The following is a 72,089-nucleotide window of genomic DNA, read 5'->3' as shown; positions in this document are numbered from 1 at the left end:
TCTTTATTTTTTCTAGGGCTTTCAGGTGAGCCTTTAAGTTGTTTGTATGGGATGTTTCAGATTTCTTCTTGAAGGCACTTAGTGCTATGAACTTTCCTCATAGCACTGCTTTCATTGTGTCCCATAAGTCTGAGTACGTTGTGCCTTCATTTTCCTTGAAATCTAGGATGTCTTTAATTTCTTTCGTTACTTCTTGCCTGACCCAGCTGTCTTTGAGTAGAGAGTTGTTCAGTTTCCATGTGTGTGGGGGCTTTTTGCTATTTCTGTTGTTGTTGAGGTCCAGCTTTAGTCCACGGTGGTCTGATATGATACAAGGGATTATTTTAATCTTCTCATATGTGTTGAGGTTTGCTTTGTGGCCAACTATATGATCTATTTTGGAGAATGTTCAATGAGGTGCTTACTAGAAGGTAAATTCTTTTGTGTTTGGGTGAAAGTTTCTGTAGATATCTGTTAGGTCCATTTGATTCATAACATCTGTTAGTGCCATTGTTTCTTTTTTGAATTTCTGTTTGGTTGACCTGTCCTTTCTTGAGAATGCAGTGTTGCAGTCTCCCACTATTATTGTGTGGGGGTAGATGTGTGGTTTAAAAATTATTATTATTATTTTTACAAATGTAGATGCCCTTATATTTGGAGCATAGATATTGAGAAGTGTGATGCCGTCTTGGTAGAATTTTCCTTTGATGTGTATGAAGTGACCTGCCCCATCTCTTTCAACTAATTCCAGTTAGTATATCTAATATCTAATAAAATATTATCTATTTTATTAGATATTAGAATGGTTATTCCTGGTTGCTTCTTGGTCTACTTGCTTGGAAAACCGTCTTCCAGACCTTTACTCTCAGGTAGTATCTCTTTTTGTGACTTAGGCATGTTTCTCCTATGCAATTGGGTCTTGTTTGCACATCCATTCTGTTGGTCTGTGTCTTTTTCATTGGAGAGTTTGGTCCATTGATATTGAGAGGGATTAATGACTAGTGGCTATAGATCCTTTTATTTTGATATTGGTTGTGGTAGTGTGTTTGTGTACTTTTAATTTTGCTATAGTAAGTTTCTTTATTTCCTGTATTTTCTGGGATGTACTTTGCTGTCTTGGGTTGTATTTTTCCTTCCAGTATGTTCTGTAAGGCTGGACTTGTGGGTAGGTATTTTTAAATTTGTTTTTGTAGTCGAATGTCTTGTTTTCTCCACCTATGATCATTGAAGGAGTCTGGTAATTGGAATTCTGCTTCCTGGCCTTGGCAGATGTGGGTCTTATCCATAATTCCATCTCTCAGAGACTGTCCTTGGCAGTCTCTGTAGGCAGGGTGCTCTGAGCCTGAGAAATAGATAGCAAGCTCCCTGCAACCTTGGGAACCAGATAGCAGACTTTGTGTGACCTTGAGTGAATTCCTGCATGCCTTGCCAGGTGGCACAGATGTGTTACTACTGTGAAAAAAAAATTGGCTTGTACCCTTTGCTTTATAAGTGTTGTTTGCATGTTCAGTAAACTGAGACTTGATCAGGAATCTGTCTTTTCTCCATTCTTCGCTTCTCTGTCCCCCAATTTCCACTCCCTCTTTCAGGTGGACTCTGTTTGACTAGCCCGAGGGATGGGTCAAATCATTGAGAGTTTTGCTGGGTAGTCTGTGCTGACATCTGTGTTCTCTTTGGCTCTGAATGGTATTCGTCCAGGCTCTTCTGGCTTTCATAGTCTCTGTTGAGAAGTCAGGGATGATTACTTGTCCTTTTTCCCTTGAAGTTTTTAGTATTTTGTTGTTGTTGTTCTGTATATTTACTGTTTTGATTATTATGTGTCAGGAGGATTTTCTTTTCTGATCTAATCTATTAAGTGTTTTGTAAGCCTCTTGTATGTTTATGAACATCTCTCTCTCTCTTTAAGTTGGGAAATTTTTCTTCAATGATTTTCTTGAAAATATTTTCTTGGCCTTGGAGATGAGAATCTTCTTTTACCCCTATTGCTATTATTCTTAGGGTTTTGTCTTTTCGTGCTGTCTTGGATTTCTTAGATTGTTTGTGTCAGGAATTTTTTAGATTAAAATTTTCTTTGATGGAAACATTGATATCTTCCGTTGTATCTTCTATGCCTGTGATTCTTTCTTCCATCTCTTGTAGTCTGTTGGTTTTCCTTACCTCTGTAGTTCCTAACTTCTCCTTCTCCATGATTTCCTCTGTTTTTGTTTTCTTTAATTTTTCCATTTATATCTTCAGTTCTTGAATCGTTTGGTTGCTTTCTTTCACCTGTCTGATTGTATTTTCCTGCTTTTACTTCACCTGTTTGTTTGAACTTTCTTTTATTTCTTTTAATTCTTTCGGTGATTTAATTACTTCCTCTGTAAAGGCCACAAACAGTTTCACTGCATCTTCCTGTATTTCTTTACAGATGGCCAAAATCTGTTTGACTTTATCTTCATCTATTTTTAACACATTTTATTTGTTTCCTCCATTATCATTTTCATAAGCATAGATGTAAGGTCATTTTCTTGAATTTCACTTATTTTGGGGTATCCAGGGCTACTTGGTTCTTGATAACTGGGTTCTGGAGATGCCATACTGCTTTGGCTTTTGTTTATTTTGCTTTTATGCTATCTGGCTGTCTCAGGTGTTGATTGTTAGTTTATGGTGCCTGCTGGATTCCTGTGATGGGGGAATCCTCTTGTCTGGACGATGGTTTTTCCTGAAGGAGGCTTCTTCAACTTTTTGGGTATGGTCATCAAATAGCTGGTGCTTCTAAGGTAACTTCCACAGCTCACCTTAGGTGTATGGTCCTGTGGTGTAACTGGGATTGTTGGTAGTACAGAGGCTCTCCTCTCACCAGCAGAAGTCCTGGAGACAGCTGTCCTGCTCCTGGGTTTCTTGCTCTGAATTTAGTGAGCTGCTACTGCTGCTCATACTCTGGTTTGCTGGGCACAGCCCTCTTTAATAACCAGGGAAACCCAAGGTTTTGTCAGTTTAGCTAGGGAGACAGGTTGCACTTGAAGCAGCATCTGGGGGTGATCCCATGAGTCCCAGGTGTCTGTAAGTCTGAGGTTAGAGCTCTGTGCCCTAGTACTCAAGGTGTAATCAGTGGCAGGTAAGTGCAGCACACAGGTGTGTGGCTGTAGGCTAGAGCCTGGAGAACCTATGGGAACTCAGAAACTTTTCCAGGGTTTGGTTAGGTGCCCTGAAGTTGAACCTGATGTTACCTTCACCTTGACAGTGGGCTTTCCTCCTGACATGGAAACCTAATCCCTGGTGTTTGGGGCCCACAGTTTCACCTAGGATAGTGAGTCATCCCTTCAGGTGTGTGTCTCTGGGCTGGCCATTGAGTGCAGCCTAGGACATGATACTCTTTCGGGGCTTAGCTGGGTTGCCTGAAATTGGACTCAAGTGCTTCCCACATTGTGTGGTTTCCTCTTAGCTAGGAATCACAGTCGTTGTTGTTTTAGGGTCCAGAGTTGAGTCTGTTGATTGCTGTTCAGCCGCTCCTGTCTTGCTCATCAGACAGAGTTTGCTTTAGGTGCTACCATCTTGGATCCATTCTAAATGTATTGTTATGAAATAAAACATAAAATAAGAAACATTTGGAGGAAAGTAAGGGAATAGTGGAAAGCGAAAAGTGGTCAAGCAAGGATAATGGCTGCATATTCACCAACTGTATTATATACATATGTGACAATGTACACTGTAGATTTAGATTCAAACTAAATCTGAGCACTGAGAGACAAAGAGCCATTTCTCAAGCTCTTTATTTGTAATTTTATTTTAAATATATATATTTGTAATAGGTGTGCATTCTTGAGTGTGTTTATTTATATGCACGAATTTGCAGTTACTTGTAGAAACCAAAGGTCATTGGATCTCTTGGATCTGTAGTGAATGACAGACATTTATGTCTTACATAACATGGGTACTGGGATCTGAATTCTGGTCTTCGTCATAGAACAGCAAACGCTGTTGACCACTAAACCATCTTTTCAGCCCCATATTCCAATTGTAAGAGTACAAAATAGATGGATTTTCCCCTCTAAATTTATACTGCCAAACCTATCATTGAATAGACACTGTGAGTAGTATATTGTTTATACGTTGTCCTGATGCCTATCTTCTTTGGTGGTAGCTTCTCATGGATGCAACATGTTCTACTTATTTATTGAGAAAGTGTATGTTCCAAAAGCTTTTCTATGCTCTGGTAATACAGTATTAAAAATGTTATTAAAATAACCAATGCAACTTGTACTAGACAGGTCTTAATAGAGAATTTTCTATTTCACTGACCATTTTGGAGAACCAGATTTTGATTCTGTTGCTTCTCCCTTTCTGTCAAAGCCTTTTAACATCTTATATGAATATATTTTTGTACATTATGGATTTATTTTTTCCCTTTTCCAGTTCTTTAAGTTGTCTTCTTTGTACTTTTACAGCATCTTACTAATGCCAACTTCATTCTTCAAGTCCTAAATGTGATGAAATGACTTTAAGTCTATGAGTTTTTATGTGTTGATTTAGACTTAACTTCATTCTCAGTATAAAATGCATTTACCTTAATTGTTGCTGAGATTAAAAAAAAAATCTCATTTCCAAATACTTTCTTTTTTAAATCAGAATTATCTAGAAGTCATTTTCTGTCATTTTCTAAATATATAGAGGTTAGTTGTGCTACTTTTTTGATATATAACTTTATAGAGTCATGAACAAATGTAGGTCACATGTCTTATTTCCAGAAATACATTTTGACCTACATAGGGTCAATATTGTTATATGGATGTGTATTCTAACCATGGGCACAGATATAAGCGGTTCAGATTCAACTTGTTAACTCTGTTTTCATATCCTGATTTGTGGTTTGTTTGTGTCATGTAATTTCTCTATTTCAGTATGGTCTGTCCTAAAATCTAGGGTATAATTTTGGATTTGTTTTCTTTTGCATGCAATTATTTGTGCTTCCTCTGCTATATGTCAACACTAACCTACTATAGCATCCCTCTTTTACCTTCCTATGTTTTTCCTCACATAACTTTTTAATTTTCTAAAGTGTAAATTTTAACATATTGCTGTGCATGCATATTAATGTGCATGCAATAATAGCACATTATTTTTTGTCTTGAGTAAATTTATATTTATTATTTTCGGTCTTTAGTATATCCATGTCTCTGACTCGATATGACTATTCCTATTTTTACCAGTTCCTCTTGATAAAATCTATGCCAGATTCATTCTTCCCTCACATTAATGGTCTTTGTTGTCATGCAGTTCTTACACAGAGAAAAGTCCTTCTCTTCCCTGTTGTGATCTAATTTCCAACTGTTCATTAAGGACATTTCCCCCTGCAAGCTTCTTTATTTAGCCTCACTTGTACTTACTACTCCCTTGTAACTTCCAGACAAGCAAGGATAAAAGGGTAATTTACTATCTTTATTGTCATTTCTGTAGACTAGAATTTTTTTCTGGTCTACAGAAAATGTTTGTTAAGTAGATCAGAATTTTTGAGATAGAAGATATGTTTTACTAATTGCAGATGTAGCAGCACGTAGCAGGAATGGCATCAACTGAAGCTGCTTTACAGTCTTATAGTCATTGTGATCTAAGTGGAGAAATTGACGTTGATCTCTGAAATGAAATCCATCACTGAACACTCAATGCTTCTGAAGACATTTAAGTTTTTAGACATGCCATGAAATGGCAGCTAAGCTATGAGTATGAAAATCAAGTTGCTGTTATTTTTAGTGATTAGTCACTTTTCTTAGCATTGTACTATTGATTCTAGAACAATAATCCAAAAATATTGCTATTCTTACCCTACTGAAGACATACCAAGGGAATCCCAGATATTAAGCTAGCTATTGATGGGTTTATAGACTCTAGAAATTGCAATTCCTATTTAAAATTTCTGCTTATTTTTGACTTGAGTTCAACCCAAGAACAAAATGCTATGAAAGGGCTATATTTTTATATATTTTTCTCTTTTTAATTTTTAGTTTTTTTATATTTATTACAGTTTATTTACTTTGCATCTCAGCTGTATCCCGCTTCCCCATTCCCTCCCAATCCCATCCTCCCTACCTTTTCTCCTCCTTGCCCCTCTCTAAGTCCACTGATAGGGGAGGTCCTCCTCCCCTTCCATCTGGCCTAATTTATCATGTCTCATCAGGACTGGCTGCAATGTTTTCTTCTGTGCCCTAGCAAGGCTGCTCCTCCCTCAGGGTGTGTGTGTGTGTGTGTGTGTGTGTGTGTGTGTGTGTGTCAAAGACCCAGCCACTGAGTATCAAATAAATTCCCATTGAATTTTTTAAAGATTATTTGCTAACTTTGCTTCTTGACATTTTATTACATACTTTAGTATACAGGATGTTTCCTTAGAAACTGATTGCCAGTCAAAATCTTAGAAAAATATACTATTTCTGTTTTAGTCAAGTTAAATTTTACTTAATTACTGGTGTGTGTGTGTGTGTGTGTGTATGTGTGTGTGTAGCATGGGATACATGTGACAAAGCATGCATGTGGAGCTTACAGGATGACTTTCAGGTTTCATTCTCTTTTTCTTCCTTTACATAGCATGCAGGGATCAAACTCAGACTGGCAGGCTTTTTTGGTTATCTACCTTGTAATCATGCATGTCCATAACTCAACAGGCAGAATATCTGACCATAGTTCCATAGCAGACTTTGAAAGACCTTTGCAACTGAGCTCTGATTACTGAGGGGTAGATTAGATTCATTCTGCTTTTTCACAGATGGAGAAATATGTGATGCCCCTTGCATCTTCTGGCGATTCTGTAGACTTGAGGTAACGAGCAGCTCTGACTCAGGGTAAGTGCTTTTGAGCTGCAGTCTAGGGACAGTGCTGTGTGTCCAGGGAACTGCCTGAAGAAGCTTACCATGGCTTCAGATTCACAGCTTTTCTGCCTTCAGTTTTGTAATGGACCACCATGCTCAAATTTACTTTCGCTTCTGTTTAACATCTTACCAGAAGTCCTTAGCCATGTAGCTAGACAAGAAAAAAAAAAATAATCATCCAATTAGAAAAGAAGTTTGTTCACAGATGTCATAGCTATTTCTGGGGAAAAAATCAATGGATTTTTCAAAAGAAAAATATGATGAGAATAAATTAATACATTTAGAAAATTTGCAGGCTATGCTGCAAACTTGTGTCAAAGCTAAGTATTTGGTAGCATTTTTAATAATTTTTTAGTTGTTTCTGTATCTCACTTTGTAAAATAAAAAATATTTCAAAATGGGCCAAGGCTCTATTTAAGATTTAAAACTATAAAACCTCCAAAAGACAATGCCAAAGAGGGAAATTGTGAGACTTTGGACGAAAATAAAGTATTTTAGGTACAGATCCAGCAGCATAATCTATAAAGAAATAAACTGACATTTAGTCTTTGTAAAAAAAAAATCATCCCTCCAATACTTCTAAGAAAATGAAACACAGGCTAAAACTTAGGAAAATATTTTTAGAAACCATATATCTTATAGAAGATCTGAATTCAGAATATGTGATACTAAATAAAACTCAGTAAGGAAGAAAAAATCAACTTAAAAATTCAAAAGGATGTAAAAAGAAATGTTGTATGTTCATTAATGTGTATCCAAATATCTTGTGTATAGAATTCATTGATTCATTGCAGATGACCTTACAATGGGAAATTAAGTGCATAGGTATAAAATGTAATTACCTGAATTCTCTTCTTTCGTGGCATGGGAAGGCAACATCATCAGGAGCCAGTGATCAAAGGGCAGTCAACCGAGTTGATGACAGAGGCAGCCCTTCACCCCTCACTTGGAGATCCACATGGAGACTGAGCTGCCAATTAGCCATACCTGAGCAGGGGGTCTAGGTCCTCTCCATGCATGGTCTTCAGTTGGTGCATCAATTTTGAAAAACCTCATGGGCTCAGATCCTTTAGCTTTGTTGGTCTCCTTGTGGGGCTCCTGCCCCAACCATGTACCTCTATCCCCACCCCTCTCTTCGTCCATAAGACTCTCTCCTTTCTGCCCAAAGTTTGGCTGTGAGTCTCAGCATCTGCTTCCATCTCCTGTTGAGTGTCTCCTTTTAGAAAACCCTTTAGAGTAAGCTCTTATCTTGTTTCCTCTCTTCCACCACTTCTGGTGTCTATCCTATTTGCCTTTCTGAATGAGATTTAAGCATCCTGTCTAGGATTCTCCTTAGTGTTTGAGTCTTTAGGTTTGTAGATGGCTATCCTGTGTTATACTTCTAATATCCACTTATAAGTGAATGTATACCATGTGTGTCTTTCTGTTTCTGGGTTACTCACTAAGGGTGATCATTTTTAGTTCCATCCATTTGCCTGCAAATTTCATGATTTCCTTGTTTTTAATAGCTGAGTAGTATTCCATTGTGTAGATGTACCACAGTTTCTGTATCCATTCCTTTATTGAGGGATATCTAGGTTGTTTCCAGATTCTGGCTATTACAAATAAAGATGCTATGAACATAGTTGAGCAAATTGAATGGTGGAGCATCTTTTGGGTATATACTCAGGATAGTGCTATTCCCAATTTTCTGGGAAAGCACCAAACTGATTTCCAAAGGGAAGAGACTTAACAAGCTATGGGCAGATAGCAATGGTGGAGAACTCCTCCTTTCAGTGGACTAGGGGAAAAGTATAGGGAGGAAGAAGGAGAAGTATAGGGAGAGGAGGGCTATGGGTAGTTAAGGGAGGGGAATTCAATTGAGATATATAATGAATAAATTGTAAAAAAAACATAAAAAAGAAAAAAATGTAATTAAAAATTTAGAAAAATCAAGCGCTTCATCCACTTTGGAATATTTGCCATCATATGGCTCTGGGCCTGGGTTTATAGTAATGTTTCTGCTTCTCATTGTATAAACTTAAAAATCCTAAAAAATATACCAAATTAGTTTGTACAAGCAAAATTAATATTTGTTTTATTAAAAATAAGATACCTTGAACTCATTGGCACAGCAGACAACTTCCTGAACAGAACACCAACAGCATAGGCTCTGAGATAAACAATCAATAAATGAAATTAAAAATCTGTAAAGCAAAGGACACTGTCATCAGAACAAAATGGCAGCCTACAGACTGGGAAAGGACCTTCACCAACGCTTTATCTGACAGTGGGATAATATCCATACTACGTAAAGAACTCAAGAAGTTAAACAGGAAAAAATTAAATAATCCAATTAAAAATTGGGGTACTAAACAGAGAATTCTCAATAAAGGAGTATCTAATGGCAGGGAAACTTATAGAAATGATCAACATCCTTAATCATCAGGAAAATGCAAATCAAAACAACCTTGAGATTTCACCTTATACTCATCAGAATGGCTAAGATCAAAAACTCAAATGACAATACATACTGGTGAGGATATGGAGAAAGAGGAACCCTCCTCCACTTCTGGTGGGAATGTAACCTTATACAACCACATTGGAAATCAGTCTGGTGTCTTCTCAAGCAAGTAGGAATAGCTCTTCCTCAAGATCCATATATACCACTCCTAGGTATATATATCCAAAAGATGCTCAAGTACATAACAAGGACATTTGCTCAACCATGTTTGTAGCAGCTTTATTCATAATAGCCAGAATCTGGAAACAACGCAAATGTCCCTCAACTGAGGAATGGATACAGAAATTGTGGTACATTTACACAATGGAGTAATATGAAGCAATTAAAAACAAGGAAATCATGAAATTTGCAGGTAAATGGTGGGAACTAGAAAAGATCATCTTGAGAGAGATAACCCAGAAGCAGAAAGACACAGAGGGTTTATACTCACTTATAAGTGGATACTAGACCTGTAAATAAGATAAACATACTAAAATCTGTACACCTAAAGAAGCTAATCAAGGAGAATCCTGGGTAACATGATCAGTCCTCATACAGAAAGGACTGAAAGAGGAAGAGAGAGAAAACAAGGAACAGGACAGGAGCCTGAAACAGAGGGCCTCTGAAAGACTCTACCCAGCAAGGTATCAAGAGAGGTGCTGAGATTCATAGTCAAACTTTGGGTAGCGTGCAGGGAATCTTAAGAAATAAGGGGGATATAGAAAGAACTGGAAGGAATAGGAGCTCCACAATGAGAGCAACATAACCAAGAATTCTGGACTCACAAATCTTTTCTGAGACTGATACTCCACCCAAGAACCATGCATGGAGATAACCTAGAGCCCCTGAAGAGATGTAGCCTATGTCAACTCAGTTTCCAAGTGAATTCCCTAATAATGGGAACAGGGTCTGTCTCTGACATAAACTCAGTGGCTGGATTTTTGATCACTTCCCACTGAGGGGGGAACAGCCTTACCCAGACACAAAAGAAGATAATGCAGCCAGTCCTGAGGAGATCTGATAGAGTAGGGTCAGATGGAAAGGGAGGAGGACCTCCCCTATCAGTGGACATAGGGAGGAGCATGGGAAGAAATGAGGAAGGGAGGGTGGGATTTGGAAGTGATGAAGAATGGGACTATAGCTGGGGTACAAATTGAATGAACTGAAATCAAGAAAAATAAATAAATTAATTAAAAAATGATATTATGTCCTCAAATAATGTGCAGAGTTTGCCAATAACTTGAAGGGTAGACAGTATCTGTCACTAGGTGTGCAACTTAAATATGCAATGAGATGGCACATTACATCTGTTAGCATAGTTAAAATTTAAAATTCTGTTCATAATGAGTTTTCCAGAGTATATGAAGAATTTCCATACACTAGTAGCTGGAATGTTATAATTTGCCAGTTAAAAAAAAACAGTTTGGCAGGTTTTGGAAGCAAAATATGTCTACCTTGTAATTCAATTACTCCACTCCAAACTATTTAACCAAAGGAAACAAATACCTATTTCCTTGCAATATAGTTGATATGAATATTCAAAGATATTTCATTCAAAATTTCCAGAAATTGTCAATTATCAATATTTACATTAAAATTATAGTCTGTAGTACATTAATATAATAAAATACACATGGTAGCAATTAAAATAAATGATGTATGGATCGTTATAGGAGATAAACTTCAAGGTAAATATGCTGAAAGAAAAAAGCCAGACACAAATAAGGCTGTACTGTTCTACTTCATTTACAGAAAACTCATACAGCTGTAAACAATTTGAAAAATAGAAAAAAATTGCCATTGAAGAGCAGAAGTGATTTAAGAGTGGGAGAAAGGAGCACAAAAAGTAAATGAGAGAATTTTTTTTAATTATGTTGATGTGTATATAGGCACTTTTAATATGTAAACATACAAATATATAATTTCATTGTCTACAGTTTGAACTATGTCACATATACCTCAGCAAAACCACTAAAATTCAAATAAGGGAGCTGAGGATGTGGTTCAGTGCCACAGTGCTTGCCTAAATTAAAGGAGGCCTTGAGCTGTCTCTTCAGAATTGCAAAACAAGCACCAGGGAGCATCCAAGGGAGAATGCTTGAATCTCACTCAGAAGGGGAAATGAAAAAGACATCTAAAGTAAATGGAGGTAGGGAACCGGGTGGGAGACAGATAGAGAAGGGAAGGAGTTGTAAATCAGTGGGGAGAAGAGATGGCTGGGAGAGAGAACTGAAATCTGTGGGGGGGGACCATCTTTGGGACAGGGAAGGCTTCTGCGAGTCTATGGGGGTGACCATAGCTGAGACTCCTACCAGCAGTGGATATGGGCCTGAAGATGCCACTTCCTGTAGCTAGGTGGAACTTCCAGTTCAGGGAGGATACTAAACCACCCACAAAACATTTGATCCAAAACTTTTCCTGCCTACAAGTAGTATAGGGATAAAGATGAAGCAGAAATTGAAGCAGACCAACTTTCTCCTATAGAAGAAAGCCAACCCCTGGCATTACCATTGATTCTCTGCTATGCATGCATAGATTAACTCTCTTCTGAAAAGCTTCTCCAGCAGCTGATGGAAACAGATGCAAAGACCAACAGACAAACTATAGGTGGAGCTCAGGGAGTCTTCTGGAAGAGTCAGGGGAAAGTTGGGAGTGGAGGGATCAAGGATTCAACAAAAAGACTACAAAGTAAACTAACCTGGGCCCATAGGGGGCTCACAGAGATTGAAGCACCATTTAAAGAGCATGCATGGGTTGGACTAAGGCCCTCTACACATATGTGGCAGATGTCCAGCTTGTTCCTCATGTGGATCCTCTAATAATTAGATTAGGGACTGTCTCTGACTCTGTTGACTGCTTTTTGATCCCTTACACATGGGTGGGCTGTCTTGTATGGCCTCACTGAAAGAGGATGTTTAGTCTTGCTGCATCTTGATGTACCAGAGTGGGTTGGTACCTAAGGGGAAAACTTTGGAACACACACACATACACACACACACACACACACAGAGAGAGAGAGAGAGAGAGAGAGAGACAGAGAGACAGAGAGAGACAGAGAGAGACAGAGAGAGACAGAGAGAGAGAGACAGAGAGACAGAGATACAGAGATAGGAAAATTGATTCTCTTTTCTCCTTATACTCCACTCCCACTCTCAGTGTGTCTGTTTTTCTCTCTCTCCACAAAGGTGAAATATATAAAGTAAATTAGAAAACATAAAGAATATCAATATATAGACTAAAGTATACCTTAGTATAAAATCCATTGCAGAACTGTATCTTCAAATAAATTAATACTAGATTATTGCTCATGAGAGTTTATCAGAACTAATAGAGTAAACATACAAATGTTTGTACATACTGCTTTAATTCAGGTAAATTATATGCAAAAAATATAATTTGAAAGGATTCATTTAGATAATATTAAGATTTTGCCCAAAATAATAAAAGAATCAACTTCTGAAAAAAACAAAGATAATGACCATTACAAAAATTGAACTATGAGTGAAAGGCATTGAAAATGTATTTATAAAATCTTAACATTTCTACAAATTTAAGGAAGTAGTTGGGCTTTTAGACATGAGTCAGTTAGAATGTCAAACAGACATGATCACCAACAAAATTTCTATACCATAATAGTTGAGACAAACATGTTTCAAAACTAAAGAATATCAAAGGCTGTAAGAGAAAAGCATCAAATCATACTTGAAAACAAAGCAATCATAATAATATCAGAGCCAACAAAAACTCTAAATCTGGGAAGGCATTGGATTACTTTTTTCATACTCTGACCTTCACATGCATGCATTGTCTCATGTACCTTATGTCACACACACACACATACACACACACACACACACACACACACATGCACACACACACACACACACACACGCACACACACACAATTTAATTTAAAAATCAGAAGAATTCAAATATTTAACTTGATTTTGTCAAAGTCTTAGAAAAATAAAAACAAAGCAAACAGAAAACCAGGGAAGCATGATGAAACAGATCAGAACAAAAACTGATGAATTGGAAATAAAAGCAATAATAAAAAAAAAACAATGAATTAAAAAGGTGATTCTTGGAAAAAATGAATAGTATTCAAAAGATATTCAGTCAACTAACTAAAAGATAGAAGGTCCGATTTTTTTTAATTTTATTTTTTTTTATCAGTTACATTTTATTAACTCTGTATCCCAGCCGTGTCCCACTCCCTCATTCCCTCCCAGTCCCTACCTCCCTCTCTCATATCCACCCTGCCCTTTTCCAAGTCCACTGATGGGGGGGACCTCCTCCCCATTCATCTGATCCTGTTTTATCAGGTATCTTCAGGACTGGCTGCAAAGCCTTCCTCTGTGGCCTAACAAAACTGCTTCTCCCTTCGGGGGTGGGGAGGCCAAAGAGCTACTCATTGAGTTCCTGTTAGAAATAGTCCTTGTTCCCCTCACTTTGGGAAAACAATTGGTTACTGAGCTAACACAGGCTACATCTGAGTGGAGGTTCTAGGATATATCCATACATGGTCCTTGGTTGAATGTCAGTCTCAGAAAAGACCCTGTGCCCAGATATATTTGGTCCTTGTGGAGCTCCTATCCTTTCCCCATCAGACAAACTCCCCTTCTTTCTTATGATTCCCTGTACTCTGCCAAAGGTTTGGTCATGAGTCTTTGTTTTGAAAACACTGCTAGTTAGAGTCTTTCAGATGTGCTCAGTAGACTCCTGCCATACGTTCAATGCACATCCCATCTGTCTTTCTTTTTTTTTTTCATTTATAATAATAATCCATAGATTTATTGAGTAAAATGCTGTACAGGGTATGTTGCTAAAGAAAAAATAATAAAAAAATTAAATAAAGAGTTTACAAAGAAATTTCTCAAAGAAACAGAAGTTGGAGAGTAAAAACATTGGAAAAATTAAATTACTGTAGGCAAGGAAAATCTATTTACAACATTCACAGAATACACTGAAATTATCCTTATGATCAATGACAAATTACCATACATCTAAACAAAAAATCCATATCTCATTGCAATTAAAATTTCTGATCTATAAAGTACTACTTAATATTAATTCTTTAATTCTACTAATTTTTAAGTTTAGCATATCAATCTAATTAATTAAAAATACCAATTTTAATTAAACAATGTGCAAATAGAAATGCTCTTACTTTCTAGCTTTCTTTCCATACCACATCCCTTGAAGAAGAGTTTATATTAAGTAAAATTAATGAAGCCTTGCCTCTTTGTAGTCACTCTCTTTTCTTCACCTGTGTTTGAAATTTCCAGTTTTCCATATCTCATGTGGTAATGTAATTGAATTTTTTTTTTCAATGCAGTTTATTCAGGAACCTTGAACAATCCTCGGAACCTGGGGAAAGCCAGCCCACAGCTTAAATAGCCTCTGGGTAGCCAACCCAGGCATGCCACGTGGGCAATGCAGATAGGTCCACATACATGGAAGCAAGCCAGATCATCAGCCTTAGCCAAATGTGGAATTGTTCGTGACAGAGAGCACTCACCATCAGGAAGGTGGAAGGCGGAAACCAGCTCCATCTTTAAGGCATAGCATTCTGCAGCTCTCTACAGTTCCCCCTTTTTGTTTTAGGCGCACTAGGCAAGAAACGAGGATTGGTCATCTTACCCCATGTCCGCTCTCTTGATTATCTTTTTTAGGTGTATAGATTTCATTAGGTTTATCATATCTTATAGGTCTATATAAGTGAGTATATACTGTGTTTGTCTTTCTCCTTCTGGGATATTTCACTCAGAATGATCTTTTCTAGATCCCACCATTTGCCTGCAAATTTCATGGTTTCCTCCTTTTTGATTGCTGAGTAGTATTCCATTGTGTAAAAATACCACAATTTCTGTACTCATTCCTTCATTGATGGACATCTGGGTTGTTTCCAGGTTCTAGCTATTACAAATAAAGCTGCTATAAACATGGTTGAGCAAGTATCTCTTTTGCGTACTTGAGCAAACTTTGGGTATATACCTAGCAGTGGTATAGCTGGGTCTTGAGGAAGCACTATTCCTAATTGTCTTAGAAAGCGCCAGATAGATTTTCAGAGTGGTTGTACCAGTTTACATTCCCACCAGCAGTGGAGGAGGGTTCCCCTTTCTCCACAACCTCTCCAGCATGTGTTGTCACTTGAGTTTTTCATCTTGGCCATTCTGATGGGCGTAAGGTGATATCTCAGGGTTGTTTTGATTTGCATTTCCCTGATGGCTAATGAGGTTGAGCATTTCTTTAAGTGTTTCTCTGCCATTCCATATTCCTCTGTTGAGAATTCTCTGTTAATGTTGGCATGAAAAGTATGGGTTTATTATAAGATAGCAATGGAATTTGGAGAAATATTATGTTATATTTTGAAGAGTTATACTCCTTGAGCTGGAAAATCTAAAATGAAGATCAAGTTTTATATGCATATATATGTATAATATTTACACATACACATATAATATAGCAAAATTAAAACAAGAGAATATGAAGAAGAGAATCAAATATATGACAAGCAGTGAGGCTGAAGTGATAATTAAGACTTCCAACCAAAATAACCCAGGCAAAGATGGATTCACTACTTAATTTTACCACACATTTAAAGAAGAAATGGAAATGTTCTTGAACAATCCATAAAATATAAATGGAAATAATGGTACTCAATATGTACTATAGAACCAGTATCACCCTGCTACCAAAACCAAATAATGACACAATAAAGAAGAAAATAATTATAAGTCAGTTTCCTGCGTGAGCAAGAATAAATATGTTTAAAATCAAACTAAACTCAAGCAGACATTTAAATGATGATATATTCCTATATATAAGAGTATTTAAAGACTCTAGCATGACATTTATGGAACTGATGATCATGTTGAACAAATAGCAGTATCAAAATAAGCATACAAAAATCTGTATGTGTCTTACATACTGATATGAACACATTCAAAAATAAATCAGGAAAACAATATTTGAGGTGATTTATGCAGGGGTAAGGCAGGGAAACAAATTGCAAAAAGGTGAAAATGAAGACTCATTTCAGATTGATCAGGACTTCCAAAGAGTCCAGTATCAGTCAGTATATTCCAAACAAATTTAAACACAGTATAATTTTAAAAAAAGTTTCCCTGGTGTAATAGAGTCTGCAGTGCACAGGGAAGCACAGTGACATAGAAAATCAACTCAGAGCACATGTCATTTCTTTCAAGAGGATGGGTTCCTCTTGAAAAATTGATTACTCGCCACTTCTGGTTCTGGTTGAAGGAGCTTGATATGGCCTGTTCCAAAAAATAATGTATATTTCCAGGCAATTAATCACTTTCAATTCCCTGCTTTCTGGAGGAAAGAACAGGATTTAACAAAATCCTGTTTTTGTTTTTGTTTTTTTTTTTCTTGTTGTTGTTTTTATTGTTTTGTTTTACTTTTTATTTTATTTTTCATCTAGAATGCAGTTTCCACTCCTCTCCTCCAGGTCTCTTTTGTCCCCTTTTTTTCTTCCCCTATTCCTACTCCATCTACTCCTCTGTTTCTGGAAGAACAGGTTTTTGTTTTTGTTTTTTAAATATCTTTCAGAAAATCCTGAATACTTAACATTCTTGGTTTCTCTGGAGATCTGTAGACCCAAAGACCTTGTGCTGTTCTCCCAACAAATATCATATACAGTCACTTAAAAACATTTAGGGAGCTAGAGAGATGGCTCAGTAGTTAAGAACACTGGCTGATCTTCTAAAGGATCAGAGTTTGGTTCCCAGCACCCATGTGATGGCTCTCAACCATCTGTAACTCCAGTTCCACTGGATCTAATATCTACTTCTAGGCTTGAACATGGTACAAAAAAAAAAAAAAAAAAAAAAAAAACACACTAATACACATAAAATAAATAAACCTTAAAAAAATACCTGCGAAAAACCCAAACAAATAATGTAAAGGACCTCTACTACAACAATGTCAAAATTCTGAAAAAAAAAAAAAAATTGAAGAGGCTAGAAAAAAAAAAAGAAAAATATATACTTGCATGCTTCCGATCAACAGAAACAACAGAAATAGCACCATGGAAATAGATATATCACCAGAAGCAATCTACATAATCCATGCAATAATACTATTAAAAATTTAAATGGTGCCTAATATCTTCTTTTTCGTCTACTCCTATTATTCTTAGATTTTGTCTTTTCATGGTGTCCTTGATTTCTTGGATGATTTGTGTTTGGAACTTTTCTGATTTTATTTTTCTTTGAGAGACGAGTCAATTTCTGCAAGTGTATCTTCGACACCTGAGATTCTCTCTTTCATCTCTTGTATTATGTTGGTGATGCTGACCTTTGTGGTTCCTGATCTTTTTTCTATGTTCTCCAGCTCCAGGTTTTTCTCTGTTTGTGTTTTCTTTATTGATTGTAATTATTGAACCTTTTCCTTCATCTGATTGATTGTGGAGTCCTGCTTTTCAAAGATGGCTTCTATTTTTTTTTGTCTGTTTCCTCTCTATATATCTCTAATTGTACTTCTACTTGTTTGGCTATATTTGTTTGTATTTCTTTGAGAGCTTTGTTCATTTCTTCTTTATTTGCTTCCATTTGTGTGGTTATTTATTGAGAGCTTTGTTCATTTTCTCTTTGCCTCAATTTTCATTGCCATTTCTCTGAGGGATTTGTTCATTTCCTCTTTATGAGCCTCTAATAGCTGGGAAAGCATAGTTTTAAAGTAGTTTTCTTGTATATCTAATGAATTGAAGTGTCCATTGATTTACGGGGATGCTGGTGAAGCCATGATGTCCTGATTTTCGTTGAGTGTGTTCTTACGTCTGCCTCTGGCCATCTGGTTATCTATAACTCTCAGTTTGTTCCTGGAGTCTGTAGTTCAGGCTAGGACGGTCTCTTTTTGTTTTCTGGACTGTTTTTTCAGGAAGATGAGAGAGGTTCACTGGTTTGGGAGTGTGCGCTGTGGTTTCAGCTTTACCTAAGTAAGGAATGTGATTCTGGTGCTATTCACAGGTACTTTTAGCAGGAGCAGTGTGCATGCATGGATTCCCTGACTATCGCAGAAAGGCACACATGGTATATACTCAGTTATATAGACCTATAAGATAGGATAAACATACTGAAATCTATATACCTAACAAAGATAAACAAGAAAGAGTACCCGGGGTAAGATGATCAATCCTCACTTAGAAAGACAAATGGAATAGACATTGGATGAAGGAGAAAACAAATAAAAGGACAGGAGCCTACCACAGAGGGCCTCTGAAAGACTCTACCTAGCAGTGTACCAAGCAGATACTAAGACTCATAATCAAACCTTCTGTAGAGTGCAGGGAATCATAAGAAAGAAGGGGGAGTTAATATGACCTGGAGAGGACAGGAGCTCCACAAGGAACAAATATATCTAGGCATAGGGGTCTTATATGAGACTATTTCTCCAATCCAGGACCTATAGATATAACCTAGAACCTCTGTGCAGATGTAGCCAAGGGTAGTTCAGTAACCAAGTGGTTACCCTAGTAAGGGGAACAGGGACTGTTTCTGACATGAACTCAATGGCAGGCTATTTGACCCCCCCACCCCCAAGGGAGGAACAGCCCTGCTAGGGCACGTAGGAGGACTTTGCAGCCAGTCCTGAAGATACCCAATAAACCAGGATCAGATGAAATGGGAGGAGATCCTCTCCTATCAATGAACTTGAAAAGGGGCAGGAAGGAGATGAGGGAGGGAGGGTGGGATTGGGTGGGAAAGAGGAAGCTGAATACAATTGGGATACAAAGTTAACAAACTGTAACTAATATTAAAAAATAAAAAATGTCAAAAAATTTCAATGGCATTCTTCATTATAATTAAGTTATTTACTATGTACATTGGTGTTTTCCCTGAATATATGTGTGTGTGAAGGTGCTGGATACCCTGGAACAGGAGTTACAGACAGTTGGGTGCTCAGAATTGAACCTGGATCCTCAGTAGGAACAGCCAGTGCTTTTAACCACCAAGCCAACTCTCCAAACCCACAATGACATTCTTTACAGGAATAAAAATATATTTCTAAAACTCATTTGAAAATATGAGAGATACGGAATAACTAGAGCTGTCCTGAGCAAAAATAAGATGCTGCAAATATAATCAATTGATTTTAAGTTATCCTATAGATCAACAGTAACAAACGCAGCATACCACTCACATGAAAACACACAGTTAATCAACCTGGCACTGTCTCAAAAATTGGGAATAGCACTATATCAGGATCCAGCTATACCTCTCCAGGGTGTATACCCAAAAGATGCTCTACCATTCAAAAGGACATTTGCTCAACTATGTTCATAGCAGATTTATTTGTAATAGCCAGAATCTGGAAACAAACTAGATATTCCTCAATGGACGAATGGATACAGAAATTGTGGCACATTTACACAATGGAATACTACTCAGCTAATAAAAACAATGAAATCATAAAATTTGAATTGAACTAGAAAAGATCAACCTGAGTGAGGTAATCCAGAAACAGAAAAACACGCATGGTATGCACTCACTTATAAGCAGATATTAGTCTTATAATATAGGATAAACATACTAAAATCTATAATCTTAAAGAAGCTAAGGAGGATCCTAGGGAGGATGCTTAAATCTCATTCAGAATGGCAAACAAAATAGACACCAGAAGTGGTGGAAGAGAGGAAACAGGATGAGAGCCTACTATAGAGGGTCCTCTAAAAGGTTCCACCAAACAAGGATTTAAACTATATGCTGAGACTCACAGCAAAACTTTGGGCAGAACGCAGGAAGTCTTATGAAAGAAGAGGAAGGTGGAGATAAAAGGACATGGAGGGGACAGGAGATCCACAAAGAGACCAACAAAGCTAAAGGATCCAAGCCCAGGTGGTCCTGCAGAGAAAGATGCACCAATCAAGGACCATGCATGGAGAGGACCTAGACCCACTGCTCAGATGTGGCTGACCAGCAGCTCAACTCTCCATGTGGATCTCCAAATGAGAGGAACAGATGCTACCCCTGTCATGAACTTGGATGCCTGTTCTTTGATCAATTGCCCCCGATGATGCAACATTTATCAGGCCACAGAGGAAGAGGACCCAGGAAGTCCTGATGAGACTTGATAAACTATGGGCAGATGGCAAAAGAGGAACAATCCTTCTTTCAGTGGACTAGAGGAAAGGAATGGGGGGAAGAGAGAAGGTTGTGGGACTGGGAGGGGTTGAGGGAGGGGGCTTCAATTAGGATATATAATGAATAAATTGTGAATAATAAAATAAAATAAACAGACCTGGGTCTTTCTAGACCCAAGAAATAAGACATACTTATAAACTCAGGCAATTATCGTCACTTATTGTTTGAAAATATGCTAAAAATATAGTGTGTTTGGTTTGAAAAAGACTGGCTCCCATAGGTTCATGTGTCTGAGTTACTTGAATCCTGTTTATCGAAACTGGGAAGAGTTAGGATGTGTGGCTTTGTTGGAAGAAGTGTTCCACTGGAAGAGAGCTTGGGGGTTTTAAAAGCCAATCTTAGGCTTAGTGGTGCAATTTCTCTTTCTTTCTGTCTCTCTGTCTCTTTCTATCCCTTTCTGCCTTTGCCTCTGTCTCTCTCTTTCTGCTTACTACTTATGAGTTAGGATAAAAAGTTCAGAGCTATTTCTCCAACACTATCTTTAGCTTAACTCCTGCCATGATGATTATGAACTAACCCACTAAAACTGTAAGCAAGCAAAAAAATTATTGCAACTGAGGATTATATTTCCATGAATAACCCATATTCAAAAAGGTTAATATCATGTTTTTCACTTCCCATAATCTATGTAGATACATAAAATGTATTTGATGTACATTGAGAAAAAAGGAATGTGGAGGTAAATGTGTTCAAATAGATGATAAGATAGAATGAAAAACTTGATGAAAGTAATTGCTATATACAATAAATGTTTCACAATAGAAAAATTTTAAATTCATGATATTACATGAGACATTACCGATTTCAAGTTAATTATTTTTTCTTTTTTCTTTATTATATTTTATATTAATTACAGTTTATTTACTTTGTACCCCAGGTGTAGCCCCCTCCCTCATTCCCTCCCAATCCCACCCCCCCTCCCTCATTTCCTTCCTGCCCCTATCCAAGTCCACTGATAGGGAAGGTCGTCCTCCCCTTCCATCTGATCCTAGCTTATCAGATCTCTTTAGGGCTGGCTACAATGTCCTCTTCTGTGGCCTAGCAAGGCTTCTCCTCCCTCGGGTGCTGGGATCAAAGAGCCAGCCATTGAGTTCATGTCTGAGACAGTCCCTGTTCTCCTAACAAGGGATCCCACTTGAATACTGAGCTGTGATGGGATATATCTCGGCAGGAGTTCTAGGTTATATCCATTCATGGCCCTTGGTTGGAGAAAAAGCCTCAGAAAAGATCCCTGTGTCCCGATATATTTGGTCCTTCTGGAGCTACTGTCCTCTCCAGGTCATGCTAACTCCCCCTTCTTTCATGTGATTCCCTCTACTCAGCCCAAGGTTTGGTTATGAGTCTCAGAATCTGTTTTGATACACTGCTAGGAAGAGTCTTTTAGGGGCACTCTGTGGTAGGATCCTGTCTTGTTACTTGTTTTCTCCTATCTCCAATGTCTAAGTCATTTATCTTTCTAAGTGAGGATTGATCATCTTACCCCCGGCCCGCTTTCTTGTTTATCTTCTTTAGGTGTACAGATTTTAGTATGTTTATCCTATATTATAGGTCTAGTACCCACTTATAAGTGAGTATATACCATGTGTGTCTTTCTGCTTCTAGAATACCTAACTCAAGATGATCTTTTCTAGGTCCCACCATTTGCTTGCAAAGTTCATGATTTCCTTGTTTTTAATAGCTGAGTAGTATTCCATTGTGTAAAAGTACCACAATTTCTGTATCCATTCCTTAACTGAAGGACGTCTGGGTTGTTTCCAGGTTTTGGCTATTACGAATAAAGCTGCTACAAACATGGTTGAGCAAATATCCTTGTTGTGTATTTGAGCATATTTTGGATATATGCTTAGGAGTGGTAAAGCTGGATCTTGAGGAAGCAGTATTCCTGATTGTCTGAGAAAGCACCAGATTGATTTCCAAAGTGGTTGTACAAGTTTACATTCCCACCAGCAATGGAGGAGGTTTCCCCTTTCTCCACAACATCTCTAGCTTCTGTTGTCACATGAGTTTTTGATCTTAACCATTCTGATGAATGTCAGGTGAAATCTCAGGGTTGATTTTATTTGCATCTCTCTGATGGCTAAAGACTTGGAGCATTTTTTAGGTGTTTCTCTGCCATTCTGTCTTCCTCTATCGAGAATTCTCTGTTTAGCTCTGTACCCCATTTTTTAATTGGAGTACTTCATTTGTTGCTTTTAAACTTCTTGAGTTCTTTATATCTTCTGGATATTAGTTCTCTGTCAGATATATGGTTGGCAAATATCCTTTCCCAGTCTGTAGGCTGTCGTTTTGTTCTGATAACAGTGTCTTTTGCTTTACAGATGCTTTTCAGTTTCATGAGGTCCCATTTATTGATTGTTATCTTAGAGTCTGTGCTGTTGGGGTTGTATTCAGGAAGGTTTCTTCTGTGCCAAAGAGGTCAAGGCTCTTCCATACTTCTTCTTTAATAAGTCTGGTTTTATGTTGATGTTTGTGATCCACTGGGACTTTATTTGTGCAGGATGATAAATACAGATCTATTTGCATTTTTATACATGTAGTCATCCAATTAGACCATCACCATTTGCTGAAGTTGTTGTCTTTTTTCCATTATATGGTTTTGGCTTCTTTGTCAAAAATCAAGTATCCGTAGGTGTGTTGGTTATTTCTGGGTCTTCTATTTGATTCCATTGATCCACCATTCTGTTTCTATGCCAACAGTTTTTATTACTATTTCTCTGTAGTATAGCTTGAGCTCAGGGATGGAGATACCTCCAGATGATCTGTTGTTGTAAAGGGTCATTTTCATAATTCTGGGTTTTTTTGTTTTTTCATATGAAATTGAGAGTTTTTCTTTGAAGTTGTGTAAAGAATTGTTTCGGTATTTTGATGGAAATTGCATTGAGTATGTAGATTGCTTTTGGAAGGACGGCCATTTTTATTATGTTAATCTTGCCAATCCATTAGCATGGGAGATCTATCCATCATGTCATCTGTAAATAGTGATACTTTGACTTTGAGTCAACACTTAACCTCCTTTGTGCTCACACATAAAGTTTTCATATTATAGTATAGATGCTTGTGTACATATATTCTCTTCCTAAGTTACAGATATTTACATTGTAAAAAATAAACCTTGAGCAATTTTTAAAAAGTGAACTAAAATAGCAGCTGGAGAGGTTGCTCAGGTGTCAAGAATGCTGGCTGTTCTTCGAGTGGAACCATGCTCAATTTCCAGAGATCATGTTTGGCAGCTCACAACTCCCTAGAATTCTACCTGCAAGGGATCCAATGGCCTATTCTGTCCCTGATGGATACCAGTCACACACAGATTTACACAGGCAAAACACATATAGACATAAAATAAAAATCATATCTGTATGTATGTATGTATGTATGCATGCATGCGTGTGTGTGTGTGTGTGTGTGTATTTTAAATTTCCTTCTTCCTGTTTCTCTTTACAAGGCATTCACAACCCTGGTTACCCTCAAATTCATGAAGTTTTTTTTCCTTTTGTTGTAATTATTTCACATAACCAAATAAATATATTAATGTAACATTCTGTGTCTATACAATGCTGCTCATATATATTAGGATATATTTTATATATACTTATATGTACAGTATATGTACTATAATATATAGTATATATGCAGTAAATATTATATACTTTTATACATATACACAGTATATCCATATATGTTTTATATATATATACACACATATATATATATTTGATTTTAGATTTGACTATTTGGCATTATATAAGTATGAAAAAAAGAAACAATGCGTATCATAATTTTAGTGAGGCCCTGCATAAACTCATATGATTCATCTCCAGGAACTGAACCTGACTATTCTTTCATATTGAAGAGCTAAACAAATTTCGATAATGGCCTGGTTAGAATTAAAAGAAAAGTGACAATGCAATATATCTATACCAGTCTCTTTAAGAAAGACTACTCTTCAAAGGAAACAAAATTACAGTACATCTGAAAGGATGACATTTCTCCCATTTCAGTCCCTTGCTTAGTCCTTTAGTCACACTAAAGGGGAATAGGATCTTTGTAAAAAGGAAGCATTAGAAAGGACAAGATGGTGGCGCCAGGAGAACATTGCATCTGAGGAGCAGGACAGCATTTTCCATACAGAGACCAAGAGACTGAATTCTGGGCCCTAAAACAACAGTGATCTTGTTTCCCAGGTGAGAGGAAACCCCCATGGCATGGGAATCAGTCGGGTCTACGCTCACATCACCCAGCCAGAACCTGAAGAGAGCCTGGGTCCCACAAACACTAGGTTTCCAGACCAGACCACATGCCTGCATGTCCTGATCACCTTCCCAGGCTGATCGGTGGGCACAAGAATACACCAGAGACTGGGAGTCCCAGTCACAAGAAAACTCCACAGGGAAGAAAGAAAATGGTACTGACTTGGGTCACCCAGTCTTTCCCTGGAAAAGGTCTCGCAGACCAGTGGGTACAAGCTGCCATCACTGAACTGGGCTCCAGCCACGGGCACAGACCAGTTGCTGCATGGCAGCTCTCTAGCACAGACAGAGCTGTGCGCCCCAGAGCAACAGAGAATGGAAGTCCCTGTAGGGAGAAAACCCCATAGGGAAAGAAGAAACGGCACTTACTTGGGTCACCCAGCCTTTACCTGGAAAAAGTCTCACAGACTGGTGGGTAGGAGCCACCATCACTGAAATCAGTTCCAGCTGTAAGTACAGACAGTTTCTGCGGGCCCAGGTCTTCAGCACAGACTGAGCTGTGTGCCCCAGAGAACCAGAGACTGGGAGTCACTGTCAGGAGAAATCCTCACAGGGAATGAAGCAAAGGGTACAGACTTAGTTCACCAAATATATCCCTGGAAAAGGGCCCTCAGACCGGCTCAACCCAGAGACCTGCTGTGTGCCAGATAGCCTGTGTTACCAGGAGAGCAGTACCAACACCCACAGATTACCACTAGGGTACTGGGACATAGAGCGCCAACCTAAGACCGACAGAAGCTCTGGATCCCTGAGATCTACCCCCAGATATTGCTCTAAGGGGCAACCAGTTATCCCTAACAAAACTGACCAAACCACAGGACACCCAGGTTACAGCATCAGATCACTAAATTCACAGCAAGAAACCCAGAAGCAGGGCAGCTGTTTTCAAGACTTCTCCTGGTGAGAGGAGAGCCCTCTCAACTAACAAGGACAAGTTACCACTCAGGTCTCTATGCCTGAGGTGAGCAGTGGCAACTCCTGTAAAACACCGGCCATACAATGACTATAGCCAAAAAGTTGAGAAGAGTTCCTTCAGGAAAAACCATCTTCCTGCCAAGGGAATTCTCTCCACCACAGGATTCCAGGAACCACCAGAAACTAACTCTAAACACCTAAGATAGCCCAATGGGTAGAGGCCAGCATAAATGGCAAACAGGAAAAGACAGAGCAATATGGCATCTCCAGAACCCAGTTATCCAGGAGCAAGCAGCCCTGAACACCCAAGCATAATTGAAATTCAAGAAGATGACTTAATATTTATGCTCTTGAAGAGGATAACAGAGGAAACAAATAAAATGTGTAAAGACCTAGAGGAAGATAAACACAAAGAGATTATGGACCTCCGAAGAAGAAATAGATGAAGATAAAAACAAACAGATTATGGCACTCCGTAAAGAAATACAGGAAGTTGCAGCCAAACAGTTTGTGGCCTTTAGAGAGGAAATGCATAAATCAATGAAAGAAATAAAAGAAACAGGATTGTTCAAACAAACAGGTGAAGGAAAAACAGAAAAATGCAGTCAGACAGGTGAAGGAAATCAACAAAACAGCTCAAAATCTGAATATAGAATTGGAAAAATTAAAGAAAACACTAATGGAGGAAATTGTGGAAAGATCTTAGGGAAGAAAACAGGAACTACAGAGGTTAACATAACCAATAGACTACAAGAGATGGAAGAAAGAATCTCAGGTGTGGAAGACACAATGGAAGAAATAGATGAATCTGTCAAAGAAAATGTTAAATCTAAGAAATTCCTGAAACAAACCATCCAAGAAATTGAAGAACACGTAAAAAGATTCTGAGCAGCAGCAGCAGGATCAGCACAGTGACCAGTAATCAGAACTCGCGGCCATAAAACACAGTCATTGTGTTTCCCAGGTGAGAGGATACCCCACGGTGGGGGATTCAATCAACTTTTAACTCACCCAGCTAAACCGCGGAAGAGATCCCGGTTCTGACAGATGCTTGGCTGCCGGCCGCCAGCTCCAGCTCCAGCCCAGAGCCACAAGCCAGTGTCTCTGGTCACGGTCCCAGACTGAACCATGTGCACCACACTATCAAAGACTGGAATTTTCAGTCAAAAGATAACCCCAGGGTACAGGAAACGATTGGGACCGGCCTTAGGTCACCCAGACATCTCCTGAAAAAGACAAGGGCACCGCAGGAGCCAGCCTGGAGCCAGAGCCAGGACCCAGGCTCCAGCACCGAGCCCTGCCTGCCTGCGTGCCTAATACGCCTCATGAGATAAAACTGTGGGCACCAGGGCACCAGCGAATGAGTTTCACTGTCTGGTGCAAACACACAGGGAGGGAAACGGCTGGTCTGATCTCAGAGCACTCAGCCGACACCCCCAACCTGAAAAGGTCCCCGGAAAATTACCCAGCTTAGGGAGGCACCCAGGCTCCCAAAGGCCGCAAAGGCAGACACAGGCAGTTTCTGCGCACCAGACAGCTGGCAGAGACTGAGCCGCCATCACTCAGCTGTGCTCCAGGCACAGGCAGTTTCTGCGGTCAGTCAGCTGGCGGACACTGAGCAGTGTGCACCAGGGCAAAAAAAGACACTGGGAGTCCGTGTCTCCAGAGAATCCACAGGGAAGGAAGGAAAGTGTACTGACTTAAATCACCCAATCCTTCCCTAGAAAAAGTCTAGCAGACCAGTGGGGCCGAGGTGCCATCATTCAGCTGTGCTCCAGACACAGGCACAAACAGTTGCTGCGCACCTGATGTCCAACTGGGTCACAACAGTGGATCACTAAATTTCCAACAAGAAACCCAGAAACAAGGCAGCTGCACTCAGGACTTCCCTGCGTGAGAGGAGAACGCTCTTGACTATCAAAGACCACAGTTACCACTCAGGTCTATATCCCTGAGGTGAGCAACTCCTGAAAAAACACCAGCCATCCAGGGACTAGACCCAAAAAGCTGAGAAGACATCCTTCAGGAAAAACCAGCCTTCTGCAAAGGGGACTCTCTCCACCACAGGATCCCCAGGAACCACCAGAAAATAACCCCAAACACCTAAGATAGCACAGTGGGTAGAGGCCAGTGTAAAAGCTCAAGCAACAAAAGACAGAGCAATATGGCATCTCCAGAACCCAGTTACCCAGGGGCAAGTAGCCCTGGACACCCCAGCATAACTGAAATCCAAGAAGATGACCTAACAACTATGCTCATGAAGATGATAACAGAGGAAACAAATAAGATACGTAAAGATATAGAGGAAGATAAACTCAAACAGAATATTGCCATCCATAAAGAAATAGAGGAAGCTGCAGCCAGTTTATGACCTTTAGAAAGGAAATGTTTAAAGTACTGAATGAAATAAAAGAAACAGAGTTGAAGTAACTAAAAGAAAAACAGGAAAGTACAATCAGACAGGTGAAGGAAGTAAACAAAACAACTCAAGACCTGAAGATAGAATTGGAAAAATTAAAGAAAACACAAATGGAGGAAATAATGGAAAGGAAGAATCTAGGGAAGAAAACAGGAACTACAGAGGTAAGCATAACCAACAGACTACAAGAGATGGAAGAAAGAATCTCAGGTGTAGAAGATACAATGGAAGAAATTGATGTATCTGTCAAAGAAAATGTTAAATCCAAAAAATTCCTGACACAGACCATCCAAGAAATGCAAGACAATATGAAAAGACAAAATCTAAGAAAAATAGGTATAGAGGAAAAAGAAGACTCCCTTCTCCAAAGCCAGAAAATATTGTCAACAAAATCATTGAAGAAAATTTTCCCAAGCTAAAGTAGAGGCCAATTAGAATACATGAGACCTACAGAACACCCAACAAATTTGACCAGAAAAGAAAATCCTCCCGCCACATAATAATCAACACTATAAGTATACAGAACAAAGAAAAAATACTAAAAGCTGCAAGGGAAAAAGGCCAAGTAACATATAATGGCAAACCCATTAGAATCACATCTGACTTTTCAACAGAGACTATGAAAGCCAGAAGGGCCTGGACGGATATCATGCAGACCCTAAGAGAACACAGATGTCAGCCCAGGCTACTATACCCCGCAAAACTCTCAGTCTTCATAAATGGAGAAAACAAGATATTCAATGACAAAAACAAATTTCAACAATACCTACAAACAAATCCAGCATTACAGAAGACACTAGAAGGGAAAATACAACCCAGGAAAACTACCTACATTCAAGAAAACACAGGAAATAAATAACACCACTACAGTAAAACAAAAAGCAACCAAGCACACAACCTGATGACCACAGCCAACATCAAAATCAAGGGATCTAACAGCCACTGGTCATTAATCTCTCTCAACATCAATGGACTCAGCTCTCCAATAAAAGGACACAGATTAAGAGAATGGATACGTAAACTAAAGCCAGCAATCTGTTGCATACAAGAAACACACCTAAGACACAAAGATAGACATTACCAGAGGGTAAAGGGTTGGAAGACAACTTTCCAAGCAAACGGACCCAAGAAGCAAGCAGGAGTAGCCATTCTAATATCTGAGAAAATAGACTGTCAACCAATATTAATAAAAAGAGATGGGGAAGCACACTTCATACTCATCAAGGGAAAATTCCACCAGGAAGACATCACAATCCTGAACATCTATGCCCCAAATAAAGGATACCCACATTTGTAAAAGAAACACTGATAAAACTTAAACCACACATAGATCCCCACACATTAATAATGGGAGACTTCAACACCACACTCTCAACAAAGGACAGGTCAACAAAACAGAAATTAAACAAAGAAACAATGTCTCTGACAGAGGTCAAGAATCAAATGGACCTAACAGACATTTACAGAACTTTATACCCAAACACAAAATAATTTACCTTCTTCTCAGCACCTCATGGAACCTTCTCCAAAATAGACCATATAGTGAGTCACAAAGAAAGCCTCAACAGATACAAGAAGATTGAAATAATCCCTTGTATCTTGTCTGATCGCCATGGAATAAAGATGGACCTCAACAATAACAGAAATAGCAAAAAGCCTACACACACATGGAAACTGAACAACTTGTTACTAAATGACAGCTGGGTCAGGGAAGAAATAAAGAAAGAAATTAAAGTCTTTCTAGAAATCAATGAAAATGAAGACACAACATACCCAAACTTGTGGGACACAATGAAAGCAGTGCTAAGAGGAAAGTTCATAGCACTAAGTGCCTTCAAGAAGAAATTCGAGACAGCTCATTCAAGCACCTTAATGGCTCACTTAAAAACCCTAGACAAACAAGAAGCAGACACACCAAGAAGGAGCAGATGGCTGGAAATAATCAAACTCAGGGCTGAAATCAATCAATTGGAAACAAATAAAACAATTCAAAGAATCAATGAAACCAAGAGCTGGTTCTTTGAGAAAATCAACAAGATTGACAAACCCTTAGCCAAGCTAACTAAAAGGCAGAGAGACAGCATCCAAATCAACAAAATCAGAAATGAAAAGGGGGATATAACTACAGACACTGAGGAAATCCAAACAATCATTAGGACTTACTTCAAAAGTCTATATGCCACAAAATTTGAAAATCTAAATGAAATGAACAATTTTCTTGATCGATTTGACTTACCAAAGCTGAATCAGGACCAGGTAAATCATCTAAATAGTCCTATATCCCCCAAAGAAATAGAAGCCGTCATCAAAAGTCTCCCATTCAAGAAAAGCCCAGGACCAGATGGCTTCAGCGCAGAATTCTACCAGAGCTTCAAAGAAGAGCTAACACCAATTCTCTGCAAACTATTCCACAAAATAGAAACAGAAGGAACATTACCAAACTCATTCTATGAAGCCACAGTCACCTTGGTACCTAAGCTTCACAAAGACTCAACAAAGAAAGAGAATTTCAAGCCAATCTCCCTTATGAACATTGATGCAAAAATACTTAATAAAATACTTGCAAACCGAATCCAAGAACACATCAAATATATTATCCATTGTAACCAAGTAGGCTTCATCCCAGGTATGCAGGGGTGGTTCAATATACAGAAATCCATCAATGTGATCCACCATATTAACAAACTGAAAGAAAAAACCACATGATAATCTCCCTAGATGCTGAAAAAGCTTTTGACAAAATCCAACATCCATTCATGTTTAAAGTATTGGAGAGATCAGTGATACAAGGCACATATCTAAACATAGTAGAGGTGATATAAAGCAAGCATATCGCCAACATCAAACTGAACGGAGAAGAACTTAAAGCAATCCAACTAAAATAAGGTACAAGACAAGGCTGCCCACTCTCTCCATACCTCTTCAACATAGTGCTGGAAGTCCTTGCTAGAGCAATAAGAGAGTTGAAGGAGATCAAGGGGATACAAATTGGAAAGGAAAAAGTCAAATTATCACTATTTGCAGATGATATGATAGTATACGTGAGTGACCCCAAAAACTCTACCAGGGAACTCCTACAACTGATAAACACCTTCAGCAAAGTGGCCGGATACAAAATTATCTCAAAAAATTCAGTAGCCCTCCTGTATACAAAAGACAAAAGGGCTGATAAAGAAATTAGGGAAACAACACCCTTCACAATAGCCACAAATGACATAAGGTACCTTGGAGTAACCCTAACAAAGGAAGTCAAAGACTTGTATGAAATAAATTTCAAGACTCTGAAGAAAGAATTAGAAAAAGATATGAGAAGATGGAAAGATCTCCCATGCTCATGGCTTGGCAAGATTAACATAGTAAAAATGGCCATCTTACCAAAAGCAATCTACAGATTCAATACAATGCCCATCAAATTACCAACACAATTCTTTACAGACCTGGAAAGAAAAATTCTGAACTTCATATGGAATAACAAGAAACCTAGAATTGCTAAAACAATCCTCTACAATAAAAGATCTTCTAGAGGTATCTCCATCCCTGATCTTAAGCTGTACTATAGAGCAACAGTTTTAAAAACTTCATGGTACTGGCATAGAAACAGAATGGTGGATCAATGGAACCAAACAGAGGACCCAGAAATAAACCCACACACTTATGGACACCTGATTTTTGACAAAGACGACAAAACCATACAATGGAAAAAAAGATAGGATCTTCAACAAATGGTGCTGGTCCAACTGGAGGTTTACATGTAGAAAAATGAAAATAGATCCATAATAATCAACCTGCACAAAACTGAAGTCCAAGTGGATCAAAGACCTCAACATAAAACCAGACACATTAAATCGGTTTGAAAAAAAAGTGGGAAATACCCTAGATCTCATTGGTACAGGAGAAAACTTCCTGAATAGAACAGCAACAGCACAGGCTCTAAGAACAACAATCAATAAATGGGACCTCATGAAACTGAAAAGCATCTGCAAAGCAATGGACACCTTCATCAAAACAACGCGACCGCCTACAGAATGGAAAAGAACCTTCACCAACCCTTTATCTGACAGAGGACTCATATCCAGTATATATAAAGAACTAAAGAAGATGAAAAGCAGCAAACCAAGTAATCCATTTAAAAAATGGGGAACAGAGCTAAACAGAGAATTCTTTGTAGAGGAATAGCGAATGGCAGAGAAGCACTGAAAGAAATGCTGAACCTCACTAGCCATTAGGGAAATGCAAATCAAAACAACCCTGAGATTTCACCTTACACTCATCAGAATGGCCAAGATAATAAACTCAAGTGACAATATATGCTGGAGAGGTTGTGGAGAAAGGGGAACCCTTCTCCACTGCTGGTGGGAATGTAAACTTGTACAGCCACTCTGGAAATCAATCTGGTGCTTTCTCAGACAACGAGGAATAGTGCTTCCTCAAGATCCAGCCATACCACTCCTGGCATATATCCAAAAGAGGCTCAAGTACACAAAAAGGACATTTGCTCAACCATGTTTGTAGCAGCTTTATTTGTAATAGCCAGAAGCTGGAAACAACCCAGATGCCCCTCAACTGAAGAATGGATGCAGAAATTGTGGTACATCTACACAATGGAATATTACTCAGCAATGAAAAATAAGGAAATCATGAAATTTGCAGGTAAATGGTGGGATCTGGAAAGGATCATCCTGAGTGAGTTGTCCCAGAAGCAAAAAGATACACATGGTATATACTCACTCATATAGACATACAACATAGGACAAACCCCCTAAAACCTGTGCTTCTAAAGAAACTAAGCAAGAGAGAGGACCCTAACTAAAATGTCCAATCCCCATCCAGAAAGGGAAAGAGGATGGACATCAGAAGAAGAAGACAACAGGAAACAACCTAGGAACCTACCACTGAGGGCCTCTGAAAGCCTCTGCCCTACAGACTATCAAAGCAGATGCTGAGCCTGATGGGCAACTGTTGGGCAGAGAGAAATGGAATTTTATGTAAGAACTGGGAAATAGTAAGAGCTGGAGAGGACAGGGTCTCCACAAGGAGAGCAACAGAACAAGAAAATTTGAACACAGGGAACTTCCCAGAGACTCATGCTCCAACCAAGGTCTATTCATAGGAATAACCCAGAACCCCTGCACAGATGTAGTCCAGGGCAGTTCAGAGTCCAATTGGGTTACATAGTAATGTGAAGAGGGACTGCCTCTGACATAATCTCATTGGCCTGCTCTTTGATCACCTCCCCCTGGAGGGGAGCAGCCTTACCAGGCCATAGTAGAGGACAATGCAGCCACTTTTGATGTGAACTAATAGACTAAGATCAGAATGGAGAGGAGAACTTCCCCTATTAGCGGACTTGGGGAGCGGCATGCAAGCAGAGGGAGGAGGGAGGGTGGGATTGGGAAGGTTGGAGGGAGGGTCTTATGGGGGGATGCAGAATGAATAAAGTGTAATTGATGAAAAATTTTAAAAAAAGGGAAAAAAATAATTTAAGAACCTTAAATGACTTTCAAAAGTGGAGGAAAATATGGAGTTAGTCAATTTACGTGGAGCACATCTCGCCCCTGGGGGCAATGGTCTCCTGAACCTACTCAGACCTCGGACTCCACTACTGCTAGTTCTAGAACTGATGCAGGATGTTCCAAGGAGGGGGTTAAGGCTTCTCATGATATTTCCTATAAGCCCACATCTGTTTGTTTATATCCTCCATTTTTATTCATTATTAGCCAGATAGAGCCAAGTAATTTTGGTAATGATATTTGCTTTTTTTGCCCAATGCTGGAATGCTAGTGAATTTAGGTATGCCCTGGTTACTCGCATGCCTCGCTGGGTGCCTGTGCCCGTTGATGCCCCTCACGCTATGGCTCTCTTCAGACAGAAAAGGGATCTTGGAACTATAGCCACCATTGTTACTGCCATCTCATTGGCGACTGTTGGAGCTACCACCAGGGCATTAGCCATGAGTCATACTGTGCAGACTGCTCAGACCCTCAATAATCTTTTAGCCAATGTAGCTCATGCCTTAGATGTACAAAAAGGAATTAATGCTCAACTAAAAGGAGGCTTGATGGTGTTCAATCAGAGGATTGACCTCGTGCAGGAGCAAATTGATACCCTATGGCAAATCGCTCAACTTGGCTGTCAATGAAAATATGCTGGACTTTGAGTCACTAGCATACAACATGAGAATTTTTCCTGTGCTGCAAATTTGTCTAAACAATTGTCTAGCTATATTTTAGGTAATTGGACTGGAGAATTCCATACTATGATGGAGCAGCTGAGAGTGGCCATTGTCACGGTAAATTCTACCAGAGTGGACACAGGACTAGCCACAGGATTACCATCATGGATTGCTGCATCCTTGAATCATCTGAAGGAATGGGCAGGCATGGGAGCATTAGCAGGCCTTCTGGTGTTGGTCTTCTTGGTTTGCCTGTGGTATATATGCAAGATTAGAGTCTCACAACAGCGTAATGCAGCCATGACCATTCAGGCCTTTATAGCCATTGAAGCAGGATAGTCTCCCAAGCATGGTTGGCTACCATAAATAGCTAAAATGTTACTCTCAGGATGTGAGGCTAAGCACTGCACTCAGGGTCAGCCGCTTTCGACCCAAAGAGCATGTCTGATTGCATGCGGGTTGATGCCCCAGGTCCCGCCTCTGAGAAAAAGGTATCGGATGGGTCTGATGCTCTTTGGGTGGATGACACCTAAATGAACATCGGTACAAAGTCCCAATTTATTTCTAAAAGCAGAGATCAGACCTCTACTCTTGCTTGATGCGTCTAAAACAAAAAGGGGGAACTGTAGAGAGCTGCGAAATGCCGTGCCTTAAACATGGAGCTGGTTTCCACCTTCCACCTTCCGGATGGTGAGTGCTCTCTATCACGAACAACTCCATATTTGGCTAAGGTCGAGGATCTGGCTTGCTTCCTTGTATGTGGTCCTATCTGCATTGCCCACATGGCATGCTGGGGTTGGCTACCCAGAGGCTATTTAAGCTGTGGGCTGGCTTTCCCCAGGGTCAGATGATTGTTCAAGGTTCCTGAATAAACTGCATTGAAAAAAAAAAAACAAACAAACAAAAAAAAGAACACATAAAAAGACAAAATCTAAGAATAATAGGAATAGAGGGGGGAAAAAAAAAGATTCCCTGAGCCAAGGCCCAGAAAATATTTTCAACAAAATCATTGAAGAAAATTTTCCCAAATTAAAGGAGAGGCCAATAAGAATACAAGAGGCCTACAGAACACCCAATAAAAGACCAGAAAAGAAAATCCTCCCACCACTTAATAATCATAGCCGTAAGTATAAAGAACAAAGAAAAAAATACTAAAGCTGCAAGAGAAAAAGGCGAAGCAACATATAATGGCAAACCCATTAGAATCACACCTGACTTTTCAACAGAGACTATGAATGCCAGAAGGGCCTGGACAGATATCATGCAGACCCTAAGAGAACACAGATGTCAGCCCAGGCTACTATACCCTGCAAAACTCTCAGTCCTCATAGACGGAGAAAACAAGATATTCAATGACAAAAACAAATTTCAACAATACCTACAAACAAATCCAGCATTACAGAAGACACTAGAAGGGAAAATACAACCCAAGAAAAGTATCTACTTCCAAGAAAACACAGGAAATAATTAAACTCACTACAGTAAAACAAAAAGCAACCAAGCACACAACTGTATGACCACAGCCAACATCAAAATAAAAGGATCTAACAGCCACTGGTCATTAATATCTCTCAACATAAATGGACTTAATTCTCCAATAAAAACACACAGAATAACAGAATGGATGTGTAAACAAAACACAGCAATCTGTTGCATGCAAGAAACACACATAAGTCCCAAAGATATATATTATTTAAGGGTAAAGGCTTGGAAGACAGCTTTCCAAGCAAATGGACATAAGAAGCAAACCATTTTAATATCTGATAAAATAGACTTTCAACCAAAATTAATAAAAAGAGACGTGGAAGGACAGTTCATACTCATCAAGTGAGAATTCCACCAGGAAGACATCACAATCCTGAACATCTATGCCCCAAATAAAGGGTACCCACATTTGTAAAAGAAACATTGATAAAACTTAGACCACACATAGATCCCCACACATTAATAGTGGGAGACATCAACACCACACTCTCAACAAAGGACAGGTCAACAAAACAGAAATTAAACAAAGAAACAATATCTCTAACAGAGGTCATGAATCAAATGGACGTAGCAGACATCTACAGAACTTTACACCCAAACACAAAAGAATTTACCTTCTTCTCAGCACCTCATGGAACCTTCTCCAAAATAGACCATATAGTTGGTCATAAAGCGAGCCTCAACAAATACAAAAAGATTGAAATAATCGCTTGTATTCTATATTATCACCATGAAATTAAGCTGGACCTCAACAACAGAAATAGCAAATGCCTACATACACATGGAAACTGAACAACTTGCTACTAAATGACTGCTGGGTAAGGGAAGAAATAAAGAAAGTAATTAAAGTCTTCGTAGAATTCAATGAAAATGAAGACACAACATACCCAAACTTATGGGACACAATGAAAGCAGTGCTAAGAGGAAAGTTTATAGCACTAAGTGCCTTCAAGAAGAAATTCAAGACAGCTCATTCAAGCAACTTAATGGCTCACTTAAAAACTTTACAAAAAAAATGAAGCAGACACACCAAAAAAGAGAGGGCTGGAAATAATCAAACTCAGGGCTGAAATCAATCAATTAGAAACAAATAAAAGAATTCAAAGAATCAATGAAACCAAGACTTAGTTCTTTGAGAAAATCAACAAGATAGACAAACCCTTAGCCAAGCTAAATAAAAGGAAGAGAGACAGCATCCAAATCAACAAAATCAGAAATGAAAACGGGAAAAAAAACTACAGTGAGGAAATCCAAACAATCATTAGGACTTACTTCAAAAGTCTATATGCCACAAAATTTGAAAATCTAAACGAAATGGACAATTTTCTTGATCGATTCCACATTCCACTTACTAAAGCTGAATCACGACCAGGTAAATGAATTAAATAGTCCTATATCCTCAAGGAAATAGAATTGTTCATCGAAATTCTCCTATCCAAAAAAAAAAAAAACAAAAAACAAAAAAACAAAACAGGACCAGATGGTTTTAGTGCAGAATTCTACCAGACCTTCAAAGAATAGCTAACTCCAGTTCTCTTCAAACTATTCCACAAAATAGAAACAGAAGGAACAAACTCATTCTTTGAAGCTACAGTCACCTGGTTACCTAAACCTCACAAAGACCCAAAAAAGAAAGAGAATTTCAGGCCAATCTCCCTTATGAACATTGATGCAAAAATACTCAACAAAATACTTGCAAACCAAGTACAAGAACACTTCAAAGATGTCATCCACTGTGTCCAAGTAGTCTTCATCCTAGGTATGCAGGGTAGTTCAGTTTACGGAAAATCTTCAATGTGATCCACCATATTAACAAACTGAAAGAAAAAAACTATATAAAAATCTCCTAAGATGCTGAAAAAGCATTTGACAAAATCCAACATCCATTCAAGTTTAAAGTTTTGGACAGATCAGGGATACAAGCACATATCTAAACATAGTAGAGACAATATATATCAAGCCTATAGCCAACTTCAAACTGAACAGAGAGAAACTTAAAGCAATCCCACTGAAATCAGGGAAAAGGCAAGGCTGCACAATCTCTCCCTATCTCTTCAACCTAGTTCTGGAAGTCTTTGCTAGAGCAATAAGACAGTTGAAGGAGATCAAGGGGATACAAAGTGGAAAGGAAGAAGTCAAATTACCACTATTTGCAGATGATATGATAGCATACATGAGTGACCCCAAAAACTCTACAAGGAAACACCTACAGCTGATAAACACCTTCAACAAAGTAGCCTGAAATTAACTCAAAAAAGTCAGTAGCCAAACCCCTCCTGTATACAAAAGACAAAAGGGCTGAAAAAGAAGTTAGGAAAACAACACCCTTCCCAATAGCCACAAATCAAACAAAGTACCTTGGTGTGACCTTAACCAAAGACGTCAGAGACTTGTATGAAAAAAATTTCAAGTCTCTGAAGAAAGAATTAGAAGAAGATATGAGAAGATGGAAAGATATCCCATGCTCCTGGCTTGGCAGGATTAACGTAGTAAAAATAGCCATCTTACCAAAAGCAATCTACAGATTCAATGCAATTCCTGTCAAATTACCAACATAATTATTTACAGGCCTGGAAAGAAAAATTCTCAACTTCATATGGAATAACAAGAAACCCAGATTTGCTAAAACAATCCTTTACAATAAAAGATCTTGTGGGGTATCTACATCCCTGATCTTAAGCTGTAGTGTAGAGCAAAAGGTATCAAAACTGCATGGTACTGGCATAGAAACATAATCAATGGAAGAATGGAACTGAACAGAAGACCCAGAAATAAACCCACACACTTATGAACACCTGATCTATGACAAATATGCCAAAAACACACAATGGAAAAAAAGATAGCAACTTCACCAATTGGTGCTGGTCCAACTGGATGTCTACATGTAGAAAAATGAAAATAGATCCATACTTATCACCCTGCACAAAATTAAAGTCCAAGTGGATCAAAGACCTCAATATAAAACCAGATTTAATTAAATCAGTTAGAAGAAAAAGTGTGGAAAACCCTAGAATTCATTGGTACAGGAGAAAACAGCAAACCAAGTAATTCAATTAAAAAATGGGAAACAGCTAAACAGATAATTCTCTGTAGAGGAATATCGAATGGCAGGGAAACACTTAAAGAAATGCCCAACGTCATTATCCATTACAGAAATGCAAATCAAAACGACCCTGAGATTTCACCTTACACCCAACAGAATGACCAAGATGAGAAACTCAAGTGCCAACACATGCTGGAGAGGTTTTGGAGAAAGGGGAACCTTCCTCCACTGCTGGTGGGAATGTAAACTTGTACAACCACTCTGGAAAGCAATCACGTGCCTTCTCAGACAACTAGGCATAGTGCTTCCTCAAGACCCAGCCATACCACTCCTAGGCATATATCCAAAAGAGGATCAAGTACAAAATAAAGACATTTGTTCAACCATGTTTGGAACAGCTTTATTTGCAACATCCAGAAGCTGGAAACAACCCAGATGCCCCTCAACTGATGAATGGAGAGCAACAGAACAAGAAAATTTGAACACAGGGAACTTCCCAGAGGACCAAGGACTATTCCCACCAAGGACTATTCATAGAGATAACCCAGAACCCCTGCACAGATGTAGCCCATGGTAGGTCAGTGTCCAAGTGGGTTACATAGTAATGTGAAGAGGGACTGCCTCTGACATAACCTGATTGGCCTGCTCTTTGATCACCTCCCCCTGAGGGGGGAGCAGCCTTACCAGGCCATAGTAGAGGACAATGCAGCCACTTTTGATGTGAACTAATAGACTAAGATCAGAAAGGAGAGGAGAACCTCCCCTATCAGTGGACTTGGGGAGTGGCATGCATGCAGAGGGAGGAAGGAAGGTCGGATTGGGAGGGTTGGAGGGAGGGTCTTATGGGGGGATGCAGAATGAATAAAGTGTAATTGATGAAAAATTAAAACAAAAGGGAAAAAAATAAAAAATAGCAAAAATCCCACAATTGATTTTATATTTACAGAAGAACAAGTCAAAGAAGTATAACTTATTAGATTTTAATTTAGCACAGCATGAGAAGTTTTAGCCTGTGCAATGAAGTCAGGAAAGGAATGCAGAACCTACTAATAGAAGAAATCGAGAAATGAGCTAATTTGTAATGGTCTCCCTTGATTGTCAACTTAATCAAATTTAGAATCACTGTGGAAACAACCCTCTTTCCCATCATGTCTATGAGATACCTTCCAGATTAGGCTAATTGTGGTGGGAAGACCAATACTAACTACTATAGTGGACACCATTCAACAGACTAGGGTTCTGGGTAAACCAAGAATATACCAGTATTCACTTCTCTCTCTGCTTCCTGACTATTGATACAATGTGACCATCTACATTTAGTTGCTACAACCATGACTCCTTTGTTAATAGAAAATATTCAGGATATAGGAATTTTTGAAGCAGTTTTTGTCATGATCCCAAAATAATGTTTTATAAAAGAAAAAAAAATAATTTTTATCAACAACAAATAAATATTTTGCCTTTTGAAAGAAGTGACAAATGCTGAAAAAAGCCCAGTAACTGGAAGAAAATGCTAGAAAAGTACTTAAGACAGGAAAAAACTAGCACTGTATAGATAGAGAGGACACCCAAAACCCAACATTTTGGAGGGATATGATTCAGTCAGTAAAACACTGGCTTTGCAATCACAAGAACCTGGATTTGATCCATAGGATCTACATTAAATGGCTCTGTAGTTAAGAAAGATTTCAGCTGTTGCAAAGGACCCAGATTTTATTCCCATCACACATATCATGTGGTTCATAGTTGTATGTAACTCCAGTTCAAGAAGATCCAACAGCCTTTCTGTGAGCACATGAATGAACAAGGTACACATAAAGTAATGTAGAAACACAACAGCAACAACAATAATAATAGTTTACATTGTGAAATTAAATTATTTTAATTTTTTAAATTTTCACTATTTCAGTTTATTTCCTTTACATCCCAAGGGTGCCCTCTCCCTTTCTTCCTTCCAGTTTCCTCTTCCCCTCCTTCTCCCTCTCCCTCTCCCTTTCCCCCTCAGAAAAGGGGAGCCCCACTCCCCTTGTATCAACCCTCCACAGGACATCAAGTCATATCAGGACTGAGCATATCGTCATCCGCTGAGGCCAGGCAAGACAGCCCTGCCAGGGGAAAGTGATCCAAAAGCAGGCAATAGAGTCCATGTTAGAAACAGCACCCCTAACACACACACACACAAACACACACACACACACACACAAACACACTCGCCAGGTGCCCCACACTCGCCAGGCCTCCCATTGGCCACACGTGTAGGGGGCTTAGGTCCACATCATGCATGCTCCTTAGCTGATGTCTCAGTCTCTGTAAGCCCCCGTGGTTAGTTGTCTCTGTTGATTTTCCTGTGAGATTCTTGACCATCCATGTCCTTCTATCTTTCCCCTAACACTTCCACAGCACCCCTGGAGCTCTGCCCCATGCTTGGTTGCAAGTCCCAGCATCTGTCTCAATCAGTTGCTGGCTGGAGCCTCCCAGATGACAGTCAAGTTAGATTCCTGCCTGCAAGCATAAAAGAACATCATTAATAATGTCATGAGCTGGCTCTCTACCATGATGTAGGTCTTAGATTCGGCCAATTATTGTTTTTACTTTCCCTCAATCTTTGTTCCCTATACTTCATGTAGGCAGGGTAATTTTTGGATCACAGGTTTTGTTGGTGGGTTGTTGTGCCACTCCTTCCACTAGTCTTGCTGGGCTAGAAGGTGATGACGTCAGTCTTCATTTTTTCCCGTTAGGAGTCTTAGCTAGAGTCACAGCTATATCTACCCAGTAGCTTGAACTGTTACAGGCCTCCAGCTTGACAAAGAAATGTCCTTCTTCAGTTTCCCTTTTTGTTCCCAGCCTTCTCACCTCCTTACCTGTCGGGAGCCCGACTCAGCGGCCTGCTTTGATATTTAAATCTCGGCAGAGAGATGGCTTTTTGGAGGCCTTTTACTAATGGCAGAGGAGAACTTTCAAGTCCATCTCCTTTTGTTTGTGACAACAGGTGGGATAGCTTGTGAGGGTTACACCTCTTCCTCAGGCTCCTTGTGCAAATTAACCTATTGTTCTGAGATGTTTTACTGGCTAAAGTAACTCCTCAAAGAATAAAGTGGTTAGAAGGCTGGAGGCAGAGGATGAGGCAACACTTGAGACTGGCTGCTGGCACTGCTTGCTGCAGCAGTCTACCTTTAAAACGTTTCCTGTGTGCTGTGTGTTTATTTTATTAATTTTAATCCTCACACCCAACTCAAGAACCGTTCGACTCTGCACGGCTGGCTCCGGCACTTACCCCCCCATTCTCCCCACCCTTGTTTCTCTCTCCATTCCATATCGGGCCCAGTTCCCTCTTTTCATCACTTCTCAGTAACATTCCAGCACCCTCCCTTGGCCTCTCTTTGTTACTTAACTTCTTTGGGTCTGTAGATTGTAGTATGGTTATCCTCTACTATAAGTCTAATACCTGCTTTTATGTGAGTACACATCATGTGGGTCTCTCTGGGTCTGGGTTACTTCACTTAGGATGATATTTTCTAGTTCTATCCATTTGCCTGCAAATTACATGATTTCCTTGTTGTTTTAAATATTTATTATTATTATTTACAAATTTTCACTTTGTATCCCAGTTGTACCCCCCCATTTCTTCCTGACCCCCCTCTCCCTCCCTCTTCCTTCATTATGTTTCTCTCCTAGTCGACTGATAGTGGAAGTCCTCCTCCCCTACTGTCTGACTCTAGCCTATCATGTCCTATCAGTACTGTCTGAATCCTCTTCCTCTGTGGGCTGGCTATGTCACCTCACCAGGGAGGAATAATCAAGGAGCAGGCAACTGAATTCATATCAGAGACTGTCTCCTGTCCTCTTACTAGGTCACCCACATGGAGACTGAGCTTTCTAAGGGCTACATCTGTGCAGGTGGTCTATGTTCCCTCTCTGTATTGTCTTTGATTGATGCATAAGTCTCTGTAGACCCTCCACCCCTGGGTCCTGTTTTTTGGCTTTGTTGGTCTCCTTGTGTAGGTCCTGTTACATCCGGGTCCTTGCTTTAATATCTGAGGAGTATTCCATTGTATAAATGATCCACAATGTCTGTATACATTCTTCAAGTGAGGGATAGATTCTGCCTATTATGAATAAAACTGCTATGAATATAGTTGAGCAAATGTTGTTATTGTATGGAGGAGCAACTTTTGGGTATATGCCCAGGAGTGGTATAGACTAGTATTGAGGTAGAACTTTTCCCAATTTTCTGAGAAAGTGCTAGATTGATTTATAGAGTGGTTGTATAAATTTACACTCCAACTAACAATGGAGGAGGATTCCCCACATCCTCGCCAGCAAATGCTGTCACTTGAGTTTTTGGTCTTAGTTATTCTGACAGGTAAAAGATGCAGTCGCAGTGTTGTTTTGATTTTCATTTTCCTGATAACTGAGGAAGTAGGATATTTCTTTAAGTGCTTCTTAACCATTTGAGAATCCTCTGTTAAGAATTCTCTGTTTAGTTTTGTGACCCACTTTTAATTGGGTTACTCTGTTTATTGGTGATTGATATCTTAAGTTCATTATCTATTTTGCATACTAGCCCTTTTTTGGATGTAGAATTGATGAAGATATTTTCCCAGTCTGTAGATTGTCATTTTGTTTTATTGACAATGGTTTTTTTGCCTTACAGAAACTTTTCAGTTTCAAGAGGTCCCATTTGTTAATCATTGGTGTTACAGCCTGAGCTGTTGGTGTTCTGTTCAGGAAGTTGTGTCCTGTGCCAATGAGTTGGAGGCTCTTCTCCACTTTCTCTTCTAATTGATTTTGTGCATCTGGTGTTATATTGAAGTTTCTGATCTGCTTGGATTTAACTTTTGTGCAGGAAGATACATAAGGATCTGTTTGCATTTTTCTTCATATAGACATCCAGGACCATTTGTTGAAGATGCTGTCTTTTTTCTATTGTGTGGCTTTGGCTCTTTTGTCAAAAATCAAGTGACTATATATATGTGGGTTTATTTCTGGGTCTTTAATTGGAGTCCATTGATCAACCAGTCTATTTCTATGCCACTACCATGCAGTTTTTATTACTATTGCTCTGTAGTATAGTTTGAAGCCAGGGATGGAGATACTCCCGGGAGTTCTTTTGTTGTATAGAATTGTTTTGGCTATCCTGCTTCTTTTATTTTTACATATTTAGTTTAGAATTTTTCTTTCAAAGTCTGTAAAGAACTGTGTTGGTATTTTGATGGAGATTTGCATTGAATTTGTAGGTTGCCTTTGGTAAGATGGCCATTATCTTATGTTAATTCCACCAATCCATGAGCATGGGACATCTTACCATCTTCTAATATCCTCTTCAATTTCTTTTATCACAGACTTGAAGTTCTTGTCATACATGTCTTTTACTTGCTTGGTTACAATTACATCTTACCCACTTTCTTTATGTTGAGGTCTTTGTTATACTTAGGCTTGAGTTTTGTGCAGGGTGATAAATATGGATCTATTTACATTTTCTACATGTAGACATCCAGTGAGACAAGCACCATTTGTTGAAGATGCTTTCTTTTATCCATTGTGTGGTTTTGGCTTCTTTGTAAAAAAATCAGGTGTGTGTAGGTGTGTGTGTTTATTTCTGGATCTTAGAGTCAATTCTACCAATCAACCAGCCTATTTCTATGCCAGTGCCATGCAGTTTTATTACTATTTCCATGTAGCATAGCTTGAGGTCAGATATCAAGATAACTCCTGAATTTGTATTATTGTGTTGGATTGTTTTAGCTCTCCCCCCTCCCCAGAAGTTTAGAAGTTTAGACTTAGTCTTTCAAGTTCCATGAAAAACTGTGTTTGTATTTTGATGGGGATTGCATTAAATCTGCAGATTGCCCTTGGTAAAATGGTCATTTTTACTATGTTAATCCTACCAATCCAAGACCATGGGGGATTTTTCCATCTTCTGGTATCTTCTTCAATTGTTTTCTTCAGAGACTTGAAATTCTTTTTTTTTCCTTCATATTTCATTTGATGGAGGGCTCACAGAGACAGTACATTCCTGAATGATGGGCCTCCCAATTAAACGCACTCTTCCTAAGGTTGCCTGGGCTATGATACAGAAATATAACAGTAGCTACAATGGACATTTGTGACAAAGTGGCATATCACATTGAAGGGCATGTGATAGATGAAAGCTGCTTACCACGTGGTCTTGAGAATGCAGAGCAAAAACATCAGATCCAAGCTTGACCTATTCTTTTCCAGTGTATACCTTTAGTGTTTAAAAATTCCCAAGTGCATGCACTTTCTAATAGTCCACAATCTCTTTGTTACTGAGAAAGAAAGCATGTAACATGATGGCTTTTGAGTTATGTTTTAGATCCTTATTAAAGCACAAGTAGGTATCTACAGTTTTCATGCTTATTTAAAAAACTGAGAATAAGGTAAAGTATTAAAGATGCAGTGTCAACAACTCAAAACTATGCACTGAGAAATAAAGAAAAGTACTGATATCCTTGCCACCCTTTACATGTGTGTAACTGTTGTGTGTGTATTTAGGAATAGTAAGAACATATATTAAAATTCAGTTTCCCCAAATACTCTAGTAGATATGGTTGTTCATATTAATTTATTTAAAATGTATAATATAAATTTGTTACTATGTATATATTGGAATTTTAAGTATTTTTAAATCAAAGCTGATATATTTAATATTTGAAATTCTTCTCATGAAGTTCTTTCACTTGCTTGGTTAGAGTTATACCAAGATACTTTTTATTATTTTTGGCTATTGTGAAGGTTATGGTTTCCCTAATTTCTTTCTCAGCCTGTTTGTAGTGTGTGAACAGGAGGGATATGGATGATTTCAAATTAATCTTGTAATCTGGCAAACATCTTGCTGAAGTTATTTATCAGCTATTGGAGTTCTCTGGTGGAATTTTTGTTGTCACTTGCTTATACTATTGTGCCATCTGCAAATGGTAACTATTTGACTGCTTCCTTCCTGATTTGTATTCCCTTGATCTCCTTTAGTTGTCTTATTGCTCTAGCTAGAACTTTGAGTACTACACTGAAGAGGGATGGAGAGAGTGGGCACACTTAATTTGCCTCTGATTTTAATGAAATTACTTTGAATTTCTCTCCATTTAATTTGGTGTTGGCTATCAGCTTGCTCTGTTACTACTTTTATTGTGTTTAGGTCTATGACTTATATCTCTTACCTCTCTAAGACCTTTATCATGAAGGTGTGTTGGATTTTATCAGAGGTGTTTTTTGCATTTAATATGATGATCATGTGATTTTTTTTCTTTGAGTTTGTTTATATGGTGGATTATGTTGATGGATTTTCATATGTTGAATTATTCCTGCATCTCTGGGATGAGACCTGCTTAATCATGGTGGGTCAAGTATATGATGTATTCTTGGATTAGGTTTTTGAGTATTTATTGCATATTTTTAAATTTTATTTTATTTTATTAATTGCACTTTATTCACTTTGTTTCCCCCCATAGGCCCCTCCCTCCTCCCCTCCCAGTCCTACCCTCTCTCCCCCTTCTTCAAGCATGCCCCTCACCAAGGCCACTGATAGGGAAGGTCCTCCTCTCCTTCCTTCTGATCTTATTCTATCAGATAACATCAGGAGTGGCTGCATTGTCATCTTCTGTGGCCTGGTAAGGCTGCTCCCCCCTCAAGGGAAGGTGATCAAAGAGCAGGCCAATCAGATAATGTCAGAGGCAGTCCCTCTTCTGAGATTTCACCTTATATCCATCAGAACAGCCAAGATAAAAAAACTCAAGTGACAACACACGCTGGAGAGGTTGTGGAGAAAGGGGAACCCTCCTCCACTGCTGGTGGGAATGTAAACTTGTACAACCACTCTGGAAATCAGTCTGGCACTTTCTCAGACAAGTAGGAATAGTGCTTCCTCAAGATCCAGTCATACCACTCCTAGGCATATATCCAAAAGAGGCTCAAGTACACAATAAGGACATTTGCTCAACCATGTTTGTAGCAGCTTTATTTGTAATGGCCAGAAGCTGGAAACAGCCCAGATGCCCCTCAACTTAAGAATGGATGCAGAAATTGTGGTACATCTACTCAATGGAGTATTATTCAACATATTTTTACATAGATGTTCATAAGTGAAATTGTTCTGAAATTCTATTTCTTTGTTGAGTCTTTGCTGGGTTTAGGTATAAGGGTGACTGTGGATTCATAGAATGAGTGTGACAATGTTCGTTCAGTTTCTGATTTATGGAATAGTTTGAGGTGAATTGGCATTAGCTCTTCTTTGAATGTCTGGCTGAATTCTGTGCTAACACCATCTTGCTCTGGACTTCTTATGGTTGGGAGAATTTTGATGACTGCATCTATTTCTTTTGGTAATATAGAACTGTTTAAACTGTTTGCCTGATATTGATTTAGCTTTGGTAGGTAAAATCTATCAAGAAAATCACCCATTTCATTTAGATATTCCAATTTTGTAAAATACAAGCTTTGAAAGACCTAATGATTTTTTAAGTTTCCTCATTGTCTGTTTTTATGCCCCCCTTTTGCCTTAAGGTATTGTTATTTTAACAATAAGTTTAGTACATGCTTTCCGTTCTGCACTGTCCAATTCTTCCGTTGCCATGCTCGTGTCAGGCCATTATGTTGTTTTCGTTGTACCACCGTCTCCGTCCTGTGAGTTTCATTGGATTTGGTTTTCTCTATACTTTCTACTTTGCACATCTCCAGGACATCTATTTCACAATCATATCACAATTGTCAGAACTTGCTTTCAGATTTCCATTCTCAGCTAAAAGCATCTCAATTCTCAGTTCTCTGTCCAGTAATATTAAAGGTGCTTTGCATGGTAGAGAGGTAGTAATCTGAGTGAAAGACTCCCAGGAGCCTATCTAGACGGGGAGACCCCGCTTCCCAAGGAACAGCGAGACCAGCCTTCGGATGCAAGCCGCAAGAGGTTTATTTTGATACACGGGTACCCGGGGCGACCAAGCCTATCGGAGGACTTGCGCGCCTCTCGGTTAGGGTGACGGGTTTTTATAGGGCTCGGGAGCAGGAGGCGCGGTTACAGAAGCGAGAAGCAGTTACAGGGTTCTGATTGGGTGGTTTGAACAAAGCCGTAGTTAAGTCACGTACCCAGAACAGGGAAGGCGGGAAGGCAGATTGTGAGCAGGGTCACGTACCCACCCGGAACCGGAAGGCGGGAAAGAATGCAGCGAGGTAGCTATCTCCTCAGGGAACTTACCGCTATACTGCGCCTACTCTACATAGTGTTAACGATCGCTGCTATCTTTTGGTCTTTCATTTCCCCCTTTCCTATGATCATTTGAAGACCCAATCTTGGGTCTTCCAGATATGACCCCTTGTATCTTATAGATTATTTTTTTATAATGGGATCTGGGGTCCCTTCAGGGTGGATATAGGGGTAGTAAGCCAAGGAGATTACAGGATCTCTCTAGGCTTTTAGCCCAGTTGCTGCAATATTAGTGTCCATTTCAGCTAAGGAGATGTCCAAGACAATAGCTAATGCCAGGGAGCCCCTTTTGACTTAGCATTTCAGCCTGCTAGGGGGGATTTGGGCGTAGATCCGTCTTCTGGAGCTTCTTCGAGCTGACCATTGGACCGTAGGCATCAGGGGCTAGGAAGGCTGAAATGCCAGTCAAAGGCTGGGCAATGGGGAAGTCCCAAGCATCTGGTTCGTTGATCCACCCGAAGAGGCAGGGAGCAATCATGTCAGTTTCCAGGAAGTCCAGATCTCAGCTTGCAGTCCACAGCTGATCCCGGACAGAGTTAAACAGGTGAAGATCTGCTGAGACAAATTCAGACTGGAGACAGGAGTTAAAATTTGTCTATTAAATGGGAAAGATCAGGGAAAATCTCATCTGCAATCCTTTTGAGCTATGCCAGATCGAGGTCACATCCCTGAAACTCATATGAAATTTTAGTACACAAAAGGAAATATACATAATTTTAAATACTCAGAAAAGTAACATATCAGCAAATCAAACATTTTGAGAGGAACAGGTAAAACTGCATCCCACTGAATGAGTATCAGTTAGCTGTTTGTTTTATAACCTTTATACACAACCTAAGTGTGTCCACAGTAACATTTTTTTTTTCCTGTGGGCATAGCTGTTTGTAATTAGTCACGAATGAAGCTTGGCTATTTTTATACACTCAGCATATACTTTTAGTTTTCACTTTTACTTTTATGTTTACACTGGAAAGTTAGGCAGAAATACATTACTGGCTTTTAGTGCTAAACCTTGGATGCTTGGACTTTCCTTAACAAAGCAACTAGAAGGAATAGGTTTAGGATATTTCTGTGTCAAAATCTACCCCAGAAATGGCAGATATTAAGAATACCATACTAAAAGCTATGACTTTTGGGTCAGATACACACATTAAACAGATGTTTTTAAAATAACGAGAAGCATCTTTAGTCTATCTTCAGAAGCCAACAAAGGAAATTAAAATCTTAACCTGGTGACTGAATAATAAGCAGTTATTGCTCCATCAACTTATCAGAACTCTATTGATCAATATCAACACTCTGAACTTTTAAAATTTTATAACATAAGCACAACAGTAGCAAAGGGGGGAGAAATTTAAAATATTTCCCATTTTTAATCTGCTTTAATTATTTTTATCTCTTTATAATTTATAATTATATACCTAAAAAAAAGACTACTTAGACTCTCCAATCTTTTGTATTTATCAACCCTGAAACATTTTTTAAACTAAATAATAACACTCTAGATTTTTACAACCTAAACTCCTATATTCTCAGACCCTACATAAGCTCCACTTATTTATCTTAAGACATGAGTCCTGTGAGCAAGGCAAACCTGTCTTTTTTCTAAATAAGGTATCTAGTACTCTGTGGTTCTAGCCAATGAGCTGATCAATGAGCTAACAGTCGATCTAATTGTCTTTTCTCTAGCTGCAAAGCTACCGTAAGCTTAGCATAGCCGTCAAGGTGTTCAGAGACCTGAGAAGGATAAATTATAAGCTAAATAAATACCAATCCATGTGCCAATCAAAATGACAGGGATGACTAGTTAGCCCATTACCTAGGCAGTGTCCCTGGCTCCTGTGTTTCAGCATCCTGAACAGACGCAGTTCTGCCAGGCACATAAGATGAGAGACTGTTTCTGTGGAGAAAGAAACGAGAGAATGGCCTCACCTCGCCCTTAGCAACGTGAAACATTGACTCCAGGTGTCCACAGTTTTGGCTGGGCCTTAGCAGTGGGCCAGTTGAGGCAATATTGCCCAGTGGTTAGCATACCACAATCCAGAGTAGCATTCATCTGTCATTGTGCCCAAATCTTCTCGGAGACCTTGGGGGACCTACTGCCAGGATTGCGGGACTTCCTGTCACAATAAGCTTACACATGTTAAAATGCCTAATTCAGATTTCTGACAAGCTTGAGGGCCAGCATATCCGAGTTACTCTGTTTTTATCATCTGCTCTAAACTGTGTCCTATAAAACAGAATGCTATGATCTCTGATTCTAGCATATTTTCGAGATGCATGTCCTAGAAGTATATATTTTAAGACAAATAGACAAGAGACTAGGTAAGGCTCAACTGCAGTATTTAGCATGACTTTAAATCTGTTCTTTCTGAACTAAAATCAAAGCAAACCTTTTAATCGGATACAGTTTATAGAGAGGCTAGCTAATCTTGCTGCTCCTACCACTTGCATTAAAATTGAACATTAAAAAGCTTTGCATTTAGCACTAATGACTAAACATATCTCCGGACCAGCATGGCGGCTGGCCACGTGTAACCGAACTGAGCTGGAATCCCTAAACAAACATGGCAGCCAAACTACAGCTTCACGCGTTTTCTATTGCTGAACCATCATGGCGGCTGGCCATGTGCTAGCATTAGCACAGGCTGTGACTGACAATACCAAACATGGCCATTAGGTGCTGATGATACAGCAAACACTTCGGAGCTTCCATAATCCCCCACAACCAAAAGTTCCCAGTAATCGAACAAGCTTTAGAACCAACTGCATAACAGAACAATTTTAAACTGTAATTATTTTAGCCATACCAAACCTATCAGCTAGAATTTTTTTCCTTAAAAGAGCATAAAAAAACATTTTGTAATGAGGAATCACCAGCCTTTTAAATGAAGTATAACATTTTAAAATACAGTTTTTCTTTAAATCATATTAACTCTCTGGCTTTTTATAACACATCCACTAACCTTCTGCAACATGCTATATACATTCAGATTTCTAGCTTTTCTTTTCTGGCTTAACCAGACATGCTTACTTTTTTGCTCTCTTTCTTGCTTTTCAGACAACATAAAAACTCTCACTAAAATCCTTTCCATTCTGACATGATCCTGCTGAAGCCCAGAGTCTACATAACGATTTGCTTTTTATAGGCAAAAGCAAGTTACATTACTATAAAGAGGAGTTCTGAAACTGCCAAATTTTTTTTTAAATAACTTTCCTGATAACATAAAGGTAACAACCAAACTCTAAGGAACTTAGAACAAGCTTTAAGGAACTTGGTGAAACTTCCCCTTTTCTTTGTCTCAAGATAAAGAAGAGGGTGTAAACATGTTTTTTTATAAACAAAGCAGCTTATCAAACAAACAGCTCTCCATAAGATACATTTCAAAAACTGCAATTTTCTCGGTCATAGTCATACCCAAATGTCTGATAAACTTTAAACAATTTTTTTAAAACCCGTTTTTGCAATATTAAAACAAAGTACCCCTTTTGTAGAAGTCACAAGGCATAAACATAATCTTTAAAACCAGATTTTAAAACCAGAATTTACCAGTGCAAGCAATTTAATTTTTAAAACCAATACCAATTTAAAATAAGCTATCCTTTTAACCTAGAAGGAAATGAGATTTGACCAAGGTTTTTCTTTTTCTTTTTTTTTACCCATACCAAGATGGCGGTTACATTATAAAATCACATGGTGAAGTCAAGATGGCGGCGAGACACTGAGACACTTTAGACCACGTGGCAGCCTATACAATATGCGTTTATGGATCTAATAAGGCGCATAGGCACACATTTTAAACAAATTTCGTGAGGCCTTTCAGAACAGAGAACAAAAGGTAGACAGACAAACAACACTCACTACACTTATGACAAAAATCAGGCAGACAGAAGACAACACAAACCGCGCGGTACGAGATCGGCGCCAAAGCGAACACAAACATTCAGATGGAGACCTTGTCGGAGGTCCGGTTCCTCCGTCTCCCAGATGAAGCACGTAGCCTTCTCTCAGGGGCGTCGCCCCAAAGAGTCCCACTCAGCTGGTGTTTCCAGACAGGAGGGAACCCAAGAAGGGTTACCTTTCAGACGGGGAAGCAAGTGATTCCCCTACCAGGCACTCCTGAGACGTCTCCCAGGAGGCACGGAATAGAAGTACGAGCCCATCGGCTCCTTCTAGTTTCCGTCTGATACAGATGACCTGGCCAAGTCCAGACCACAGGGGGACTCGAACCCCCTGGAAACGAACTCACACAAAGACAGACCGTTTAACACAATGATACACAAGACTCACAGAACAAAAAGCCGGCAGATCTTACCTCCCGACGCTGGGTCGGTGGTCCCTGGGTGGGGGTCTCAGATCTCGGTGGGACCTCCAAATGAAAGACTCCCAGGAGCCAGGAGCCTATCTAGACGGGGAGACCCCGCTTCCCAAGGAACAGCGAGACCAGCCTTCGGATGCAAGCCGCAAGAGGTTTATTTTGATACACGGGTACCCGGGGCGACCAAGCCTATCGGAGGACTTGCGCGCCTCTCGGTTAGGGTGACGGGTTTTTATAGGGCTCGGGAGCAGGAGGCGCGGTTACAGAAGCGAGAAGCAGTTACAGGGTTCTGATTGGGTGGTTTGAACAAAGCCGTAGTTAAGTCACGTACCCAGAACAGGGAAGGCGGGAAGGCAGATTGTAAGCAGGGTCACGTACCCACCCGGAACCGGAAGGCGGGAAAGAATGCAGCGAGGTAGCTATCTCCTCAGGGAACTTACCGCTATACTGCGCCTACTCTACATAGTGTTAACGATCACTGCTATCTTTTGGTCTTTCATGAGAACTAGGTTGATTTCCACAGTTCGCTCCAAGATTTAAAAATTCCAAATTTCTCGTCTACTCATAACATTAGCTTGAGTATGTGTGTGTGTGTGTGTGTGTGTGTGTGTGTGTGTGTGTGTGTGTGCTGTGTGTGTTTGCTTGCTTGTTTTGTGGTTTTTGAGACTTGTTCTCATTATATAGTTTTGGTTATCCTGAAACTCACTGTGTAGACCAGGCTGGCCTCGAATTCAGAGATTACTGTGATCCTACCTCCCAAGTCCTGGAATTAACAGCATGTGGCACTATGCCTGGTCACAAATAAAAATTTTGGCTATGAGTCTCAGCATCTGCTTTGATACCCTGCTAGGCAGAGTCTTTCAGAGGCCCTATATGATAGGCTCCTGTCTTGTTCCATTTTCTCCTTCTTCCTATGTCCATCTCATTTGTCTTTCTGAATGAAGATTGATCATCTTACCAATTGTGTAAATGTATAACAATTTCTGTATCCATTCTTCCATTGAGGGACATCTGGCTTGTTTCTGGATTCAGGCTATTACAAATAAACCTGCAATGAACATAGTTGCGCAAATGTCCTTGCTGTGTACTTGAGCATATTTTGGATATATGCCCAGGAGTGGTATAGCTGAATCTTTTTTGTTGTTGTTGTTAGATTATTTTATTTTTTAATATTTTTTTATTTTTAAATAATTTTATACATTCACTTGTATCCCACCTGTAGCCCTCTCCCTCTTTCCCTCCCAATCTTTCCTTCCTTCCCTCATCTACTCCCAAACCCCTTCCAAGTCTATTGAGAGGGGGTGTCCTCCTCTCCTTCCATCTGGCCCTAACTTATCAGATATCTTCAGGATGGTTTCAATGTCCTTATCTGTGACCTAACAAGGCTGCCCCTCCCTCAGGGGAGGAGGGGAAGCTCATGATTTCATGTCAGAAACAATTCCTGTACCACTTACTAGGGAACCCACTTGGATACTGAGCTTTTATGGGCTAAGTCTGAGCAGGGGTTGTAGGTTATATCCATGCATGGTCCTTGGCTTGATAAACAATCTCATAGAAGAACCCTGTGCTCAGATATATTTGGACCTTGTGGGGTTCCCTGTCCCTTCTTGGATATACTAATTCCTCCTTCCTTCATATAATTCCCAAAACTCTGCTGAAGGCTTGGTTATGGGTCTCAACATCTGCTTTGATATACTGTCGGGTCGGGTAGAGTCTTTCAGGTGCCTTCTGTGGTAGGCTACTGTCTTGTTACTTGTTTTCTCCATTTCCAATGTGCATCACACTTGTCTTTCTAGATGAGGATTTATAATCTTAGCCCTGGATGTCTTTCTTGATTAACTTCTTTGGGTGTACATATTTTAATATGTTTACAATATCTTATAGGTCTATATGCGTGAGTATATACCATGTGTGTCTTTCTGCTTTTGGGATACCTCACTCAGGGTGATCTTTTCTAGATACCACCATTTGCCTGCAAAATTCATGATTTCTTTGTTTTTAATTGCTGAGTAGTATTCCATTGTGTAAATGTGCCACAATTTCTATATCCATTCCTCCACTGATGGACATCTGGGTTGTTTCCAGGTTATGGCTATTATGAATAAAGTTGCTACAAACAAGGTTGAGCAAATGTTCTTGTTGTGTACTTAAACAGCTTTTGGATATGTGCCTAGGAGTAGTATAGCTAGATCTTGAGGTAGCACTATTCCTAATTGTCTGAGAAAGTGCCAGAGTGATTTCCATTGTGGTTGTACCAGTTGATATTCCCACCAGAAATGGAGGAGGGTTGCCCTTTCTCCACAGCCTCTCCAGCATGTGTTGTCTCTTGAGTTTTTGATCTTAGCCATTCTGATGGGTGTGAGGTGAAATCTCAGGGTCATTTTGATTTGCATCTCTCTTATGGCTAGGGATGTTGAACATCTCCTAATATGTTTCTCTGCCATTCTATATTATTCTACAGAAAATTCTCTGTTTGGCTCCATACCCCATTTTTTAATTGGGTTACTTGAATTATTGCCTTTTAACTTTTATTTCTTTATATATTCTAGATATCAGCCCTCTGTCAGATGTTGGGTTGGTGAAGAATCTTTCCAAATCTGTAGGTTGTCATTTTGTTCTAACGACAGTGTCTTTTCCTTTACAGAAGCTTTTCAGTTTCATGAGGTCCCATGTATTGATTGTTGCTCTTAAAGTCTGTGCTGATGGTGTTCTGTTCATTAGGTTGTCTCTTGTGCCAATGAGTTCTAGGGTCTTCCCCACTTTTTCTGTTAACCAATTTAGAGTATCTGGTTTTTATTGAGGTCTTTGATTAACTTGGACTTAGTTTTGTGCAGAATGATAAATATCGATCTATTTTCATTTTTCTGCATGGAAAAAGACAGTTGGACCAGCACCATTTGTTTAAGATGCTGCCTTTTTTCCATTCAATGGTTTTGGCTTCTTTGTCAAAAATCAATTATTCATAGGTGTTTGGGTTTATTTCTGGGTCTTCTGTTTGGTTACATTGATCCTTCTTTCTGTTTCTATGCCAGTACCAAGCAGTCTTTCTTACTATTGCTCTGTAGTCTAACTTGAGATCAGGGATGGAGATACCTCCAGAGGATCTGTTGTTGTACAGGATTGTTTTGGAAATTATTTTTTCTCTATATGAAGTTGAGAATCTTTCTTTCAAGGTCTGTAAAGAATTGTGCTGGTATTTTGATGGGAATTGCACTGAATCTGTAGCACTGAATCTGTAGATTGCTGTTGGCAGGATGGCCACTTTCACTTTGTTAATCCTACAAATCTATGAGCATGGGAGATCTTTCTATCTTCTGATGTCTTTTTGATTTCTTTCTTCAGAGACTTGAAGTTTTTTTTGTTTTTTTGTTTTTTTTTTTTTGGTTTTTTTTTTTTTTTTCAAACAGGTCTTTCACCTGTTTCGTTAGAGTCACCATAAGGTACTTTGTGTTATTAATGGCTATTGTTATTAATGGCTATTAATGTTATTAATGGCTATTGTTGTGTTGTTTCCCTGAATTCTTTCTCAGCCCTTTTGTCTTGGGTATACAAGAGGGCTTCTTATTTTTTGAGTTGATTTTGTATCCTGCCACTTTGCTGAAGGTGTTTATCAGCTGAAGGAGTTCTCTGGTTGAATTTTTGGGGTCACACAGGTATACTATCATATCACCTGCAAATAGTGACACTTTGACTTCTTCCTTTCCGATTTCTGTTCCCTTGATCTCCCTTACTTGTCTTATTGCTCTAGCTAAAACCTCAAGTACTATGTTGAAGAGATATGGAGGCAATGGATAGCCTTGCCTTGTTCCTGATTTCAGTTTGGATTGATTTAAGTTTCTCTCCATTGAGTTTGATGTTGGCTATATGCTTGCTGTATGTTGCCTTTACTATGTTTAGGTATGTGCCTTGTATCCCTGATCTCTCCAATACTTTAAACATGAATGGGTGTTGGATTTTGTCAAATGCTTTTTCAGCATCTAAGGAGAATACCTTGTTGTTTTTTTTTTCTTCTTTCAGTTGGTTAATATGGTGGATCACATTGATGGATTTCCGTATATTGAACCACCCGTACATACCTAGGGTGAAGCCTACTTGGCGATAGTGGATGATATCTTTGATGTGTTCTTGTATTCGGTTTGTAAGTATTTTGTTGAGTATTTTTCCATCAATGTTCATAAGAGAGATATGTCTGAAGTTCTCTTTTTTTGTTGAGTCTTTGTGTGGTTTAAGTATTAAGGTGACTGTGGCTTCATAGAATGAGTTTGGTAATGTTCCTTCTGTTTCTATTTTGTGGAATAATTTGGAGAGAATTGGAGTTAGCATTTCTTTAGAGGTCTGGTAGAATTCTGCACTGAAACCATCTGGTCCTGGGCTTTTTTTGGAAGGGAGGCTGTTGATGGCTGCTTCAATTTCCTTGGGGGATATAGGGCTGTTCAATCTTTCTACTTGGTCTTGACTTAATTTTGGTAGATAGAATCTATCAAGAAAGTTGTCCATTTCTTTTAGATTTTTGAACTTTGTGGCATATAAGCTTTTGTAGTATGACCTAATGGTTGCTTGGATTTCCTCATTGTCTGTAGTTATGTCCCCCTTTTCATTTCTGATTTTGCTGATTTGGATAGTTTCTCTCTGCCTTTCAGTTAGTTTGGCTGAAGGTTTGTCTATCCTGTTAATATTCTCAAAGAACCAGCTCTTGGTTTTATTGATTCTTTGAATTGTTTTGTTTGTTTCTAATTGGTTGATTTCAGTCTTGAATTTGATTATTTCCAGCCGTGTGCTCCTCTTTGGTGTTTCTGCTTATTTTTTTTTCTAGGGCTTTCAGTTGTGCCATTAAGTTGTTTGTATGATATGTTACAAATTTGTTCTTAAATGCATTTAGAGCTATGAGTTTTCCTCTAAGGACTTCTTTCATTGTGTCCCATAAATTTGGGTATGTTGTGCCTTTATTTTCATTGAATTCTAGGAAGTCTTTAATTTCTTTCTTTATTTCATCATTAACCCAGCTGTCATTGAGAAGTAAGTTGTTAAGTTTCCATGTGCGTGTAGGCTTTTTGCTATTTCCATTGCTGTTGAGGTCCAGCTTTAGTCCATGGTGGTCAGATAGTATACAGGGGATTATTTCAATCTTCTTGTGTCTGTTGAGCCTTGCTTTGTGACCAACTCTATGGTCTATTTTGGAGAATGTTCCATGAGGTGCTGAAAAGAATGTATTCTCTTTTGAGTTTGGGTGAAAAGTCCTATAGACTTCTATTAGGTCCATTTGAATTAGGTCATTTGTATGTGCCTTTATTTCTCTGTTTGGCTTCTGTCTAGGTGATCTGTTCCTTGGTGAAAATGGGGTGTTGAAGTCTCCCACTATTAAGGTGTTGGGGTCGATGTGTGATTTAAGCTTTAACAATGTTTCGTTTACGAATGTAGGTGCTCTTGTACTTGGGGCATAGATGTTCAGAATTAGGATGTCTTCTTGGTGGATTTTTCCTTTGATGAGAATGTAGTGCCCCTCTACATCTTTTTTGATTAGTTTTGGTTGAAAGTCTATTTTATTAGATATTAGGATAGCCACTCCTGCTTATTTTTTGGGTCCATTTGCTTGAAAAAACAGTTTTCCAGTCTTTTACTCTGAGGTAGTGTTTATCTTTGTTGCATAGATGTGTTTCTTGGATGCAGCAGAATGTTGGATCCTGTTTCTGCTCCCATTCTGTTAGTCTGTGTTTTTTTATTAGAGAGTTAAGTCCATTGATGCTGATAGATAATAGTGACCATTGAATGTTATTTCTTATTATTGTGGAGTTGGTAGTGTTACTGTGATTCATTGCTTGTTTTCTTTTGATTTTTGTTGGGAAATTATCTATAACCTATGTTTTCTTGGGTGTAGTTGTTTTCGTTGGATTGGAATTTTTCTTCTAGTATCCTCTGTAGGGCTGGTTTGCTGTTCAAATATTGCTTAAATTTAGTTTTGTCGTGGAATATTGTTTTCTCCATCTATGTTGATTGAAAGCTTTGCTGGGTATAGTAGTCTAGGTTGGCATCTGTAGTCCCTTAGAGACTGCATGATATCTCCCCAGGCCTTTTGGCTTTCTTAGTTTCTGATGAGAAGTCCAGCATGATTCTGATAGGTCTACCTTTATATGTTACTTGGCATTTTTCCCTTACTGCTTTTAGTATCTTTTCTTTGTTCTATAGATTAAGTGTTTTGACTATGATATGGTATGAAGAGTTTCTTTCCTGGTTTAGTCTATTTGGTGTTCTGTAGGCCTCTTTTATGTTTGTGCACATCTCTTTTCTTTAGGTTGGGAAAATTTTCTTCTATGATTTTCTTGAAAATATTTTCTGGACCTTGGAGCCTGGAATCCTCTTCTTCATCAATTCCTATTATTCTTAGATTTTGCCTTTTCATGGCGTCCTTGATTTCTTGGATGTTTTGTGTTTGGGATTTTTCTGATTTTACTTTTACTTTGAGAGAAGTATCAATTTCTGCTAGTATATCTTCAGCACCCGAGATTCTCTCTTCCATATCTTGTATTCTATTAGTGATGCCTACCTTTGTGGTTCCTTCTCTTTTCTTTAAGTTCTCCAGTTCCACGATTTTCTCAGTTTGTGTTTTCTTTATTGATTCTAATTCTGTTTTCATGCCTTGCAACATTTTCTTCATCTGTTTGAATGTGGATTCTTGTGTCTCCAACATGGTCTCTTTTTTGTTTGCTTCTTCTCTTAATGCCACTACTTCTGCCTCCATTTGTTTGGCTATATTTGCCTGTTTTTCTTTAAGAGCTTCATAAACTTCATTTTTCTTTGCTTCCATTTGGGAGACCAAATCTTTGAGAGATTTATTTGTTTCCTCTGTAACTCTTTGAATCTGTATGGCTATTTCTTTGAGAGATTTGTTGGTTTCCTCTTTATGTGCCTCAAATAACTGGATAATCATAGCTTTAAAATCATTTTCTTGTGTTTCTGATGAGTTGGAGTATCCATTAACTTCGAGGGGTTGCCCGTGAAACCATGATATCTTGATTTACGTTGTTTGTGTTCTTCTGCTGGCCATTTGGTTATCTGTAGTGTTTACTGTTTGTTCCTGGATTCTGCAGATTAGACTGGTCTTTCTCTGGTGTCTGGAGAATTTTTCAGGAAAATGAGGGAGGTCCAGTGGTTTCAGTGTGTGTATTGGTGTTTCAGCTATACCTGTAGGAGGAAAGTTTGCCTATGCGGGGTAGCATTTGATTGAGTGTGTGCTTGTAGGTGTGTCCTAAGGGACAGGGTGTTGGAGAATGAAGATGACTTCAGTGAGAGGGGTGCCTTGCAGGCACTGAAGGTGTTGCAGATTCTTAAGGGATCACAAGCACTGTTGAAGATTGCAGTGTGTATTTTTTTTTTCAGGTAAAGTAGGCTTTGGTGACTATTCAGCTGTTTATCTACAACTGAGGCGTTGGATGGCCCATACAATCACTGGCTGGGCAGCTCTGTGTAGTCAGTACTGCCACTTGCAGACTTGGGATCTGGGAAGGTTTGTACTGTGGACCTGAGTCTCTGTGGTTGGCACCTTTTGGGTGTGTGCTGTGGCAGAGTGGGTTTTCCGGCAGTGCATGCACTTTGGCGGGGTCCGGTGGTGGTGGTGGTGGTGGGGTGGTGAGCTCTGAGGGTCCAGATCTCGGCAAGAGGGTACTAGGTGGGGTGTGGGCTCCTCAGACGTGTGCTCTGAGGGGTGGCGTTCAGCAGTTGGTTATAGCTCTCTGCCATGGCTGAGGGGCCTGAAGCCTTGCCTCTGCTGTCTTGGTCCCCAGGCATCAAGTGGATTTGGTATCCAGGAAGGATTGTACTGCAGAACTGAGTCTCTGTGGTGGGCACTCTGTGGTTGGGCCTGCACTCTGATGCTGGCTGTGGGTGCTTTCTGGTGTGGTGGGGTTTCCGGAATTTTGTGCACTCCTTCGTTGTGGCAGGATTTCCGGAGGTGTGAGAGCTCCTCTGATGTGGCGGGGTTTCTGGAAGTGTGTGTGCTACTGCTGGGCAGGATTTCCTGTGGTGGGTTTTCTGGAGGTGTGTGTGATCTGGCAGGGTGGGATTTCAGGAGGGAAGTGAGTTCCATTGTTCTTCTTGTGACAGGATCACTTCCCACAGGGTGTGTGTGTGTTGGGGGGGGGAGGGACTGCTCTGAAGTGTCAGGAGCTCAGCTATAGGGCCTTAGGCGGGGCCTGGGGTATAGGCTCCTTGGATGTGTGTCTGAGGGGTGGTGTTCAGTGGGCAGTTACAGCTGTCCACTGCTCTAAGGGGCCTGGAGCACTGTCTCTGCTGTCTTGGTCCCCAGGCTGTGAGCTTTACACTCAGCTACCTGGTGCTGTGTGCAGGCTTCCCTGCGCGGGAGTTCGCGGGCAAGGGAAGCACCCCACTTCATTCCCAGAGAAGTCTGCGCCTGATCTAAATCTACAAGGACTACATGCTTCTGTGGTGTCCCCTCTCCTCTAGAAAGCCCTAAAGTCCAAATTCTAGTTTCAATTGACTCTCCACTCACCAATTTCAGAGATTCACAGTCCTCTGCCTCTCTAAAATGGTGCGTTGTTTGCCGCCATCTTGGAACCCCTCAGTATAGCTGAATCTTGAAGAAACACTATTCCTAACTTTCTGAGAAAGTGCCAGATTGATTCCCAAAGTAGTTGTACAAGTTTACATTCCCACTAGCCATGGAGGGCTCTCCTTTCTCCACATTCTCTCCAGCATGTATTGTCACTTGAGTTTTTGATTTTAGCCATTCTGATAGGTGTAAGGTAAATTTCAGTATCATTTTGATTTGAATTTCCCTGATGACTAAGGACTTTGAGCAATTATTTAAGTGTTTTTCTGTCATTCGATATTTCTCCCCTGAAAATTCTCTGTTTATCTCTGTACTCCATTTTTAATTGGCTTACTTGTTTTGTTGCTTTTTAACTTTTGGCAGAGTGCAGGGAATCTTATGAAAGAAGGGGGAAATAGAAAGACCTGGAGGGGACAGGAATTTCACAAGGAGAGCAATAGAATCAAAATATCTGGGCTCAGGGGTCTTTTCTGAGACTGATACTCCAACCAAGGACTGTGCATGGAGATAACCTAGAACCCCTGCCCATGGCAGATCAGTATCCAAGTGGGTTCTCTAGTAAGGGGAACAGGGACTATTACTGGCATGAACTCAGTGGCTGGCTCTTTGATCAGCACCCCCTCCATGTGGAAGCAGCCTTACCATGCCATTGAGGAAGACAATGCAGCCAGTCCTGGTGAGACCTGACAGGCTAGGGTCAGGTGGAAGGGGAGGAGGACCTCCCCTATCAGTGGACTTGTAGAGGAGCTTGGGAGGAGATGAGGGAAGGGGGGTGGGATTAGTAGGTAATGCAGGAGGTAGCTACAGCTAGGATAAAAAGTGATTAAACTGTAATTAATATAAAAATAAAATTAAAAAAAATTAATTTTTGAGAGTTTCTAAAGTTTTCAAATAAGTTGACCACCATCACCCAAGAAAAGCAGTTGAACTTGTAAAGATAAGCAAATAAAATCAATGTCAAGTTTCTTGTCATGATTAAACCTTATCATCACAGTTATAGGACAAATTGATAAAAATAAAGGCTATCATTTTTTACCAGTTTGTAACTATATGTGAAGCATTTAAAAATCACATAATACATTCCTTAACAACATCTCTAATGCTCAATCTCATTTTATAAACAAAAGTCTGGATGCTACCTACTATATGTGATGAGTGCTACAGAGCAGTAATGATTACTAACTAGATATGTTCTCTTTTTTGCTTCTGATTTTCTTAATTTGGGCACTCTCCCTCTGCCATTTAGTTAGTTTGGCTAAGGGTTTACCTGTCTTGCTGATTTTCTCATAGAACCAGCTTTTGGTTTCACTGATTCTTTGTATCATTCTCTTTGTTTCAATTTATTGATTTCAGCCTTCAGTATGATTATTTCTGACCATCTACTCTTCTTTGGTGTGTTTGCTCCCTCTATTCTAGAGCTTTCAGGTGTACTGCTAAATTACTAGCATGGGATCTCTCCAATTCCTTTATGAAGGTACTTAGTGCTGTCAACTTTCCTCAGCACTGTTTTCATTGTGTCTCATAAGTTTGGGTATGCTGTGCCTTCATTTTCATTGAATACTAGAACATCTTTAATTTCTTTCTTTATTTCGTCCCTGGCCCAGTGGTCATTGAATAGGTAGTTGTTCAGTTTCCATGAGTTTTTAGGATTTCTGTTGTTGAGTTACAGCTTTCTTCCAGGATGGTTTGACTAGATGCAAGGGGTTATTTTAATCTTCTTAATATCTGTTGGTGGTTGCTTTGTGATTGAGTATATGATCAGTTTTGGAGAAGGTTCCATGTGGTGCTGCTGTGTTTGGGTGAAATATTCTGTATGTATCTCTCAGGTCCATTTGAATCATGACATCTGTGAGTTTCTTTATTTCCTCATTTAGTTTCTGTCTTGATGATCTGTCCATTGGAGAGAGTAAGGTGTTGAGGGCTCAATGAATGATTTAAACTTCAGTAATGTTTCTTTCATGAATGAGGGTGCCCTTGCATTTGGGGCATTGTTCAGAATTGAGATGTCGCCTTGGTGGATTTTCCCATTGATGTGTATGAAGTGTCTTTCGTCATATCTTTTGATTAATTTTGGTTGTATGTCTATTTTATTAGATACTTGAATGGCTAATACAACTTGCGTCTACTTGGTCTACTTGCTTAGGCAAACCCCTTTTCAGCCCTTTTCTCTGAGGTAGTGTCTATGTTTTCTGCAGAGGTATGTTTCTTGAATGCAGCAGAATTTTGGATCCTGTTTTTGTATCTATTCTTCTAACCTGTGTCTTTTTATTGGGGAGCTGAGTCCATTGATCTTGAGACCTATTAATGATCAGCAGTTATATCTTTCTGTTATTTTGATATTGGTGGTGCTAGAGGGTGTGTGTGAGAGAGAACACATTCATGTGTATATGTGTGTGATTCCCTTCTTTTTGTTTTGCTGATGGGGGAGGGCTGTGTTTTCCTGGGGAAAGTTGGCTTCCTTGGGTTGGAGTTTTCATTCTAGTATCTTCTCTAGGGCTGAATTTGTGGATATGTACTGTTTAAGTTTACTTTTGTTGTGGAATATCTTGTCTTTTTCCTCTATGGTGACTAAAAGTTTTGCTGGGTATAGTAGTTAGGGCTGACATCTGTCGTCTCTTAATGTCTGTAAGTTATCCTTCCAAGCCCTTATGGCTTTTAGAGTTTCTGATGAGAATTCAAGTGTAATTCTGATAGGTTTTCCTTTATATGTGACTTGGACTTTTTCCCTAACAGCTTTTAGTATTCTCTCTTTGCTCTGCACATTTAGTGTTTTGATTATGATGTGATGAGATGATTTTCTTTTCTGGTCCAATCTACTTGGTGTTCTGTAAGCTTCTTGTATGTTTATAGGGATCTCTTTCTTTAGGTTGGGAAAGCTTTCTTTTATGATTTTGTTGAAAATATTTTATGGTCCTTGGAGCTGTAGATCTTTCCCTTCCACTTCTCGCATTCTTAGGTTTGGTCTTTTCATAATGTCCCAGATTTCTTGGATGTTCTGTGTGAGTAGCTCTTTAGATTTAACGTTTTCTTTGACTGTATAGATTTCATCAATTGCATTTTCTGCCACTGAGATTCTCTCTTCTATCTCTTGTATTCTTTTGTTGAATGCTTTTGTCTATAGTTCCTGTCCTCTTCCCTTGGTTTTCCACCTCCAGCATTATCTCAGCTTGTGTTTTCTTTATTGCTTCTAGTTTCATTTGTGGGTCTTGAACAATTTTATTCATTTCCTTCTGTTTGATTGTAGTTTCCTGTATGTCTTTAATTTCTTTAAGGGATTTGATAAGTTATTTCACCTGTTTGGTCATATTTCCTCATGCTACTTTGAGAGCTTTAGTTTCTTCCTTCAAGGCCTCTACAATTTTTATAATTTTAGACATCTCTTACAGACATTTATAATTTTAAAATCTCTTTCTTGTGCTCCAGGTATCATAGTACCTCCAGGGTTTGCTGTGGTAGGACCGCTGATATCTGGTGGAGTTATATGACCCTGGGTTTTGTTGCTTGTGTTCTTACACTAACCTCTAGCCATCTGATGGACTGTTGTTAGCCAGCCTGGTGTTCCCTCTGCTAGGTTTCCATCTGTGTCCCACATGGACCAGGCAGATGGCGAGCAAGTTGAATGCTTCTCCAGCACCCTACCTTGAGATGGGAGACATAGGTCTCTCGCTAACCTCTGAAGGGTTCGTAGTCTCTGCTGGGTCAAAATAAGTTAATACTAATACATATTTTAATACTTTCAGATTAAAGAAATTCATGGAAGTTATAGTTTATTACTTTTATTTAAGTATTATAAAATAAAATTTAAAGAATATAATTCTTTTAAAATAAGAATTCTTCCTTTCTCACATACCATCTTTGAAGCAACAAAGACTTTCTTATTTTGAAGGCCTATATTCACACCCATACACTCTTCTGAATAACCCCAGTAACGCCAAAGCTGATTGACGATGCATTTCCAGAGAAAACTTACATTTATTTTTTTGTGATTTTGAATTATTTAGAGAAATGGTGAGTTTACAAATGTATATAAGAGTATTTTCAAATGATACGTAGGTAAAGGTGAAGTAGCTAGTTGATCATTATGTTCTACAAGATAATTGATGACTGGACTGTCTGTATATGATTGTGACTTTGTGTAGGTGTGTGCTTAGGCTTCATTAATGATTATGCTGGTCCCATGTTTGGTGTAATTCTCACACTTTCATGAATACAACCAGAGCAACACACAATGCTTATCAAATGAACAGAAGGTATGCAGCAATCAGTGTATTCTCAGGAATACTTTACATTTTAGCATGACATTATTTCTTTATTCATTTTTGCTTGTGTTGATTGGGATAAGCAAAGTCATGTGGGATATTTTCTATGATATTCTTCACTTTCTAGCCAAAGACCACAAAAAACACATCCAGAGTTGAATATGTTTGGTTTATAAATTCACTTTAGCGAGGTAGCATGCATGGCATAAGGAACTGTACCCATGTCACATTCTCTGTATTTTCTGAATTTACACCATGAGATTTTCCTAAGTCACTTTTCATTTGTTATTATTATTAATTGCAATTTAGTCACTTTATACCACACCTGTAGCTCCCTCCCTCTTCCCCTCCCAATCCCACTCTCCTTCCCTCTTCTCCACCCATGCCCCTTCCCAAATCCACTGATAGGAGAGATTCTCATTCCATTTGATCCTAGTCTATTATGTTCCATCAGGAGTGGCTGCATTGTCTTCTTCTGTGGACTGGTAAGGCTGCAACCTCCCTCCCCCAAGGGGGAGCAAGCCAATCAGTTCATATCACCAACAGTCCCCGTTTCCATTACTAACATAAAGCAACCCTCTCTCTGTCTTTCTCTCTCTCTGTCTCACACACAGAGTTTTTCAGAATAATTAGTTGTGAAGTAAATCTAATTTTAAATTACAATGTGACATTAACATTGAATCACTCTGATGTGAAGCTTTGTTTTGAAAATCAGTTTATATTAATAGCTCACTAATAAGTTTCAAACACTGTATAATATAAGGTCTATAAAATACGTTGAAAACAGCTAAAGAAATGGCAGCTCTCATTTTTGTTATTTTCCATTATTTTTAAAATTATTAATGTTATGTCAGTAGCCTATGCTCTGTCTGATTAAGAAATGACTAGGTGTGTTGCATGGCCTTCAGCCAACAATAGCAAATGGTATTTTGAAGTGTTTCTTGGAAAAGGATTACGTGTTGCAAAGTTGAGTTAGGTTCCAAAGGCTGATCTTCTCCTTTGAGAAGTTCATCTTACACACATATTAAGATGGACCAATGCAGTATGTTACTGTTGGAATGGTGTTTGAAACTTATTTCTAAATAATTTTCACCCATAAGAGCAAATGTAGTAGTACGATTATGATGGTTTTACCTCAGTTGCTGACTAAAGTGATTTTTTCTTTGAAAATCAGGAAAGAAGCAGCCTAATTCGTATCTTATCTGAATCACAAAAACATTTAAATAATTTTATAGTCAACACTTATTCAATCAGTGAAGTTCCTATGGTACTGTCCTGTAAACCATGTACTCACATAAACATATTAATTAACATAGAAGTTTAGAGTGTTTCAATTTGAGAAAGTTACCATTTTGAAATAAGATTAAATGAATGTCTGTAATTGGAGATGCCATTGAAATGTGTGATTCTTCCTCCCGTATTTATGTAAAGGAAAGATGTAAGCAAAAAATGCTACCTAAAATCAAGATATTGGCAAAGATAGGTGTAACAGCATCCATGAATATGTGGCAGCCTACTTGGAGTTGATGGCCGAATTAGAGTTTGTAGTGCTGTTTCTGAGCAGTGGAATTTTGCCACCTGTCTCTGTCTCTAATCTAAAGCTCAGTGTCTCAGAGACTGACCTTGGTAGTCCTACAGCGGAGAGCTCTGACCCAGAGAACTAAATAATAACCTTGGTGCAACCATGGTAACCAGACAGCAAATTCTGTGTAACCTTGACTGAATCCTTGTACACTTCACCAAGTTGCTGCTATGAGAAACTGCTTGTAATTTTCTGCTATTTAAGTGTTGACCTTACGTTCAGTAAAGGACACCTTGACCAGAGTCTAGACTTGGTGTCCTCTTTGTGTCGCCCTGCTCTCTTTTCCCCCAGCCCTCACTTAGGTGGTATTCAGGTGTCATTGCAGGCCGGTATATGTGCATATATATGTGTGTATGTATATATGTACATATATGGAAAGCCATTATGTATAGTCATTATTTAAAGCCATTATATATAGGTGACAACAGAAATAAAAGCTCTTGGAAAAATATGGAATACTGAGAATAGAAAAAAATTGATAATAAAACTACATTTGATATCATTACACAGAACATAGAACTATGATTATAAAAGGAAAATTTCTGGGGAGGCCAAGATGGCGGCACCAGGAGAACACTGCATCTAAGAAGCAGGACAACATTTTCCGTGCAGAGACCAAGAGACTGAACTTTGGGCCCTAAAACAACAGCGATTGTGTTTACCAGGTGAGAGGAAACCCCCACGGCGTGGAAATCAGGTGGGTACAAGCTCAGGCCACCCAGCCCGAACCCGGAAGAGATCCCGGGTCACGCAGGCACTAGGTCCCCAGACCAGAGCCATATGCCTGCATGTCCTGATCACCTTCCCAGGCTGACTGGTGGGCACAAAAACAACAGAGACGGGGAGTCCCAGTCGCAAGAAAAAAAAACACAGGGAAGGAAAGCAGTGGGACTGGCCACGGGTCACCCAGTCTTTCCCTAGAAAAATTCTCACAGATGGCTACCCGCCGCCATCACTGAACTGGCCTCCTGCCACCAGCATGGAGTGGCTGCACCCAGCTCTCTAGCACAGATGGAGCTGCTCGCCCTAGTGCAACAGAGACAGGGAGTTCCTGTCGGGAAAGGGCCCCACAGGGAAGGAAGGAAACAGTACCGACTTGGGACACCAAGGCTTTACCTGGGGAAAGTCTCTCACAGACCAGCAGGTACGAGCCCCATCACCGAACTGGGCCAGGCCAGAAGCACAAAGAGTATTTGGGCAACCAGCTCCTGTAGACTAGCAGGCAGGTGCACGTGCCACCAGCCCAGAGACCTGCTTTGTACCAACTATTCCTCACAGACAGAACTGTGTACCCCAGGACACCAGAGACTTGGTGTCACTGTCTGGAGAAATCCTCCCAGGGAACTAAGCAAACGGGACAGACATAGGCCACCCAGTATATCCCTGGAAAAGGTAGCACAGACTGGCCCAACCCAGGTACCTGCTGTGCACCAGATACCCTGCTGTTACCAGGAAAGCTGAACTCACCCGCCACAGATTACTGATTGGGAACTGGGACACAGAGTCCCAACCTCAGACCTTCAAAAGCCCGGGATCCCCGAGATCAACGCACAGATACCGCTCCACGGGGCAACCACTTATCCCTAACAAAACTGACCAAACCACAGGAAACACAGGTTACAGCAGCAGATCACAAAATTCACAGCAAGAAACTGGGCAGCTGTCTTCAGGACTTCTCCTGGTGAAAGGAGAGCCCTCTCCACTAATAAGGACCACAGTTACCATTCAGGTCTCTATGCCTGAGGTGAGCAGCAGCAACTCCTTAAAAACACCAGCCATCCAGTGACTATACCCAAAAAGCTGAGAAGACTTCCTTCAGAAAAAAACATCTTCCTGCCAAAGGGATTCTCTCCACCACAGGATTCCAGGAAAAAACAGAAACCAACTTCAAAAACCCAAGATAACCCAATGGGTAGAGGCCAGCATAAAAGTTCAACCAACAAAAGCCAGAGCAATATGGCATCTCCAGAACCCAGTTATCCAGGGACAGGTAACCCTAGACACCCCAGCATAATTGAAATGCAAGAAGAGGACCTAGCATCTATGATCATGAATAAAATAACAGAGGAAACAAATAAAATGCAAAAAGAAATAGAGGAAGATAAAAACAAACCGTTTATGGCCATCCGTAAAGATATAGAGGAAGTTGCAGCCAAACAGTTAGTGGCCTATAGAGAGGAAATGCTTAAATCACTGAATGAAATAAAAGAAAAAGAGGATTGTTCAAACAAACAGCTGAGAGAATTGATGGAAAAACAGGAAAATACAGTCAGACAAGTGAAGGAAATCAACAAAATGGCTCAAGACCTGAAGATAGAATTGGAAAACTTAAAGAAAACACAAATGGAGGAAATTGTGGACAGAAAGAACTTAGGGAAGAAAACAGGAACCACAGAGGTTAGCATAACCAATAGACTACAAGAGATGGAAAAGAATCTCAGGTGTGGAAGATACAATGGAAGAAATAGATGTATCTGTCAAAGAAAATGTTAAATCTAAAAAATTCCTGACACAGACCGTCAAAGAAATTCAAGACAACATAAAAAGACAAAGACCTAAGAATAATAGGTGTAGAAGAAAAAGAAGATTCCCTGCTCCAAGGACCAGAAAATATCTTCAATAAAATCATTGAAGAAAATTTCCCCATCTTAAAGGAGAGACCAATAAGAATTCAAGAAGCCTACAGAACACCCAATAAATTAGACCACAAAAGAAATTCTCCCGCCACATCATAATCAAAACAGTAGGTATACAGAACAAAGAAAAGATACTAAAAGCTGCAAGAGAAAAAGGCCAAGTAACATATAATGGCAAACCCATTAGAATCACACCTGACTGCTCAAAAGAGACTATGAAAGCCAGAAGGGCCTGAACAGATATCATTCAGACCTTAAGAGAACACAGATGTCAGCCCAGGCTACTATACCCTGCAAAACTTTCAGTCCTCATAGATGGAGAAAACAAGATATTCAATGACAAAAATAAATTTCAACAATACCTACACACAAATCCAACGTTACAGAAGACACTAGAAGGGAAAATTCAACCCAAGAAAACTAGCTTCTTTCAAGAAAACACAGGAAATAATTAACCTCACTACAGTAAAACAAAAAGCAACCAAACACACAACCTTATGACAACAGGCAACATCCAAATCAAAGGATCTAACAGCCATTGGACATTAATCTCTCTCAAAATCAATGGACTCAATTCTCTAATAAAAAGACACAGACTAACAGAATGGATGCGTAAAAAAAAAAACCCAGCAATCTGTTGCATACAAGAAACTCATCTAAGTCACGAAGATAGACATTTCCTGAGGGCTGAAACAATCAATTAGAAACAAATAAAACAATTCAAAGAATCAATGAAATCAAGAGCTGGTTCTTTGAGAAAATCAACAAGATCGACAAACCCTTAGCCAAGCTAACTAAAAGGCTGAGAGACATCATCCAAATCAACAAAATCAGAAATGAAAGGGGGACATAACGACAGACACTGAGGAAATCCAAACAATCATTAGGACTTAACTTCAAAAGTCTATAAGCCACAAAATTTGAAAATCTAAATGAAATGGACAATTTTCTTGATTGATTTGACTTACCAAAACTGAATTAGGACCTGGTAAATCAATTAAATAGTCCTATATCCCCCAAGGAAATAGAAGCTGTCATCGAAAGTCTCCCATCCAAAAAAAGCCCAGGACCAGATGGTTTCAGTGCAGAATTTTACTAGACCTTCAAAGAAGAGATAACTGTAGTTCTCTTCAAACTACTCCACAAAATAGAAACAGAAGGAACACAACCAAACCCATTCTATGGAGCCACAGTCACCTTGGTACCTAAAACTAACAAAGACCCAACAAAGAAAAAGAATTTCAGGCCAAACTCCCTATGAACATTGACGCAAAAATACTCAACAAAATACTAGCAAAACGAATCCAAGAACTAATCAAAGATATCATCCATTATGACCAAGTGGGCTTCATCTCAGGCATGCAAGGGTGGCTCATTATACAGAAATCCATCAATGTGATCCACCATGTTACCAAACTAACAGAAAAAAAAAACAACACATGATAATCTCCTTAGATGCTGAAAAAGTATTTGACATAATCCAAGATCCATTCATGTTTAAAGTGTTGGAGAGATCAGGGATAGAAGACACATATCTAAACATAGTAAAGGCGATATACAGCAAACTTATAGCCAACATCAAATTGAATGGAGAGAAACTTAAAGCAATCCCACTGAAATCAGGGACAAGACAAGGCTGCCCACTCTCTCCATATCTCTTTAACATAGTTCTTAAAGTTCTTACTGGAGCAATAAGAGAGTTGAAGGAGATCAAGGGGATACAAATTGGAAAGGAAGAAGTCAAAAATTCTACAAGGGAACTCCTAGAGCTGATAAAAATCTTCAGCAATGTGGCCAGATACAAAATTAACTCAAAAAAATCAGTAGCCCTCCTATATACAAAAGACAAAAGGGCTGAGAGAGAAATTAGGGTAACAACACCCTTCACAATAGCCACAAATGACATAAAGTACCTTGGAGTAACCCTAACCAAGCAAATCAAAGACTTGTATGAAAAAAAATTTCAAGTCTCTGAAGAAAGAATTAGAAGAAGATATCAGAAGATGGAAAGATCTCTCATGCTCATGGCTTGGCAGGATTAACATAGTAAAAACGGCCATCTTAAAAGCAATCTACAGATTCAATGCAATTCCCATCAAACTACCAACACAATTCTTTACAGACCTAGAAAGAAAAATTCTCAACTTCATATGGAATAACAAGAAACCCAGAATTGCTAAAACAATCCTCTACAATAAAAGATCTTCTGGGGTATCTCCATCCCTGACCTTAAGCTGTACTATAGAGCAACAGTAATAAAAACTGCATGGTACTGGCATAGAAACAGAATGGTGGATCAATGGAAACAAACAGAGGACCCAGAGATAAACCCACACACTTATGGACACCTGATCTTTGACAAAGATGCCAAAACCATACAATGGAGAAAAGACAGCATCTTTAACAAATGATGCTAGTCCAACTGGATGTCTACATGTAGAAAATGAAAATAGATCCCTAATTATCACCCTGCAGACAACTAAAGTCCAAGTGGATCAAAGACCTCAACATAAAACCAGACACATTAAATCGATTAGAAAAAAGGGGGGAATATCCTTGAACTCCTTGGCACAGGAGACAACTTCCCTAAAAGAACACCAACAGTACAGCTTCTAAGAACAACAATCAATAAATGGGACCTCTTGAAACAGAAACGCTTCTGTAAAGCATAGGAAACTGTCCTCAAAACAAAACAACTGCCTACAGATTGGGAAAGAATCTTCATCAACCCTCTATCTCATAAAGGACTAATATCCAATATATA

Source organism: Meriones unguiculatus, chromosome X (assembly GCF_030254825.1).
Source record: "Meriones unguiculatus strain TT.TT164.6M chromosome X, Bangor_MerUng_6.1, whole genome shotgun sequence".
Taxonomy (NCBI): domain Eukaryota; kingdom Metazoa; phylum Chordata; class Mammalia; order Rodentia; family Muridae; genus Meriones; species Meriones unguiculatus.
This window is presented reverse-complemented; position numbering follows the sequence as displayed.